General features: G+C 47.5%; 2 long non-coding RNA genes and 1 other non-coding gene across 3 annotated transcripts; 1 reads left to right on the forward strand and 2 right to left on the reverse strand.

Annotated features, from left to right (window-relative positions):
- Positions 1 to 8,070: 8,070 nt before the first annotated feature.
- LOC122201993 lies at positions 8,071 to 34,685 on the reverse strand. Its single transcript, XR_006194417.1, has 3 exons — positions 34,553 to 34,685; positions 9,250 to 9,395; positions 8,071 to 8,265 (listed from the first exon to the last, which is right to left on the reverse strand). It is a non-coding gene; the product is annotated as an uncharacterized LOC122201993 (long non-coding RNA).
- On the reverse strand, positions 10,421 to 10,505 carry TRNAR-CCG. Its single transcript has one exon. It is a non-coding gene; the product is annotated as a tRNA-Arg (tRNA).
- LOC122201992 lies at positions 14,921 to 17,339 on the forward strand. The gene is made up of 3 exons (XR_006194416.1): positions 14,921 to 15,159; positions 15,398 to 15,485; positions 16,761 to 17,339. It is a non-coding gene; the product is annotated as an uncharacterized LOC122201992 (long non-coding RNA).
- Positions 34,686 to 71,646: the final 36,961 nt, after the last annotated feature.

Genomic DNA, 71,646 nt, shown 5'->3' on the forward strand with positions numbered 1-71,646 from the left:
CACGTGGGGACCTCGAGCGATGATGGTGCCTGGCATTGGGGATGCTGGCGTGGAATGGGACCCTTTCAGTGTGGAGCGAGCTGTGCTGATGTCCGATCCTGGATCTGGAAGGAATCGGCAGTACCTCTGCCATCCCGCCCCAGCCCCGTGGAGTTGGCTCGTCTTCCGTGGAGTTGGCTCGTCATCATCTCTTTGTCCTCTGCAAGGGGAGGTTCACCAAGAACTGGACCGTAGGGCTCCCAAGCAAGAAAAATTAGATACCGTTTTGATGTTAATATTAAAGAACCAGGCCATGTGTACTGTATAAAATTGGAAATTACACATAAAAACAAAGAGATGAAGAAGTCACCCCCTGTGATAAGCCGAACAGTTCTTTCCTCTTCCCCAAAGATATCTACGTCCTGTTCCCCGGAAGCTGTGGGTGTGTTGCCTTCCACAGTAAGAGGGACTTGGCAAATACAGTTAAGTTTAAGATCTTGAGACGGGACGTTATCCTGGATCATCTGGTGGAGTAGATATCGTCACGAGGGTCACTTTAAGAGGGACGCAGAATGGCCAGAATCAGAGAGGGCACTGTGACAAGGAAGCAGAGGCTGGAGCGATGTGGGGCCAAGAACCAAGGAATGCGGGCCGCCCTTCGAAGCTGGAAAAAGCAAGACGATGGATTCTTCCCCAGAACTTCCAGAAGGAGACTTTGATTTTAGCCCAGTGAGACTGTTTTCACACTATTTTTTTTCCTTAGAGTTTATTTATTTAGAGAGAGAGAGCATGAGTGGGGAGGGGCAGAGAGAGAGAAGGAGAGAAAGAATCCCAAGCAAGCTCTGCACTGTCAGAGTAGAGCCCGATGTGGGGCTCGAACTCACGAACTGTGAGATCATGACCTAAGGCAAAATCAGGAGTCGGACGTTTAACCCACCGAACCACCTGTCTTCACCCTCTGGCTTCTTGTTTTCACACACCTGTTTTCACACTTCTGACTTCCAGAACTATAATACATTTGTGTTGTTTTAAGCCACTAAGTTTGTGGTAATTTGTTACAGCAGTGACAGAAAACTAATACACACACACCCCCAAAGTCACCAGTGTAATTTAGTATATGTGTGCATATCCTTCCAGATCTTTACGCACACACACACGTGCACGCCTGCACACACACACACATACATTTTTATTTTTATTTTTAAAATTTTAACCAACATGAGATCATACTGCACATCCTCTTTTGTAACTTACTTTTTTGGTCAACTCTACCCTTCCACTTTAGTAAAATCTTATCTCTCCTAAAAGCCAGACCATATTTAATTTCCCCCAACTGGAGCCAGAATATCCATTACAGCTGCCTGTCCAAACTGCAGTATAAACCAGTACTCCACGTTGCGTGCACTTGCGATGGCCTTCGGATCTCTTCTCTATGCCACCGACTTGGTGGGGAGGTCAGGCCAGAGGCTCTGGGACATGCCCTGCTGTCTCGGTTTGTCTGGTTGTTTCCTTGGAGTGGTGTTTCCGTTGCTGCTGTACCGCCCCTATTTCTGATAAGCTGGATCCACTATCTAAAACCTGATGGGCTCTTGGGGCACCTGGGTGGCTCAGTCGGTTGAGCGTTCAACTTCGGCTCAGGTCATGATCTCACACTCGTTGACTTCGAGCCCCGCGTCGGGCTCTGTGCTGACAGCTCAGAGCCCGGAGCCTGTTTCGGATTCCGTGTCTCTCTCTCTCTCTCTCTCTCTCTGCCCCTCCCCCATTCACACTCTGTCTCTCTCAAAAATAAATAAACATTAAAAAAAAAAAAACCTGATGGGCTCAATTACACACTTTGGGCTAAGATACAACATAAATGATGCTACGTTTTTGATGTTACCTCACGTGATTTCCAGCCCATCTACCAACCCACGCACTGCTCTAGACCCTTTCTAGAACCAGAACCCCCAGGGCCGTGTGAGGTGGCAGAGGAATGAGTGATTCACTCTGATTTTGGGGACTAATTGTGTGTAAGCAACTCCACTCCCAGGAACTACTTAAATTCAAGGCAACTCATTTGCCAGCCTAATGGAGCAGAGCCCCAACTCAACTCCAAAGGAGGGCAAACCAGAGGAAACACAAACTTGCAGACCACATTCAAACTCATAAATTACTGGGAACAAACTTGAAGAAAACAAGCAGGTTCAATTTCAACAGACCTTTCCCAGCTAGGTGTACTAACATCTGACTGTTTAGACATCATTAAAATACATTGCACCCAATATGTTTACCCACCGTCATCTATATTACCCGGACAGGCCATTCATCAGCTTGTCAATTTAAATGGATTTCTATATATAAGTGATTGTAATGTGCAGAGGTCTTTAAGGAGAAATTTGTTGTGCCCACATATTAAAAAAATGCAAACTGCCCAACAAAGCCTTGTTCGAGGGGACCGTCTCGGCAAATGAGGGACAACACTATTTTTTGCCCAAACTATAATTTTATTTCAAACCATTATTATTATTAACAACAATAATGAAAGTGTTATAAAGGATATTTTAAATGTTTATTTATATTTGAGAGAGAGAAAGGGAGCATGAGCAGGGAAGGGGCAGAGAGAGTCAGGGACAGAGGATCCAAAGCGGGCTCTGTGCCGACAGCAGTGAGCCCAATGCAGGGCTAGAACTCACAAACCGTAGGGTCGTGACCTGAGCCGAAGTCAGACACTCAACCGACTGAGCTTCCCAGGCACCCCAACGTTATAAAAGATTTGGAGACAAGACTTTTTTAGGTGACGATTCTGAAATTGGCATTAATCCGTTGGCCCACGGTTGAACTATCGCATCTTGCATATGTGTGTGTGCACTTGTGTGTGTATGTTTTCCATGATGCTATCCAAACGTTTCTCTCACATAATTAAATGTATTGGTGACATCACAGGAACCAAGCAAACCTTTGGATTTATATCACTTTTAGGAGATTATAAACTCAAATTGGAGCTTTCTAAAGTCTTACCAAATCTTAGGCGGTCTCAGCAGGAGTATAGTATTTCGAGGGTCATTGTAATGCGTAATGAGAAACTCTGTGTGCATTCTGCTTGCTAGCTCTCCCTCTTTCCTCAGCCCTAAAGCCTAAAATTTCAATGCGTTCTAGTGAGAAACTTACAGCATAAAAAAGCATGCTTTTGGCAGAAATCAGAAAATAATAATGCTCCGTATTTTGTCATTTGGGAAAAGAGATTTAAAGGGGAAACCTTGAAAATTAAAGATATGAGCAGAATGAAACTAACCAAAGAATGCTAGATAGATTTTTTTAAAAAAGAAGCTTCCCCAAAGACATAGGAAGGCAGTGTATTCTTTAAATTTCTGCACTGCTCTTTAGCATGAATTAAAGATGGAGCCAGTCTATGAATGGACATCACTTGCTTAATGGGAACAGCAGATGCTGACATTTAGGAAATATAAAGAAAGCTAAACCCTTGTAAAATTTTATATATTATCCCTTTCACCAAAATATGAAAAACAGATTAGACGGGGGGAAGGAAAAGTTCTTCTATAAATAAATTTGAAGAAACACTGGACCAAAAGGAGACACTTGTTTAAATACAATGTCCAAGGAAGAAAAATTGTCAAATAAACAAGAATCCCCACTTTCGACTGAGCAGCAAAACATTCTGGGTCTCCAGGCTCTGAAGCATAATTGTCTCCGCCCTGCCCTTGGAGGATGCCTTTCTGAACCTAGGCTTCTTCGGCAGTCACATTTGTTAGGAATAATAAATAAGAGGAGCTTCGGATCTGGAACTTTCTTTCAAAGACATGTAGACATTGTAAAGACATTTTTTCTCAAGCGTCTGTTGAGATTTATAGGTTTATGTTTAGCCTAGATCCTTGAATTACTTGTTGCTTTTCTTAGCCTTCTTTTCCCCTAACTCCTTCTTCTTCTTCTTTTTTTTTTTTAATGTTTTTAATGTTTATTTTTGAGAGAGAGAGTACGAGTAGGGGAGGGGCAGAGAGAGAGGGAGACACAGAATCCGAATCAGGCTCCAGGATCTGAGCTGTCAGTGCAGAGCCTGAAGCGGGACTTGAACCTATGAACTGTGAGATCATGACCTGAGCCGAAGTTGGGTGCGTAACCGACTGAGCCCCCCAGGTGCTCCACCCCTAACTTCTTTCAATGCGTCTTGGATCCTTACTGCTCTAATGTCATGAACAATTTGCCATTTGCAGGGTTGTCATTGTCATTGAACTGTGTGAGGGAGACGTAGGCGAGAGCTCCCATCAGAGGCCTGGCTGCATAGCTGAGTCGGCAGAACAGGTGCCCACTGCATCTAGCAACAAGGAATCTAACTGCAGGGAGGGAGAAAACACCCTTAATTCTTGCTTGATGGTATAAAAAAAAAATCACTCTTCTCTGTTCTTGGAAAAGACAAAACAACACAACAGAGACCAGCTCGTTTCCTTTAGTACTGATGGTGTTCAGAAGGGCCACCGAAGGATTGAAACTGAGACATTGAGTAGGAAAGTTGGCAGAGTGAAGCAGAGGGAAAAGCCCTGGGCTGGGCATAGGGCATTTTGGATATAGTCATTTCCAAATTGTATTGTCTTGGGCAAGCCCTTGGCCCACCTGGAGCTTCTGTCTCCTCATCAGTAGAGGGGAATGGCACGCCTATCCCTTTAAGCCAGCCCTTGAGTGGAGTGCTGTCTGAGACCTGAGGAATCTTCCAGAACCCTTTACTTCTACCCCTTGCTTGCTCTTCACCGGCTTCTGAGTTGGTCTCATCTAAACCCAATGTGGAACTCTTCACGTTGTGATCCGGCCTTGGTTGTGTGCAGGCCGTTTGGAAGGGTGCTCACGGGGGATCCCCTGGGCGCCTGTACCTAGGCCCTTGGCTTCTTCCTTCTACTCAGCTTGGCTTACATCTCACCTCAGCCTCTCTGAATCGGTCAAGTTGGAGCTCCACACACAGCTGGCACTAGCACGCCCTTCTCCCCCCACTCTGCCACTTGGCAAATTCCAGTCCTCGGGGAAGGTAGCTTAGTAATATTAGCTAACATTTACTGGGCCCTTACCAAGCACTTTATTAATCTCCTAAGGCCCTGGGAAACAGACAGAATTATTATCTCCACTTTTTGAAAATGATCTCCATTTTGCAATAGAGAAAACTGGTCGCAGAGCTGGTAATGGGCAGAGCTGGGATTTGAACCCAGGTCAGGGATTAGCCCACTTCTGTAGAGGGTCAGAAAGCCAGTATTTTGGGGGTTGGCGGGCTGACCAGTCTCTGTGAACAGCTGCTCAACACTGCCGGTGTCGTACAAAAGCAATGACAGACAACATAGAAACGTACGAGCAGGGCTGTGTTCCAATAAAACTTTACTGCTCAACATTTACATTGGGATTTTATTTAATGTTCATGGGTCGCAGCGTATCATTACTCTTTTGGTTTTTTGGCGCGTTTAAAATGATAAACATCACTCTCTGCCACACAAAATGATACGGGGGGCTGGATTTGGCTCATGTGCTGTAGTTCGCTGATCCGTGACCTAGGCTGTTATTCCTGGAGCCCCTGCTCGTCACCACCGAGGGATGCTGCCTCCCATTTGTACCCTTATCATCCCCTTCTACAGATGAAGAAGCTGATGTCATACAGAGCTGGCAGGGAGGGGGCCGTGGAGCCCAGAAGTCCAAGTCCAGTGCCTGGACTTTAAGTCATGTCAAGGGGCTGAGGGAAGTCGGAGCGACTGTGTGTGCTTCGTGGCATGAAACATTAAATTAGATCGTGCGCCTGGCATACAGAAGAGATGCTCCCTGGAGTTTTATTTTTTTTGAATGCGTGGAAGCTCTTAGAAGCTATACGATACAAGCGATTAGGCTTGTATCAGAAAACAAATTTCCTAGTGAAAATGTGTTACTACCTTTTACCGGTATTTACTTACTGCCTCATCTGTGCCAGGTCTATAGGGCACTGGTATGCGACGGTGAAGATAACGGGCAGCTTAGTTTGGTGGCAAAGACAGACATGCCCATTAAGTGATTAGCACCCACAGGATTAATTGCTACCACGAATGGGGTGCAGGGGATAGAACCACAGCCAAGTCCCAGGGATGCAAACCATGCATGCTGGAGGTGAAGGGACAAGAGACTTGCAGGCTGAGGGAACAGTATGTGCAGAGTCACTGATGTTTGGAGGCTTGGGGTGCCTTTAGTGGGAGGGAGTTGGGGGGTGAGTGGTAGAAATGAGGCAGAGGAGGGAGGACCAGCTCTACAAGAACCTGTTAGTCTACGCCAAGCTCTGGACTTGATCCCCTGGGACCTAGCTCCTGAAACTAGGGGGCACACTAGGGAGTGCACAAAGTTGCAGGCTAAAGATGAGGTAGCTTTCCTGGGCATTGATTGTGCTCGAAGAAGTTTAGAGAAATACTCCGTTTCTAAATGAAAACAAAACCAAACAAACAGCTAAGAATATATTGAGTAGAGTAAAAAATCCACATTAAAGTTTAAGATGAAGCTCGGTATCTCACAGAAGTTTGGACTCCACCCCCCACCGCCATAACTTTCCTGTTAGAGGGGATAAAATGGAAAGTTTGGAGAGACAAGCAGTGGGGCAGGGGAGACATGTAACATTGTTAAGTCGTGCGGCCAGACACCAGATTTGGTCTGGAGAACTCTAAGGCTGGTGGTAGCCAGGAGGAGAGATGGGGAGGAGACATCAGAGGTGTGAGGATGAGTCAGGGCCACAGCGGTAACTGTGCCGGAGAAGGTGGAATAGAAGCGACTAGTACAGAGGAAGTTCGATTCTGTCATGAAATGTACATCCCCCTCCACCTAGAGGCAACAGAAAGAGAAATGGCCACTTGCTCTGGAGTCCAGAGACCAAGATTTGAACCCTACGGTTGACTGACTGTGTGACCTTGGGCAAAGCACTCCGTCTCTCCGGAATTTCACTTTTCTTCCTTCTTCTGAATGAGGGGAACTCTGCCTGTGTTGCCTTCCTCTAAGTCTTCGGATCATCGAAGATACCATCCGTGAGCGCTCTTTGCAAAGGGTCCAAACACCACTTGTGGGTTTCAAGGGAACAAAAGGCCAGAGCCCTTTCTGCTTGGTGGCCTCTCCAAGAAAAAGGCAATTGCTATTTTCCCCCCGTCTTCGGCTGTTGGAGCTGCGGATCAATTGCGACGAGGCTGAACAAAAAAAGGTAGTCATACGTGATCAGCAAAATGGTCCAAATGATGTCATCCATCAAGATGGACACTGCAATTTGCCAACTATTTTCTCATAAATCAAACCGTGGTCCCTCAAGGAAGAGGGGCAGGGCTAGAGGAGCCAGCATGGCAGTGCTTATCGGGAGACCAGACGCAGGGAAGCCAGGGAAGCGCTCCCTTAAGGATACAGTAATTATTTTCACTCGATGGGAAATCAAGAGGGGCACGATGGGAGGGAGAGCTGGAGAGTGTCTGCCTCACTTCATTACTACTCCCCAGGCAAGGGACACAACATATGCTTTTCATTGGGAAGCCAATAATTTTGAATCGTGGGACAGGTGAAAACTTAAATGACATTTGCAAACCTTGATTTATTTCTCTGCTTAACTCCGGAACATGCTTTAGACTCCGCTCTATAAGTTTCCATAGATTAGTGGTCAATGTCAAGAGTTTTCAATGACATATTCAAGCGTTTCCTGTCCCTATCAGTTAATTAAATATTTTCAGTACTAATCTCTTCTTATTGAAATGGTTTCCCTTCTTTCGGTTACGGGTTGGGAAAACAACGATATGAAGTATGTGCTTTATTGAAAACAAAATAACAAAAATAAAAAAGAATACTTTTTCCCCCATGTGCTATTTGACTTGCTGGAAATCTCATTAAAAGTTATTTATGAGCTGTTAGGGATCCCATAAGGATTACACCTAATTCAGTCTGTAAAGCTTTTGAGTTTCTTTTACATGAAGGACCTCCTTCCCCATTATTCTACTTTGGTTTGCACCCAAATAAATACTGGAGATCAACTTCTTGGCAGAAGAGGGCTCCTCTGTCCCTAACCTGACCGTCACTCACGTGACCCAGGCAAAGTGTGTACCTTCCTCCCCTTTCTGCTGGACGCGATCTGCTGAGACCCGTGTAATCAAATTGAGGGCAAACTTGTGGAAATGATGAAAGATCATTTGTGCTATTCTATGCATTCTGGTGAAGACAGCACTACCCCAGGCATCGTTTCTATCTCTGGGATTTGTACCTTCTGCAACTAACCACGCAGCCAGTCCTCACGGACTATACCATTTTCCTCTCCTCCTCCTCCCGCAATTGCCTCTGAAACAAGAAAAAGGAATTGGATCAGAATGAGTAATTTCCCAGTCCTTTTATAGGCCTACACACCCGTTATTTTGCTGTTTCTTGCAACTTGTGCTCAGGCGTCTGGCCCTCAGTTCACCAAAGACTGACACACCCATTTGGGCATCTTTTGTCCTGCTAGACTCTTCAATGACCTGTGCCAAATAAAGATGCCTTCAACTTCCAAAGAATCTTCCTTGTGTTCGTATTTCTAAGACACAGGGAAGAAGGTAGGCATTCGAGTAGCCGGATATTCAAAACGGAATTTTGGCCGTTAGAAAATCGGCCTGAAAAGTTAACGATACAGGCGTTCGTACTATAACCATCAGGGGCAAATGTACTCATATCAGTGTTAGCTATTATTAGTGATATTATTATCACTATCAGTGCTCTTGCTATCTTTTCTACCAAAAGCCTGGCCAGCAAATTGTTCATTTTTCTCCAGCTGTCTGCATACCCTCATACACCAGCTCGTTTCTCCAGTGGAAAGGCCAGGCACCGATTCTACCACGTCCCTGGTGAACCAGCCAGCCAGATCGAGTATTAATCTGGAATATCATTCCGGCCACCACGGGAGTAGCCAACAATGGTGTCTTCACTTACAAAACCTCTCCCTCCTGGATCTCAAAGTACTTACTGTGTGCGACTAAAAACTTAGCCTACACTTCTCCCCTTGGGCAGGAGTCGGTACCATCAGAACTAGTCTAACAATAAGGCAATGGCTGCCTGTTTCAAAGGAGAGTCTTTCCTCCTTAATGTCAACCATCTGGAGAAGTTTAACGTTCTATATTCTTCATAAAATTCTACGTAAGAGGTCAGTTTAATTTTTTAAGAGTCATTTAAACATCCTGAGTACATTGTCAGCCCCCAAGCAAGAAATGCCTCTCAGGCTGGACCAGGGAAAAACCACATGGGTTGCTCGTATGTTTAGTCTAGTACAGAGGTTCCCAGCCCTGGCTGTACCTGAAACGATGATGCTTGAAGACAGATGGACTCTGTCTTCCCCCACCTCCGGAAGTGGTAGTTTTTGTCTTGTTTTATTTGTCTTGTCCTTAGGATTCCCAGGTAATTCTATTGAGGCAGGCAGGGTGAGAACCACCAGCCTGAGTCTGAGGAGAAATACAGGTTCAGGTGTTACTATGGTGAGACCCGCTCAGACTTCTCAGCACCCTGCCCTTGCTATAATTAGGCGCGGAATAAACCCATGCGGCCCTGACTTATCCTCTGACTTCAAACATAGCCTCAGAGCTGTTAACCTTGCCGTGCTATAGGTTGAGTTGTGTCTACCCAAAGATGTTGAGGTCCTGACCCCCCCAGCACTTGTGAATGTGACCTTATTTGGAAAGAGGGTCTTTATAGATTAAGTTAAGATGAAGTCATTAGGTAAAATAAATTTAAACGACTTTTTTTTTTAAAATGGGAGCCTGGGGGGCTGAGTTGGTTAAACGTCTGACTCTTGATTTCAGCTCAGGTCATGATCACGTGGTCCATGAGATCAAGCCCCGTGTCGGGCTCTGCGCTGACAATGCAGAGCCTGCTTGGGATTCTGTCTCTCCCCATCTCCCTCTGTCTCTCTCTCTCTCTCTCTCTCTGTGTGTGCCCCTATCCTGTTCATGTGTGCAGTCTTTCTCTCTCAAAATAAAATAAACATTTAAAAAAATGAAGTCATTGGGGTGGGCCCTAAACCAATATAACGTGTCCTTATAAAAAGAGCAAATTTGGACATGGAGACAGACACGCACAGGGAGAACGCCATGTGAGGATGAAGGCAGAAATCAGGGTGATGCTCCACAAATCAAGGAACGCCAAAGACTGGCAACAGAGCATCTGAAGCTAGCGGCAAAGCCGGAAACAGATTTTCTCGGAGCCCTGAAGGAGCCCACCCGGCTGAGACCTTGATCTCGGACTTCAGACCTCCAGGACTGTGAGGCAATAAATGTCTGTGGTGTAAGCCACTCAAATTGTGGCACTTTTTCTATGTCAGTCCTAGGAAACTAATGCACCGAGTGGGTCAGTGCAACATACTTAAAAAAATTTCTTTTTAAATGTTTATTTATTTTTGGGAGAGAGACAGAGCATGAGCGGGCAAGAGGCAGAGAGAGAGGGAGACACAGAATCCGAGCTGTCAGCCCAGAGCCTGACGCGGGGCTCGAACCCGCAAACCGTGAGATCACGACCTGAGCCGGAGTCGGACGCTCAACCGACTGAGCCACCCAGGCGCCCCTCCATTTTTTCAATGGGTAGGGCGATGGCTCACACCCATGAACCGCGAGATCGTGACCTGAGCTGAATTCGGACGCTTAACCAACAGAGCCACCCGGGTGCCCCAAGTGTAACATACTTCGAAACTCCAGGCAGGTGAAGTTTATCCAGCCCATGCGTCACCCTTGGCCGCACCCTGCCCATAAGGGCGACCAGGCTGTTCAACTAGTTCTAATAGTCTGCAAAGTGAGGACAGTGAGCACAGGGCAAATCATTGGTACTTCTTGGGACTACTAGTGCAGGCTTCTAGGAGGAGGCGACGACTTTGGATCTGAGCTTTGGAAGAGGAGTATTTGCTTCGATAAGAGTGAAGGGAAGCAAAAAATGTGGCAACTTAGGTACTCCAAAGTGAGGTGCTGCCTCAAAGTGAGAGGCTGCAGGTGAGGGATCCTGACAGGAGGAGGAAGGAACAGCCCTGGGGGCGAGGGGGGGGGGGTGTGGGCACGTGTGCATGTTTGGCGTGGGGAGTTGAGCCAAACGGACAGTAATAAAAGCAACAGGAAATATTCAAAGAAAGCACGCTCTAAATGGAGTACCGCACGAAGCCGTATTCAATCCCAGGATTGCCCTAACGCATCTCGCAGGCTATTATTGTCCCCATTTTACAGATAAGAGAAACGAAGCTCCAAGAGCTGAGTCAGGCCCTCACAATTTACCACTGTACTAACACTGCTCGCTAGTTTATACTTGGGAGCTACTCCCGGGAAGGGGGGTGGGGTGGCGTGGATGGAGATAGAGAGATAAAGGTGGTCTAGAAGCAAATGCCCATCTTTACTTGACCAGGGACTGAAGCAACCCCAAAGCCTCCATCCACGTGTGGGTCCCAGGTTGCCCCCCCTTGGCCATTTCCAGTTGCAGTCCCTCTTCCGGAGGTTACAGACGGGCCAGGGAGATCCATACAGAGCGGGGCGTGCTCTCGGATTGAAATCCAGCTTTGTTCTTCAACTCCAGTGTCATAGGGGAAAGCAGAGAGGGGAAGAGAAGGAAACAAAAAGTTTCAGCCTGTGAGTAGTATTTGCAATGTGATCTATGCGTTCTGAGCCAAGTTACTATACATGCTCTGGGGAGAATTACAAATAAATGACGAAACATTTTGAAACATGGCTTATACCTAATTAATCATGGAACTTGAAGAACAAAGAAAACATTTCTTCAAAGTTTCTAGCATTTTGCCTATTAAGTGGAGAGGGTGGGGGGGGGGAGGGAGGAGAAATCTCCATGCCCCGTAATGGATACACTGTGCACTTCATTTGGGGAAAGAAGCTCTTAATCTCCCTTGGCCGCCTGCAACCTCGGAATCCTTACATCTTTAATACTTTATGTCGAGCATTTTCATATTAAAGGGACTGAGAGTTTCCAGATCATGAAATCTTCCTTGGCTTTTTGTCCCTTGATCGCTCAGTCCAAACAATACTGGTTTTGAGATTAGGAGATCGTCAGGAATTTCTTAAGTCTCTGTGCTGTCGCACCCTGAGATTCCGGTGTCCTTCTTACCCCCTGCCACTACTCAGCGACATCTGTGGGCATGTGCCGCTTTGAAGCCAAAGCTCTGAGGCCCAGGTTTTGTGCCATGTCTATGTTATTCCGCATGCTCTTAGCCTCTGAACCTTGATTTCCAGATCTGTCAAATAAGGATAATAATAAATACCTTGCTGATGTATTTTGACCGTTAAGTAGAATAATGCCACAAAAGCACTTAGCCTAATGCCTAGAACATAACTGCTCAAAATGGAATATATAACTGAATCTTCCAGTTTTTTGAGGGTACTTTTGGCATCCTCTTCTTATCCGTAGACTTGGCCAAGGCGCCATTTTGCTTCTCCAGCTGAGGCACTTCTGTAAAACTCTGTCTCACCGGTGACGGGTTCAGAAGTCAAAAGTGACTTTGCACTTGGTAGCCAGCGTTTGCAGCTCCAGTGGGGACCCATCGTCCCACACTTTCCTCTGGAATTTTTCCATAGTCACTCCACGTGCGCTAGTGTGGACACAACAGGAATCAGAGATGTGTGGGTTTTCCTTCCAAACATTGTCACTTTTTCTTTATGTGGCTTTGGACAAGCTGAAGGGGTTACAAAAAATATACTATATTAAAGTGGTTGTGAGGAAAACCTGGAACCTGAACGCCGCTCTCCCCGAGCTCTGTGTAGCGAACAAGAATGAAGAAAATACTTGGTCAAGGATTTTCCAGAGCTATGGTGAACATCTTCCAAGTTTCTAAGTCTATTTTCTCCTTCTGACTTCTAACAGCTTAGGCATGGCCATATTGGGGTTGGCCATTCAAAGATGCTGCCAGGGACTTTGAATCTGGAAGGGACAAAGCAGAGGCTCATAGAGAAGTCTGGAGTCGGGTGGTGGCACCAAATGGCCGGTGGTCGCGGTGCCGAGGATAGCATTATAACCAGACAACGCCCAAGGCATGACCTCAACTGTGTTCGCTGCTCTGCAGCTCTCTTGGTTCGGGGTCATTTTCCATCTCAGCTCTCCAGGCTTCCTGTAGACCCTGTAAGCCATGTGACATCTTCCTTTTAAATTCCTTTTCTGCTTCAGTTAGCCATTGGGCTACTTTGCTCACAAATGAGAATCCAGACTGAGACAAAATCAAGATATGCTCACCGCCCACTACATGCCAAATCCCGTATAGATGAGGAGACTGAGACCCAGAGAGTGGCGGTCATTTGTCAAGGTCACCAGGCTGGTCAGAGGTGGTGCAGTGGTTTGAAACCCTGTCCGCCTTTCCACTGAATTCTTTCAGCGAACAGAGCTAAAAGGTAAATGTAGAACCCATGACCGTCTACATTTGCACTGAATTAGCTTTGAAGATGGGGTTTTTTTTTTTTTGCAGGTTTACAGTTGTGACCTGGCGTCTACATTTCCTTCCTCCACCCCTCTTCTTGCCCCACTCCCTGCCCTACACTGGTGACTAGCAGTCTGTAAATTGAGTCAAAAGTGAAATATCTTTTAGTGCCTAGAATCAGTCCTGGTCTGTGCCTATGAATCAGACAGCCACTTGTTCCAAAACAGTGGAACGACTTGGCTTCGTGTCCCTCATCGAACTTGGTGTTGGTTGTGTGTGCTGCTGATTACCCTTCTTGGTTCATGTCCCCTCGGTTGATGCCTTTAGAAATTAAATGCACGTGCCTTGTACGGGGTGGAGTGAGGGCTTGGCTCATTTGGTTTCCATTTTACCCATCGCCCTACACCTGCTGTTGTACCAACAGATGGCATGGTCCACACACTCTGGCATCGAAGGATGGGACGTTGGATGTTGCCATCTGCCTCTGGACCTGCCGGATTAGTGTACTTTTCTGCGGGGGTGGAGTAGCTTTGCCAAAGAATGGCCAAAGAAGCAACTGGAGTGGATATCCACATGCACACTCCCATCATCTTCTCTGTCTTGAACCCAAGGAGAGAGTTAGCAGCTCTCTAAGCACCTAACTTACATACCACAGCTTTCCTGGAAACAGACGCACATAAAACCACTTTATTCTTGACCTCACTCCAGTGTATCTGCAGAACATCAGTCTGGCCAGGACTTGGTCATCTTACTTCTTTTTCACTGTTTTTTTTTTTTTTCTTTTTTTTTTTTTTTTTTTTAGAAGTCAATTATTGAAGATATTGGGTAGTAAAAGCATTTTAAACTTTATTACTCTCTTTTCAGTATTAGATACAGAAGGTCTCGGTCAGCGATACAGTGTATAAAATATAGAAGCAGTGAATTAAATGCAACTTGATGGTACATGTTGTACCTTAATGAAAACAAAGGCTCAGGAACACTATTTGTGAACGTGTTACCCAATAAAGTGTTAGCAAAGGAGCCCATAAAGCTGCCAGAGGGATTTAACCATTGCTAGAACGAGAGGGAAACACTATTCAGTTGGGCTGGACACAGAGTGAGGTCTGCTGACTTTATCACAAATGCCAGAGGTTTTTTATTATTATTATTATTTATTTAAAACACATGGAAGAAAAGACAGTTGGGTTTGGCACCAGAAGGTCTTGTGGTAAAGAAAAAAAAAAGGAATATCCAAAAGTGCTCAAAATAATCTAAGGGGGAGAAACAGATGTGAAGAAACGAAGGCAGGATGTCATGGGGTGCCGCGCTGGTCCATTTAAAGCGACGGCAAAAGGCGAGAGCACTTCTCCATGGCGGGTGATAGACACGAGCAATTGAACAGTTCATACCCTCTCTGTTGTCCCTGTCACGAGATTTGTAGGTCGCTCTCAGCCAGCCACTGGGGCTAAAGGGCACAGGTCACGACCTGCTGATTTACCAAAGTATGATCAACTCACACAAATTATAGGCGTAAGAGAGTCCTGACAACTTCAATATGATGTGCAAGGAGCACAATTATTTGTGACATGTGAAGCCAGTGTGAGACCATAATTCTGTCGCTGCGTGACAAGGCATTATTAGGCAGGGCAGGCAGCGGCTTGAACCAGGAGCAGCTGGAGGAGAGGCGGAGAGAGAGAGAGAGAGAGAGAGAGAGAGAGAGAGAGAGCGCTCCATCGGGAAGGCCTGTGATGGGCTTTCTCTCCCAGAGTGCCAAACAGCAAGGCCCCCTTTGTGGAATGTGGGGCCGCTCCGAGGACGAGGTGCCCTCCTGCTATCAGGTCCTGGGAGGATAAAGAGGAGGGTGGGGGGAAGGGGGGGGGATGAGGCACAGCCCACGGGCCTGTGGGGGGTGCACAACCAAGGTGTTGTCTTTGAAACTGAACTTGGTGTTTTTGAGGAGGCCCGCTGCACCGCAGCACGGTTTCCAGGGGCAGATGAGGTGGGGTGGGGGGTGCCGGGCAGAAACCTCCCCTCCATCAACCTTCCTTCCCGACGAGTCCTCTCTGGAACTTTCAGTGTGGCTGCTGGGTGAAGGAGGAGACGGTCTAGGGGGCCCTCTGTACTTCAGCAGTTTCTGCAGGGGATCAGTTCAAGGGAGGTGTAGGTAAGCGTTTTCCTCCTGGGAATGGGGACCGGGGCTGTCCCCAGCATCCGGGCGCCAGTAACGCAGGGCTTCCTCAGGCTGCGTGTGGGGGTCACGCGACAGCCGAGGGGCCCACAGGCTTATCTGCGAAGCGAGGAGCCGGACTGTGTTGTGGGTGACTCCTGCAGAGGGTGGCTGCTGTGTTTGGGGGCCGCTTCTTAGCTCGGTGACTTTTGCCCCACTGTTGGGCAGTGTGTGGTCAGGACCCGAATTCACGCAGTTTCCAAGAATGCTCCCTGGACACCTGCTGGGTGCCAGCCACTGCCCCAACCACAGAGAACCGGAGTGAGAAACACCTCTGGGTGCCCCCGAGAGCTTGCGGTGGGTGAGGGTAGGCAGATGACAAGCGATTAAAATCCACGGAGGGGTGGGTGCTGTAGGGATCGTGGGCGAACCACGAGGGCGTGGCTCACTTCTCACATCATTCGGACAGCTGTCGGTGCAGGCCTCCCACCCTACCGTGCGATACAGGTCTTCTGCCTCTCGGGCTCTGCCTCCTCCCCTGCTTCACGGCCATCTGACGTCTGGAGGCCTGACCTGAGGGTCACCCGACCCGAGGGTCATCAGCGGCAGGCACAGACAGTTGCTACAGGCAACTCTGTAGAGTAGCAATCAGCACTGGGATCGTTTTCTTGTTGCCGTTTACTGTTCCTCCTCCTACAATGTGAGCTCCGAGAGGGCGGGGCTCTGTCTGGCTCTCCTCAGTATCCCAGTTGCCTAGAACAGTGTTGGCACAAAGTCCTTGCCCGGGAAATGCATGAATGCCAAGCACTGTTCTTCATGTTCTTGCCCTTAAATGCACGAGCCCAGGGGCGCCTGGGTGGCTCAGTCAGTTGAGCGTCTGACCTTTGACTTCGACTCAGGTCACGATCTCATGGTTCATGAGTTCTGACGGTGCAGGACCTGCTTGGGGTTCTCCCTCTCTCCCTCGTTCTGTGCTCCGCCCCTGCCCTCTCTCTCTCTCTCAAAATAAATAAACTTAAAAAAAATAAATATATGAGCCCATTTAATCCCCCCAACCCCCCAGTGAAATAAGCATGTTAGGTATCTGTTGCTGCATAAGTTATCAGCTTGCAGGGTCATGGCTTAAGATGACAATATTCATTATCTCTCACGGTTTTGTGCCTGGGCTGAGCCGATTTTTCTTCCGGTCTTGCTTAGAGCTTTTCACGAGGCTGCATGTCCCTGGGAGCTTGGTCAGGGCTTGAACATTCAAGATGTCTGCTCATCCTCCAGGCCCCCTAATTGTGTGCCAGTCGAGCCTCGACTTCCTTACAGCATGGGGTCTGGGCCCCCAGAGGGAAGCAGCAGAAGCTTACGGGCCTGGGCTCAGAAGTTCCACAACATCACTTCCTTCCCATCCCATCGGCCCCAACAAGTGCTGAGGCCAGCCGGTATTCGAGGAGAGGCGAATGGACCCTCCCTCTTGACGCCAGGAGTGGCATTTGCCTCTGCAGATGACGGGATCGTATCCGGAGGCTCTCTGTTACAGTATTATCAGCCTGCTTCACAGCCGTGGACACTGAGGTGTGGTGAGATGAAAAGATGCATCTGAAAGTATGTGGGAAGAAAATGGCAGAACCAGGGTAGCAGCCTGGAATAGTCTAACCTCACGTTCGGTGTTTGTTGCTCACTGATGACTCTTCGTAATAGCCCCTCCTGAATCTCGTGTGACAGAGCTGGTCTCTTCGGTGGCTCTCCCTCTGCTGTTTACTTTCTCATCACAGTGGCCAGAGTTTAGGAAGGCTGGGGCTCCTTAGACCCAGAACCTCATCCAGCCTCTACAGCTCATAAACCGTGTGACCTTGAACAAGTGTCTGGACCACTCTGAGTGTCTTTTCTCCATCTGTGAAGTTGGACGGTACCCTAGGGGGTAGCGGCCAGACAGGATTGTGGGTGGTTATAATAAGGCCGTACATGTAAAGCACTCCACACAATACGTGGCACCTAGCAATCACTCAAAGGGTGACTGTTTTAAGGTGACAAGGATGTCTTTAGCTGGCCCGGAGATAAGCCCTCACAGACGTGTTTCATAATTATATTTAAAGTGTAAGGATTCCCAGGTCATTGAGCAACACGCTCGTGTTTAATGGTAATCCGAAGATACGTTCTAAAATCAGCAAGAGTATTTTTAGGGACTCGCTTGTTTAGGATGTATTCATCATACTCTTCCCTGCAAGCATCTGACTAGGCATCCTGCCATCCTGTTTCTATAGGGAACTTTCCATCAAAAAAAGAAGAAAAAAAAAGATGAGCAGAATGATATGCTGGGATTGCAGATAGACCTAAATCTAAGTTACTAAGAGAAAACTAAGGCCAAACAAACAAATAAACAAACATCCCCCGAGGGCCCCTTGTGTCTCATCCTTGATTCACTGGATTATTCGAGACTCTTGGGTATTAGAAGTAGCATGGCAGTCCTGATTCCAGCCAGCCTCCGCGAGCGAGAGGGGAATTTAGGGTCAGGCTTTGGGAACTTACGTAGCGTCGTCATCAGAAATCACCGTTCCCACCGCCTAGCTCTGCTTTTCCCATGGCCTCCTTTCCCTCTTCTTCTTGGGCAGCCTCTACTTTGCTTCCAGTTCCATGACTCAAAGAGGGGGAGGCCCCTTCTTCTCCTGTTTTTTTTTTTTTAATTTAAAAAAAAAAACGCCACAGATTATAATCAGCTCAGGTTGAGCCCATGTGTGATGTAACCAGTCACAGAGTTTCAGGGAGTAGAATCTGATTGTCTAGCCTGCGTCAGGGCCAGCTTCTATAGCCCGGGGGTAGGAATTCTAGGATTACTGGTCCCGTGGATTGAGGGACAATTGTGCAAGGGAAATGGGAACCTTTAACAGATTCTCCTCAAGGACGGTTACAATATGGCAGAGCTCTAGATTTACCGAAAGCTCCGGGAAAGAATTCTTGTCAAGATGAACACAGCCCCTGTGTTGCTTGTGGCTTGGGTGGGGACCATTTTTCTATTGATTACCCCTTTGTGCCCTACTGGCTGTGTTTATTTGTGGATGTTTATTTTCTTATGGGCATAAGGAAATGCTCAAAATAAGTATATAACCTTCACTCAAAGTCCCAGCTTCTAATTTAACTTCCCTAACATCACCACATTTATTCCACAGCCCCTAGATTAGCCAGCATTCGCTCAGTAAGCCAAATTTTGTGAAAAATATTTTATTTCTTTTATTTGTCCCCAAATGTTTCCATTGTATACAAAAATGAGACAGTGTTCCTTTCGGGGAGAAGGAGTTTCTACTTTGGGTTTAAACCAAACAAAATAATATTTAAGGAAACATTAAATAAATTATTTATCATGTTGGTCAGCGTTTGGGGGGAATATAGCTTAGATAAACAGATTTTTAAGGTCAGCCACTCTAAGGGCTGAGTTTTTTATGAAAAACAGCCTCTGAGGTGCTTTAATAAATCTTTAAAAAGAAAAAAAAAATCAGGCCCCTGTTTTCATTACTGAATCATTTGCTATTGCTGAATAATGGTCATTCAAGAGGTAAGCTTAACCAGCAGGCCCCAATAGCCACGCTGGGAAACTCACAAGTTATGAAAAATCTGTGTTGATAATGAACACTGCTGGTCATGCTTGGATTTCTGTGAAAGCAGCCCAGTCCTTTGGTTGCGTTTTAAATCAGATAAATGGACAGAACTGGCTGATGTGGGTCATAAAATTGTCAAATGAAGATAAATTCATTCCTACTCGATGGGAAACTTCAGAGGAGAATTAGAATAGATGTAAGTAAAAAAAAAAATAATGTGCTGCTTTCCCCTCAAAATAAACGGGTACCAGATTCATCACGTGGCTGTAATTCACCTCCTGGGTCGTCTGTCTTCTCAAAGTGCGGCTGAAGGCATCTTTTGGGCTCGTTTCTACTGCTAAATGGCATTCCTCAGCCAAAGAAGGGTATGGAGAGGAGAGGAAAGGATGTTTGGATCCTAAGAAATGGAAGTGGAAGGGGTGGGAAGCAAGGGCATGGACGAGGCCGGAGGAGAAGAAGTGAGAAATGGAGAAAATCTGACGTTGTAGAGACTGGCCAGAGAGCAGCGCTGGAGGCACGGCTCACTGTGGCTCCGGTTTCATTTCTTTCTGGCTCATAATTTGTCCGAAACGTGAAAGCCTCTCATGACCACCTCTCATCTATGCACTGAGGCAACATCCCCGGATGTGGCCCTGAACTGCCCCCTTGGTCTTGAGAGGAGGCGTGGGCTGGGAATGAGCCCAGAGGTTCTGAGCCTCGTCTCTTTCAAGGGTGGAACCTGCAGCAGAATTTCATGGCTTCCAAAAAGAGGATATTTTTTGTTTATAAGCAGGAAGGAATGTCACTAAGGAGTGGGGGTGGGGGTGGGCGGGGGTTGAGGCTGCCTGACCATAAAGTGCCTCAGGGTTTGAAAGTTCAGGAGAAGAGAGCTTGACTAACCGCATCTGGGACTTGAGGTTTTATTGAACCGGTAATGAAAATAATCTTTGCAAAATATCTTGAAAACATTTGATAAACACAGACTGAAGCTGCCACCTAAACACACGGAAAGAAAATAGCCTCACATTCAGATTCGCAACCTGTTAACAGCAGGTACCATGTTAGGTGCAAAGCACAATGGTTAGGAATGCAGTCTTCAGAGCAATGCAGAACCAAGTACAAGTCCCCCCTCTGTTCGTGGTAGAACCATGACCCTGCTGCTTTACCTCCCTGTGCCTCAGTGGCTTCATCCATCAAATGGAAACGGATGCTCCCTCGGTGAGCCACCACGAGGACCTGACTGGGTAAGTCGCGTGGAAACGCTACGATGAAAGAGCGTCAGAGTGGCCACAAAGCCTTTCCCTCTCTGCATCCACTCTTGTGGTGTTGCAGGCATCCCATTAAGAGGTAGAGTCTCTTTGGCCACCCCTTGAGTTTTGGTTGGCTGTGTGGCTTGGGACAATGGCAAATGTGAACGAAGCAAGCGGAGACTTGAAAATTGTCCACCAGGGTTTTCTTTCTCTCGCCGGGCTTGGATCCCAGGGACTGCTTTGCAGCTGAATCCGAACCAGCCTGTTGGACCGTGAGGCCACATGGAGAATCACAGTGACCCAGCGGACAGCTTGTAGACTGTCGGACATGTAAGGGAAGCCAGTCTAGATCGTCTCAACCACTAGCTGACCTATCATGATACAGGGGAGTGCCCAGCAGCCGGGAGCAGAAGACCACCCAGCCAACCCATAGAATTGGAACCTAAATAAAACGTGGTTGTTGATGTGAGCCACTAGTCGTGGGTGGCTTGTTCTACAGCAAAAGCTAATCGATACAGGTGGCATCCATCCTATTATTCGCCTTGTTGATTAGATCAACCAGTTTTTCAATTTGAGTTTTTAACGCCTTTTTGTTCAGAAGATTTTCTTTCTGTGGAGATGGACTGGGGAATAGCAACATCTCCGGCAGCTCTTGTGAACAGTTTAGTAGTTTAAGATAACTGCAAAAGCCGAGATATAAAACTTCAATGAGATCTTTTTCTGAAGATGTGTTAAAGTTTTTCCTTCCACCGTATTTCTAAAGTTTGCCATCAACATTCTCAAAGCCAGAATAACGTGCAAAAGAAAATACCAAACACTGAAGCTCACTGAAGTTCAGTGGCAAGATGAGTCAAAACAGAAAGTCACTCTTAAACAGTTCTGAAACCCTGAACCCAGGACCCTACCGGAACTAAGAGACAAAACCGGGTAAGAGGTAGGTAGGTCAGTGCTTTGGAAGCCATCCACAGTCTCTGGGGGGTAGTGACAAGCTTTGCCAACTATCCAGGTGTAAAGGAGAGAAAAGAGTTTCTGGACCAAAGCAAAAGGAAGAATCTTCCAGATAATTTAGACCAACTGAACACTCTTGGCCAAATTAATCAGAGACTTGTAGCCCAAGTGCGTCTGATGGCTTCCATTATCTGGACAGCTGTCTCATTCTTCCACTTTCCTTGGAATATGTATGTTCTTTGGCATTCCACCTTCCTTTTAGTGCCTACATTCTTCATCCAGGTTGCCGTTTTCTGAGGTTTTGAGAGTCAGACACTCGGTAAATTCTGGACGCAGATTTTTGCCTTGAAGAGTCCAAAGCGTTCATTCACTTAACAGATATTTATTATTCAATTATGAGGTGCTAGACACGGTGCTAAGCGCTGAAGATGCAACAGTGGCCAAAGAGACCAGATGGCTTATCTTGCAGTGTATGTCTAGCGAGGGAAAGAAGTTCATAACCGGACAATATCATGCCATGTGAGAAGTGTTGTGGTTGCGGAAGGTCAGGGCACCGTTGGGAGAATCTTGGATGAGCACCCAATTCAGACCTGGGCTCAGTGGTCAGGAAGCATGTCCCAGAGGCAGTGGCATCTAAAGGTGAAAGATAAAGAGCATGAAGAAACGTGACTCGGTAGAAGAGTGTGGCGGGCCCAGAAAACAGTATCGTATGGCCCGGCCTGAGAGAATCTCAGGGAACTGAAATTTTCAGCAGGGCCAAATGCTTGCATCAGCAGCAGGTGCCAGCGGGACCTCAGTGCCGCTGAGGGGCATGATGGCGAACGCGGCCACAATCTGTCTTCCCAGTTTTACCCAAGAGCCATGGTTAATTTCAGGCGGTAATACTCATCAGTGCTCTTAGCAGTTGTATCTGTGCGGCCAGAGAGCATACAAGTGGGGACATACCAGCTGGCCAGCTGGTGTTCTGAAGGGACGTTGACCCGTGACAGGTGTATACCCCTCAAGGTTAAGCCAGACTCCGTAGCACTTTCGTTATTCTCCTGAACCAGCGGTGAGGGTGAGGGTGAGGCCCAGAACGCAATGAAATTATGCCTGTCATAAGAAAGGACTCTAATTAGAGTTTTGAACTTTAGAAATCCTCGTGGGGCGCCTGGGTGGCTCAGTCGGTTGAGCGTCCGACTTCGGCTCAGGTCATGATCTCGTGGTTCGTGAGTTCGAGCCCCACATTGAGCTCTGTGCTGACAGCTCAGAGCCTGGAGCCTGCTTCGGATTCTGTGTCTCCCTCTCTGTGCCCCTCCCCTGCTCATGTTCTGTCTCTCTCTCTGTCAAAAATAAATAAACATTAAAAAAAATTTTTTTAATGGCTGTTTCAATTCTCTAACACTGCACAACAAACAACCTCAAAACCCAGCAGCCTTAAACAGCAAACATTTATCACCTTACAATTTCTGTGGGTCAGGAATCTCAGTGCAGCTGAGCTAGAAGCCCCTGAATTATGATCTGTCACGAAGTTGGAAGCCAAGCTGTCACCCAGGACTGCACTCTCCCCCGAAGGCCTGAGGATCAGGGGAGGATCCACTTCTAACCTCATTTGTGTGGACTTGACTGTGTTCGGTTTCTCATGGGCTGTTGGGCTGAGAGTCTGGATTCCCTGCGGACTGCAGAAGCCCCTCTCAGTTTTTTACCATGCAGATCTTTCCGCAGGACACTTTCCAGTCTGGCGGCTGACTCCTCTTAGAGCTAGCAGTGTGGACGTGGGAGAGGGCATATGCAAGAGCCTTTTTATAACCTAATGTTGGCAGGGGCTTCTCATCATTCCCGCTATACTCCATTTGCTAGAGATAAGTCAGTAAATCCAGTCCACGCTCAAGGGATTCTCTCTGTGACAAGCAGGAATAATATTTACCCTGCAGAGTTTTTAAAGGATAAAACGAAGTGATATCTGGAAAGTGCTGGACACATGTTAGCTCACGTTAAACGGTGTGGATTCCATAAGGAAATTGCTTTGTTTATGCTTAATATATCCATGAGCTGTTGTCATACATCATCTTCCCCTTACGCTTTTTGGACGAGTCACCTCGCAGGAAAAGCCGACACAACAACTCTTCTCGTACAACTAGTAAGAGGTCTAGAACAAGAACGAAGGTAAGTAGGGGACAGGAGGGAACAACAGATAAACAGGATGTGGTGCTGGTGGGTCTCATCAGAGGACGGGACCCCTGTCCATCCTCTGTTTCGGCTTTCTCTCAGGAATCAAGTTTTGCACCTTGGAGCTGTGAGATCAGGTGTTGTCCTAAGCATTTCACATATATCATTTGGTCCTTAAACCATCCTTTGCAGTAGGTGCCATCATCAACCCCATTGTAAAGTGGAGGATGGAGGAACGTGCCAGAGCTGATGCAGTAGGTAGGAGATGCGGGTACCAGTGACGCCAGAAAAGGCAGCTATCCCCAACTCTATACCACAGCGGTGTCGCATGGGGCACAATGCCTGTGGCTCATTTCAGGGAACTCGCATGGGGTTGGCACAATTTTCTCGCCTCGGTGGGAGACCGGTGTGCCACCCCTGGACTCTGAGGACGCGTAGCCCCTAGGCTCCCCTGAGAACTCAACTCCTGTTGACAGGCCAGTTTGGTCCAATCAGTACGTTGGTTTTCCTCCAATCTGCCGAACAGCTTCCGAAGCTCCTCCCTTCAGACTGTGGTTCTTCCTGATAGCATCCTGGGCTCTCAGGTAGAACCAAGAAAAAGAAATTCATCTGGGGGAAGGCAATCAGGTACTCTGACCTCCTTCATGCAGGCTCCTTGTAAAGTCACCCGTGTGCTCCCCTAGCAGAGGAGAAGTGGACCCTCTCCTCCCATCTCCACTGGAGTCCATTTTTCTGCCCGGTACCCCCTTGGACCATGCCAAGCACCCCAATCTCTTTCTTTGTCTAGACCCTACCTGACCGGTTCCCTGAGCCCCAGGGTGTATACCCCCACCCCCACCCCACTTATAAGGGAATAATAGACAGTGATCTCCATCTAAAGGGGATGAGCCCGCTCGGGGGGCCTCATGGCGACACATGGCATCCCCTCCTCTTTTACAACACAAAATTAATTATTTTTCACTTTTCAGGCCAAGAGAACTTTTAAATTCAATAGATTTAGGGCCTAATTACTCATCTTTGCCCACTGGCCTTCACAAAACCTGCTTTATAACTGCCGCAACCAGAAGGGTGGGCCAGAGTTGGGAGCAAGATGAGATTTTACAATCTGGAAGGAGTTCCAACATGTTTAGCAACGACTGACAGAGAACAACTGTTTCTACCCAGGACGTTCGAATCTATGCCAGGGAAGCAGAGTAGTGGAGTCGTGGAAATATGGAAGGGAATGTGTGATAAAAACAAGGAGGGTTGCAATTAACATCCAAATAAAGGTTGGAAGAAACCCACTGAATATGTTGGCATCTGGTAGATTTCAAGCTCAAGGATTAAAACCTCCAAGTTAAGGGAGCAATTTTTGGTTTTCCAGCAAGTACCTCTAGGGGCAATAATTTTCAGGGAAAGGTAGCTCATAACCCTGAATGTAGTATGAACATTGCAGGCTGCTTGCCCAAACTTATTTTATTTTCATTTGCATTATTGGTTTGAAAACTCCCCTGGGTTCTTGATCCATATCACGCTGGCACATGTCCTCGCAAAAACTGAAATGCTGAGCCAGCGTTTAACTCTGACTGTTTTACTTGACTTGGGAGAGGCCCAGAGAAACTTACATTGCTACAGGAAGAGTGATAAAACTCTCAGCCCTACTCCTGAACGGATCATGTCACCAGGGAGATATTTAGAGGGCTGGATTCTTTTCAGATGAAACCCAAGAATGTCAGGGGTTGTGCAAAAGTCTCCATGACATATGCATGTGTGTCTGTATGTGCGAGTATATAGGCATGCATATACACGCATCATTTTTGCAAGCGAATTGCAGGGAGAGGTTGGCTACGACCACACACAAATTTGGATCGTTGTTCATGGGGTGCCTCTGATAGTGATAGCCAGATCGATTGCCATGCTGTGTTTTCAGCCACATTTACAGCTGTGACTTGTTTCTCTCCTTGCCAACTGATGAATCAGGTGAGGGATTTGGCATTGCCCATTTTACACAGGAGGAAACTGAGAGATTTGCCTTAAGCCACAGAACCGGAGGGTGAAAGACAAGACTAGGAGTCTGCACTCTGCGACCTTTGCTTCTGCATTCAATTCTGCTTCCCTCTTACTCTGAATATCCTATACTGAGAAAGAAAAAGCCATCTGTGTGATCTCCCAAGGAAAGATCCCAATCAGTATAAGCCATTCACATCTATTGCCCGCAGCAAGACTGGAAACTTACAAGAAAAACCTGCTTCCCAGCTCCACTCCAGCCCTGAAGGGGGCCTCAGAGCCTCCTGCAATCAGCCATCGTGCCTGGCTTCTTAGTGAGATGTGGCCAGGAAGTGGTTTCACTGGCCCCCTGAAGCCCTCTGGTCAGACCTAACCTCTGGCTTGTTCCCCACTGCAGGAGACATTTGCTTTCTGGTTGCCTACAGCACCTTGAGTTTCTTATGGGGAATTACCCCCTTTCTCCATCTGCCATTATGTGAAATCTAGGCAAAGGTGAAAGTCCAGGTGCCCACTTGTCATGTGGAAGCTGAGGGCATGGGCTCCTCCCTCTAGATGCCTCTTTGTCCAAGCAGGGCCAGGTAGAGGGCGATCAGATTTTCTCTCCTGGCACTTTGAATGGAGGCTTTCCCAGCATGTGTCTCCTACTGTGTCTCCAGCTTCCTGCTTCCTAGGCCTCTGCAAGTGGGAGATGGCCCGGGAAGCAGAGACCTCTTCCTGTTTCACCCTCGCTCCCAGGCTGCTCAGAAAAAGAGCCAAGATCGTGTTTCCGAGAGGCCTTTTGTTTCCTGGGGGCTATCTGCCTGGCTTCATGGGAGAGGCAGGTGGTGTTGGAACTTGGAAGCCATGGAAGGCTTTCTGGATGGCCTGAACAAAGGTGTGGAGGTGGAAAGCAATGAATCTAGTTTTCAGTACAGTGCGTGTATAGGACAGGGGTAGGAGGTAAGGCTGACGCATCAGGTTGGCATCAGTCTTTGAAAGGTCCTGAACGGAAAGTCAGGGAGTTCGGAAAGCAGGCACGGAGGAGATAAACACTTCCACAGTCAGCCCATCTGGACTGTCAGCCCATCTGGACCCTGCTCCCCTCCTTCCTCTCCCTGACGCCCTCCTGGCTTACTTTACTCCCTAGCTGAAGTCTGAAAACCAGGTTGGGGTTCTATGGATGACCACTGCATCTCTGGAAGAAAGAATGGACTAGACCTTCCCATTTCCATGATGGGAGGAGAGGAAAAGCCTTGTAATTACTGCTGAATATGGTCACTGTATGAGCTTTCTCTGTTTATACTCTTTTGTCTGCCCACCCCCAGAAGCTGACGACCAGGTTCTGCAATTCTACCCTCCAAATGTCTCTCATAATTGTCACCTCTCCCTCTCTAAGCCCTGAGGCAGCGCATGAGGCATCTAACTGACCTTCTGGCCACAGTTGTACTGCCCCTCCCACACACAATATGCTTTACCACAATAGAGTTCGGTCTTATGATGCATCACAGATCATTTTTGTCTGACCAACTGCCTTTGGATAGATCCAGTTTCGTAAATTTGGCACGGAAAGCTTGTTGTGATGTCCTGGCCTGAGATCCCTAAGATCTGTCTGCTTCCCCCACTGTTTCCACCAGCCTCTCCCACAGCCTGGCTCCCTGCTTTTGCTGTCTCACACCTCCACGTTTTTACACCCATTCTTCCTACCTGCAACGCTTCCTTCCACACTTCGGTTCCACTGTAGAACTCTTGCTTCTCTTTCCAGACTCTGCTTAAATGTCACAGTGGACACAACGCCTCATATAACAGTCACCCATTGAATATTGAAGTCGGGTCTCGGCAAAACCTTTCTGCCTTTCCTCTGGCCCCAGCTACTCCTTCCTTTGGCCTCCCAGCGTTCCTTGAATGTAGAGACCTCTACTGTAGCACTCCCTACCTTGCATTATAATCTCCTATCCCCTCATTGAATATTAAGTAGTCTTCCTGAATCCATAGGTATAGTGTGTGTATGTGTGTGTGTGCGTGCGTGCTCCCCCCTAGCCTGCACTCATTCCTCCTTCACAACAACATTGTCTTCTAAGAATTCTCACTCCGCAGAGTCCTCTGTAGGCATTTTCTCTCATTGCCCAATACAGCCAAGTAGAGGTTGTATGACCTAAGTTTGGCTAAGCTGGCCCCATCACCTCTGAATTTTGTCTGGATGGCAAGGATGAAAGAAAAGGCTAGCACTCCTGCACGGTGCCAATCCCCACGTGAGATGATCCAGGGGCTCCCTCCACAGAGACCTAATACCTAGTTCCTGTCCGTCCCTGGCCGGATGCTGTGGCTTTCCTTTCCACCCCCAGTGTCTCAAATCTTTCCGGTAGATTCAGTCTTTTGTCGTTAAGTTCATCGGTGTGGGTTTCTGTTGCTTGCCACCAAAATAACCCTTGGCTGCTGTAAGGAGATGAGGAGAAAGCTGAGAGAGATTCTCGAAGACACCATGTCTCTGTAGTTGCAGTGCTGGAAGAACGGGAGGGTCCTTTCTTTCTTGGACAGGAAACAACAACTCGCTCAAAGCAGCTCAAGGAAATGGGGCGGGTCGTTGAAAAGATGTGGCCCTTGTGGGAATCTAGGAAAGGTGGAACGGCCACGTCTCAAGTGGAAAGGAACTGAGGCAAGTCGGGGAGGTAAGTGCTCTTGCTCTGGCTCGCTCTCGCCGCACCTGTTCTATTCTACTGCCGACCCATCTGTCTGCCTCACTGTCGTTGCTTCAGCTCGCACGGAGGCCCGTGCAGTGACGCCGCCTGCCCCGCATGAATGCCCTCGGCGCCCCTCACCTCTGGGCACAGCAGGACACGTCTTCACCGCCAGCACCTACAACCCTTTGTTGCAGGGCAGATCGACGGTACTAGGGAGTCCACGCCCCTGGGAGCAGGGAGCCGTCCTCCACCAATGACCAGGAGTCGGCTCCCTCTCCTCTTGGCCAAGATGACTCCGAGGCCCACAGCTGAGTTCCCCAGCAAGATGGAACTCCAATTGCCCCCTCTGGAAATGTGTTTGACTGGCTTGCTCCCTCCCCTTCTCTTCCCTGTTCCCTGACCAGTGCTTGTTGGGATTGCCTCTCGAGTAAACTCAAGGGTCTACCTCTGCGGGAATACCTTAAAACAGCCCATAATGGCCCTACCCCAGGGCTTACATGACCATGCAGTTTGAGGACCCCCAGCCCACTGGCACCTTCATTCTGTCTCACCTCGTGCAAATTCCAACGAGAGAGACTGACCCCCTTTTTTAGTGAGAGTTAAGCTCATCCTTTTAAGTCAGGCTGCATTGAGAGATGGCCGGGACGCCATGGATAGCCACCCCCGTCGGCTAACACCCCCGATCCTGTCATCTCTAGCAGGAGGGGAGAGTCACAAGGTCGGTTGCTCCGTCCGCAGCTCACACTGTGCAGAACGTACCTTGAGTCTCATCTGGGGCCATTTGGCTTTCAGGTAACTATCACCCAGGTGGTTGCATGGGAAAATCAACAGGAAAGGCTGTTTATTGGACATCAAATAATTATTTTCAAACAGTGCTTTGATAGGTTAAGCACAAAAGAATCGGAAACATATGGATTAAATCTCCATTGAAATGCACATTTGGGTTTGAAAATTAACAGAATGTGTGCTTGGGAAGGGATTCCCCCCACTTTTCTTTTCTTTTCTTTTCTTTTCTTTTCTTTTCTTTTCTTTCTTCTTCTTCTTCTTCTTTTTTTTTTGCTAAGCCAGATTATTTGGAAAATAAGTCAGGAATTTTTCACAGCTCAAGCACCCTCCCTTCTACGCCCTGCCTCCCTTCCCTTTAGCTTTTCCCTCACAGAGTTAATTAATAAAAACAACATTTATCAAATATGACAAGTCAGTCTATGTACGTGTCACGTGGGGTTGGGGGGAGGTGATAATCTGCAGGATGGATGCATTTCAGGGAGACTGGAGGTCATCAGGGCTGCGATGACTCATACCCATTGCACATACCCCATGCGTCAAGCACACTGTGCTAAGCGCTTAATATGACCATTTAGCCCCAGGAGACCCCAGCACGTAGGCGCTCTGTCCCCATTCCTCATTTACAGATTAGAAAGTGAGATTTAGGGTTAGTGGTATATTTCCCAGGTGCCAATAGCTAGTAAGTAGCAGAGCCAACATTTGAACTCTCTCCTTCTATCTTCAGAAACCACTGGGTTTCTGATCCCACTTTCTCTGTGAGTGGAGACTCCTACAACCTCTGAGTCGGAACAGGGTTCTAATACCAACCGTTCGTTTCACAAAAGAGGAAACTGAGGCCCAGAGAGGTGAGAGATCAAGCTAGATGGGTATGTTTGGGAGGCTTGTTTAGACAGACAAGCTATTAATCAGCAGCATTCATCTGGTAGCTTTTCCAAGTGTTAGAAATTGGAAATACGCAAAGGAGAAAACCCTTGGTTATGGCTGTAATGTCTAGTATTCCCGTTCCTGTCCCTTGCTCTTTGGATGGGAATTGTTTATATGAGATACAGTCAGAAGGGTGAGATTTGTTTACCACCAGGCTTGTGATAATATTGGGAGTTCCCAGGTCTGGTCTTCTACCTAAGCCAAATGGATAACATTACATCTAGTGGAGATCTGAAGGCCAGCGGATGGCCCACAAGGCCTAAAATGTGTTTCCCAACCCCTGCCTTGCTACCCGATATTTCCAACAATAGTCCTTCCTTTTACAGTGTGGTGTCTCCAGGTCGTCCAAGGTCTAATGAAAATGTGTTGCAAAGGAAGGAGAACAGTTTAGACTCTAAAAGTGAATCAACTTAATGGGTTTCTGGTCCCAGAGGTCACAGTTCTTAGGGAGAGGGATGTGCTTTGTCCCTGTCCAGGAAGCCAGAGGGAGGGGACCATTCAGCTGACTGGTGTCCCCTGGTCAGACCCACAGCCACATAGAGACATTGTCATTGTCAAGGTTGTTCTGGCTGCAAGGGAGAGAAACCCGCTCAAACTACGCCAAGCCCTAAGTGGAGGGCTTCAATAAGGACGTGGGAGTTTCTTATGCAACCCCAGAGAAGGCAAGGCAGCTGAGCCCCAGAACCAGAATGACATCAGGTATCAGGGACACTACTCTTTCAGACTTTCTCTGGTCCAGGCTTGCATGGTATCTTGTCTCTGCTTCTCTCTGAGGTTCTGCAGACCAGTTCTCTGCTTCTGGACAAACTTGGCAGAGGATAACCACACCAGATGGTACCACAAGGAGTCCAGTTTGAAAGACTAATGACAATTGCTGCGTCCTAATTGCCATTTCCTGAGAGAGAACATATAATTTATCCAGCTTCAGTTTCCTATAAACTCTTGGTCCCATCCCCTGCCGCCAGGCAATCTGGATCCCCACTACGACCACAGCTGCATGGGTCAACTCCTGCGGGTGGAAGGGAGCGGGGTGGCCTGGAAAGAAATCCCCAAAGCTGTGATACCTTGGAGAATGTTGCAGAGACTGCTGGCTGCTCCCCAGTCTTTCTGTTCCCTTTTTTCGACAGCAGTAGAGCCCTTTGATGCTTCCTGGGGGATATGCTCTTCCAGAATAAAGACCCTATTTCCCAGCTTCCCTTGTGACTTCCCAGCTAAGCCCATGTGACTCAGCTCCAGCCAATGGGATATAAACAGAGGTGGTGTGTACGAATTCCAGGGAGGGGTCTTTACCAGGAGGAGCGATGCTATCTCCCTCCCTTTCATGGCAGATTGGACACGATGTTTAGAGATGAAATAACCATCCTGAACCAGTACAAACCACACGTTCATGATGGCAGAGCGGAGGTTACGATGGAGTCTGAGACTCTGCTGACTGTAGGCAGCTGTGCCAGCCAGGACTGCTCAGGGACTTCCTTGAGGCAGAGAGACAAACATCTGTCTTGTTTGGGTTTCCTATCACTCTCAGCCAAACCTGGTCCTTTAAACTAGAGGGCATACAAGGTAGCAAACTTGGGAATACGCTGCCTTTCCGTATTTTATAGTTCCGGTGCACATGCGTGCTCATGTACACACACACACACACACACACACACACACACACACACACACATAGTCACCAACCATAGAGCAAAGGTGGAGAGAGCCTTTCTTTGGCTTGCATCATCTCTAAACTACATCTTCTTTCTTACATCTGCTGCAAGGCCTGTGGCTTCTGTATCTTCCTCCTTGCAGGCATTTGAAGTCCACTGAGGGATTATCTGGGGAGATATTCAAGACTTCTAGGACGATTTCTTGCTAATGGACAGATTCTTTCTCCTCCTAATGATGGGTGAGCTTCTGGAGACCACAGAAGCCCTTTGTTCTCTGTTCTCAAGGAGACAAACTGTTATTTTTTTTTTCCCCTCTGAAGAAGCTTCTTATCCGATGGGTGCAATATCACAAATAATTATGCCAAATAGCAATGCAAGTCCCACTAGAAATAATGCATCCATTATTTCATTTTATCCTTGTCGTTAGAGCTTCTGCTTAATTTAAGTTAGTATAAAGATAGCTGTGGGTATTCCCTGCCGGAGAACTCTAATCATGCTCTTTATTGAATATTTACCATTTCCTATCTGAATCTTCCTCTCTTGATCCATTGTTTCACAATTAAGAAGTTCCGCTGCTATTTTGATCTCACATAAAACCTCTGTAGTTCCACAGATGCCTGTTCCTGGGCGTCCCTTATGTCTTGGGGAGACATCTGAGAGTAGGGTTGAAAGGCTAATGTGTTCTGGTAACTTGGTGGTTTTAGTCGTGTTAATGAAAGAAAGGCTTCGTACAGAGTCACCCGGTGGTCTGAGAAAGTTAAGGAAGTCACTCAGATACCTGAGACAGAGGGCAGGAATGAGGACCATCTGTACGAGTGTCTCTTTCCATAACCAGAAGGTGGGTTGGAGGGACGTGGGGGATCTGGCCAGCAACTGGTCCCCCTCCCCCAACAAATATCTGCTAAAGGGTTGACGTGCGTGGGATATTAAAATAAACAGTATCCACTAGAGACAACATGTTGGTAAAATGCTAGGGAAGGCAATAACATCAAAGGTATAGAATATCTAGTTTATGCTTCCATTCTGTGTTGTTGCTTCTAAGGAAATCCTCATAATGCCATCAGCCAACAAAGGAGTGATAGGTGAAAACCCAGTATGTCCGACATTTGCCAGACGTCATGAATCAGATCGTAAGAAAAGATGCATTTTCTGACCCCTGAAGGGACCTTCGAATTCAGTCTCAAGGAGGGAGTGATATAACCACGATAGACTGATACATTTATAAATAGTAAGAATGACTCCATCAGTCGGGATATCTATCACCACATGATGGGGACCAGCTAAAAATAATTTCAGGGGCCAAGATGAAAGGCATGGCCGAGGGCTCCTTAAAGGCATTAGATCTCTCGGCAGATCATATGCGCAGATTCCAAATGAGTATCAGAGATGAGATTATAACATGATACGATATATGATGCATAACGTAATGTAATACAACACAGTACAATATAATACAATACGATATAATACAATGTTGGTAGTGCTCTGGAGTCAGACAGACCAGGGATCAAATCCCATCTTCACACAGTAGCTGTGCCTGCAACCTTGACCAAATTACTGAACTTCTCTTTGAAGCCCCAGCTTCCTCACATGGAAAACAGGACCGATAATAACAACAGGACCTATATTACAGGATTTTGTGAGGATTAGATGAGATAACACACATAAAATGGTTGACTTATAGTAATGCCCATAGATCTTAGTTATTGTGTATGGGTAGTGATAATAGGCCTAGGGTTAAAGGCTGGAGCAGATACATAGTTAGTTACTCATTTACAACTGTTTACCGAGTATCCACTTTGGGCCAGCCCTGGGGATGCATTGACGAGTGGAAAAGAATGAAGGCTCTGCTCTCTCTGGGCTTCTAGCATAAAAGGAGAGATATGTATCAATCAACAGTGACACTGTGGATCCGTGAGCATAAATGGAGAGACATACTTTCAAAGGAGGGACCACGGTTCGGTGAGAGCAAAGCAAAGGAAGCTGACCCAAACTGGGCATCCAGGAAGGCTTCCCAGGGGATGTGCAGACCGAGCTGAAGGCTAAGGATTGGGTGGAAGCTTGTGAGGGAAGGGGAGAGGAGAGAACGTGTCGCAAAGACAAAAGAGAAGGGCAGGAGCGAAGGCAAGTTGCCGGCCCGGGGAGGGGTGGGTAGCAGGTGGTCGGCTGAAGCTGGAGACGGGGGTGAGGGCCTCTGAGTCGTGGCCAGGGTAGGGGTCGGCAACAGGAAGGCTGAAGATGGAGAGAGGAACGGCAGGAGGGAGACGTCCAGACTGTGGTGGCCCCGGAACCCACGTTAAGGATGTTGATCTTTACTCCTCCAGCAGGGGGTGCTACATCTGATTTGAGTTTCAAGAAGGTCCTATGGAGGCAGGCCTCAAATGTCGTTCTGCCTCCTCCTCTCAGTTCATCCTCCCAACCACTCACAGCCAGATTACAGTGAATTATGTGGAAGCCACTTCCATTGCTTCTGTCTGATCTTCCCGCAGAGATCACAGACCCTCCAAGGGCCAGAGATGTGTGCTCCTTGCACTACCCACAGTGACACACAGTCTTGAAAACAGTAGGCGCTTTGAGGGAGCACATACCTGACTATAATAAGGCAAAGCCAAGTGGAAGGCAATGTCTCACTTTCCACAGAGAAAGCCTACTTGAATATAGGCCCTTTTATGAAATAGTACAACGTTTACTTCCATTCTGAATGGATCAATTTACTTGCATCTTATATAAAGTAGTAATAGTTATATTTAGAAATATCACTCTCCCCAACCTTTTTTTTTTTTTTTTTTTAAGTTCAGGTCATAAAATAATTGCATTCAGCCTCTTCCCAGGCACCTTTATCATTTGCCTTTGTCATCACTAAGGCCGTTTTTGAATAATCTAACACTGCGTATCACCCCCACTTCTAAATTGTTCAAGACACAGCACTTTGAATCCAGGTAAGATGCTGTAACTGAAAATTTTATTCCAAGCCTCAAGAGGTTTTTACGTTTGTCTTGTGGGTGGATATTTATGATCTCCACAAGGTCACCACTGGCAATGTGCTTTTTTTTTAAAAGTGAATTTTAAAAGGCTTGCTTAAAATATCTTCAATATTTTTAATGATGAAGTCATATCTTCAGAAATAACAACAAAATCTGTGTTAAATATTTTTACCTCTCTTTTCCCCCTGATGTTATCAGGTGACATCTGTAGGCCTCCAGTCTTCTCTCCCTCACCAACCAGCACCAGCTGAGGTCACTTCAGGCTGATGTCTTCCTCCAAATGCTTCCTTGATGTTCAAAAAAAAGTAATTGAGAAAGTGTCAAGAATGAGGGAACTTTGCAAGAGCTTCTGTTCTATGGAACAGTTGTCAGGGAAACACGTTGCCTTATAATCAGACTTGTATGGTAGTTGCTTGTCAAATGAATATACTTAGCTTAGCTCACCTTGTGATCGTGGCTCAAGGGACACAGGGAAATGTGGAAGCTTTTCCTGGGAAAAGTATTGCATAATTTTTAAGAACATATTTCATTTATCTTAAGCCATGGTTCTCAAATAGGGGCAATTTTGCCCCCCCCCCCCAGGGGACATTTGGCTGTCCCTGGAGACATTTTTGGTTGTCACATCTGGGAGAAGGGTACCCCTGGCATCCGGTGGGTAGAAGCCAGGGGTGTTGTTAAGCATCTGCATTACACGGGAGACCTCCGTAGCAAAGAGTTATCAGTCCCCAAATGTCTATAGTGTCAAGACTGAGAACCCTGGCTTAAACTGAGTTGATGACAATTGGCTTAACCAGAATCCAGGACAATGATTGGCAAAACAAGGAATGTCTGCTTCCTAAGCATCCTCAGCCCCACCCCTTCTCGTCTTCAGGTTCTGTGTTTCCTCTTCTTCTGGAAGCTGGGCTGTGAAAATCAACTCTTCTCTTCTGCTCTCCTCTTTTCTTCCTTCTCTCATATCTGCTCCCCCCCCCCCCCCCGCCCCGGTCTCTCTGTACATGAGTAAATGAGGGAATCCAGAATGCTTGTTTACTCAGGGAGGGTTGGTTTTCAAAAGGTAGGAGTGGTTCTTGGTCCTTCCTACTTTTCTCTCCCAAGTCTGAGCCATAAGATCCAGATGGTTCTAGAAATGGAGCAAGTGTCAAACCAAAGCATGTTGAATTAAAATAGCATCTGTAAGAACATGAGCCCTGGAGCCAGGGGCTGAATCAGCTGTCTGTCACTCACTAGCTGGGTGTCTCAGTCAGCTCAGGCTGCTATAACAAAATACCACAGACTGGGCGGCTTAAACAACAAACATACTTCTCACAGTTCTGGAGGCGGAGAGTTTGAGGTTAAGGTGCATGAAGATTCAGGTTCTGGTGAGAGCTTGGCTTGCAGGGGGCTGCCATTTTGCTGTGTCCTCACGTAATCTTTCGTGTGTGTGTGTGTGTGTGTGTGTGTGTGTAGAGTGGGGGGGAGGGAGGGAGGGAGATCTTCCTCTTTTTATGAAGGCACTAATCCTGTCATGAGCACCTCCCTCAAGACCTCATTTAAACCTAATTACCTTCCAAAGACTCCGTCTCCAAAATATCATCACACTGGGGCTCGGGTTTCAGTATACGAACTTTGGGGATCTGGGGACACAAACATTCAGTCTAAAACACTGGGTAACCAAGGGCAAGGGGTTTAATGTCTCTGGACTTCTGTTTCCTCCTCCATCTACAAAATGAAGATGGTACCTCAAGGGGGGTGGTGAGGACTTCACGAGATACTGTAAGTGAAGTGTTTGGGACAGTCATGCACACGCGTGCCGAATTTCGCAATTTTTGTGAATCCCAACCGCCACAGAACTCACAATATCCACGAGTCGTTCTGGTGTACTCCGATTATTGGGATTTTCCTTTCTCTGAAGACTTTCAGAGCCTCTCGATAATGCCACACGAGGTACTCCTCAGTTCTGCTGTCTCGTATTACTCATGAAGAGATTGTGCTGATACGTCCGATGCATTGGCCTTCACAACCAGACCATAACCCCCTTGGAGACGGGGCTGCCCTTAATGCTTCTTCATCATCTGTGGTAGTGATGGGACAGAGTATCGGGCTGCAGTTAGACCCACCTGTGGGAGACTTCTGGGTCTCATCCCTGAAAGTACGTGGGAATATGTGTCTCTTCAGTCGATGTTGCTGTCCAGCCAGTTTAGCGAACCTTTTTTGTTACAGGAAGTAATTACCAAACACTTCTTGGTTGTGATTAAGAGAAGACACGAGCATAAGCTGAGGGCCTCCTAGACACCAGGCACTGTGTCGAGTGCTTTCTACGCATGGGTTCCCGAAAGCCTGACAGTCTGCTGGAGTAAATATTATCACCCTACTTTTTGTGCACGAGGAAACTGAGGTGCAGAGAGGTTGAGGTCTGCCAGTCGCAGAACTGATGGAGAGTTCAAGCTGTCCCCTCCAGAGCTCATGCCCTCAAAGCCACCCCACACTGCCTGCATGTTGGTGGATTACTGGATCATTTGATGGCTTCCCAGTAGCTGCCCTATTGGTGGGACCATTGCATCAAGCTATATGCCCCATCGCTCACAACCCCTCACAAATTTTTGGTTCTTAAAGTTTTGAATTCCTCTGATCAGAATTTTGCCTGACTGCAGGGCTTAGGGTATGTTGTGGAAAAAAAGAAAAAGAAAAGGAAAAAGAGAGGGCCTTTGGGGAAGAAGGTTCACGATCACACGACCAGCCTCCTCTGAAAGGCGAGCCAAGGAGACCACCCTACATATCCCTTTGCAGGGATCATTTCACCGTTTGCTATTTTGGTTGCTCTTAACTGACTTCCCAGAGTCCTGAGAAACATATCCTCATGCCATTAAAAAATATGTAGTGCTGAACCCCTAGTCCCTCCCTCGCCCCCCATGTCATGGATAAATGCACAACCTGCAGCCGTGACGTGGGGAACCCTTCCCCCCTACGTGAAGCTGCTTCCAAGCAGCTCGCGTTAGCTTCCGGCCGGTGTGTCCCCGACGCAGAACAGTAGGGAAGCAGGAAGGTCAATCCATCATCAGTCACGAGTTAACCCCCTTTTTATTTTAACACGGGACTCAGACGATTTGAACATGCTTTTAGGAAAAATTGCTCTCCCTTTCCCAAGTGATCCTGATGGATACTGATGTTTTTATGATTATTAATAAAATCTCTGAGACAGAATTTTATGGGCGCACAGAGACTCTAAAAAGTCATTCTTTGCCTTGGAAAATTGTGTATGGTAAGGGTGATAGAGGAAATTTTTAATAAGTGTGTTCAAGTGGAAAATCAGGGCGCAAAAGACGGAATTTTAAGAATCTGCTCTGGCTCCTTTGGACATTGAACTCGCTTCCTGCGAAGGCCTTCCGGGATGTGTTTCCCGAAGATAGTTCACCCCCAGGAAACAGTTTCAGCTTAGGTGGACAGAAGTCTTTTGGGGAAAAATGCATTGTTAACTATTCGTTGGCTCGTGTATTTTTTTGTTCGTTTGTTTATTTGTTTGTTTTTATCATCTGTCTTGCCTTCTCCCTTCTTCCTCTTTCCTTCCTTCCCCACGTCAGTTCTGTCAACATTCTCTTCGGGATTCCATGGATCTGTTCGCTGAAACGGTGTAAAATCAAAGTGACTAACAAAGAAACCCCCGTTCCTTTTTAGCCTCCAAATGAGATGGGTTGGAAAAGGAGTCAAACACCACGGGCCTGATGACTTAAACATCGATGCGCCCTGAGCAAACAGGAGGGAAAGAGCGGCCGACACCTGCTTGGTAATCAGCTTTGTCATTCATGCAGATATTGTGAGGACAATTCCTTGCCGAAGGCTGGAAAATCTTAGCTTTGTTCGGTGCAAGGCAACAGACAGGCCCTGTTTCCAGGCGCAGCTCTTGCTTCAGCAATCAAGAGTGGCCACGAGTAACTCTGGACCTACCTACCTGTGGATCTCCTTGACCTTCGCCAACACTTCTGCCTCCTCCCCTGCCTCTTCTTCCCCCAGTGTTGGGACTCCTGTCAAATCCTGTATTTAAAACGAGAATCCTGGAAAAGTTGGTCATTGCCAGCACGTAATGACAGGTTGGCTAATTGATAGTGTGCCTTCAAAAACGGGAGTAGGACAAACAAGGCAGCTAATTTTGATAATGAACAGATTCAAGGCAAACAGGCGACAGCGTCCTTTGCATATGGTTCCACACCAGCCGTGTGTTTGTTTGGATTCTATGTTAATTTTAGAAACTGTAAAACACCACATGCCAAATTGGTTGATTGAAATAATGCTACTTCCCAGAGGCTGACAATCTGTTGTTTCTTGCAGGAGGCAAGAGGTTACCCGATGAGTGTTGACTTAGTTGCAGGCAAGAGTCTCATGGAGAATAGAGACAGTTGTCCGGGTAATTCACTGCCTCGGTGAACTGGATGCTTGGAGTATTTTGATTCTGCTTTATGTCCGTCTGTGTATCCCTCGATTCATGCATCTATTTATTGTGTAATTGGTTCGATTCCCTTTGCCAGTATAGACCTTCACTCTATTTTGATCTGGAACATTGCCTTTTTTTTTTTTTTTTAATGTCTATTTATTTTTGAGAGAGAGAGACAGAGACAGAGCTCAAACAGCGAATGGGGCAGAGATCGAGGGAGACACAGAAACCAAAGCAGGCTCCAGGATCTGAGCTGTCAGCACAGAGCCTGATGCGGGACTCGAACGCGTGAACCGTGAGATCATGACCTGAGCTGAAGTCGGACGCTTAACCAACTGAGCCACCCAGGTGCCCCTGGAACATTGCCTTTTTAGTCAAAGTTATACAGAGTATTTTTCCTAAAGGCATGTCAAGGAAGTTGGTCATCCTAAATAATCTATAAATATTCCTGAAAGGGAATTGATTTTTTGGACTTTTAAAACCCAACAACATATAAGTTGCTGTGTTTTAAAATGAATGTACGTAAGGGAGAAAGAAAGGAAGAGAGGTGGTTTGGTTTGTGATTTTAAATTTAGACAAACTGAAGAAACATACTCTTTCTTTAAATAAATAAATACTGTCTGCTAAATTACATTGTTGAATTTTAAATCCTGTGATAAAGTGGTACTTAACAGGACTATAAACAATAAAGATAAACATTTCTGCTCTTGTGGGACTTCTATTTAAAAGTAGGAAAGATAATTTTAACAGAGCATCATATAATGGCGAGCATGGTAGCCAGCTGATTATAAAATTATAAATGTTAATTTTTGAATCACATTTTGCAGACGTGGACGCCGGGCACGGTTATATATGTCAGTTTCTGTCGTCAGTCTCACCCAAAGAAACCATTCACTAGTGAAAGACTCAACACTGAGCATTATTTAATGGGAATAAAACAAGACCATTCAGGGCAGGTTTTGCTTGAGAGAAGTCCCCTCAGAATATCAGGGAGATACTTCAGATAAACATTCAGAATTACCTCCTGGCTAAGCAAGCAAGCGGGGAAAAAAGAAAAAAGAAAAAAGGAAAGAACAAGAAAAAAGAAAAAAAAAAATCTCACCCAAGACCCCCGTGGCAAGTGGAAAGGATTTGGAAGAGCTCATAATTTGGGCTTTCAGCTGTTTTGCTGGGTTGTTAGTATTTGGTTTTATCCAAGAGCAATTCTGGATTTTAAGGCATCCTTCCTTGTTGCAAAGATAAATAAATAGAAATTCAGACTTTCAGGGAGAATTGGACTTTTATTTCCTTCTTCCTCATTAGAACGTATTTAGACCCCTATCCCCACCTTTTTCAAGCCTTTCTGTTTCATGTTAACTCTTTAAAGAAAAGAAAGAGGCACAAAACAAACAGTAAGAGAACCTTGGGTGGGGGTTCCTGTGAATGTTTTTCGAAATAAAACACAACTCTTCCTTTTTGCCTTAACGAGCATTTAGGAGGCCCTGCGATCAGGCCATCGGTAATGAGAGAGAGGCATGGCTTTGCTTCACTATTGTAGTTTAAATAGATTTGGAATCCAGTGAAATGGTTTTGTTCTAATTCTATCCTTTTTTTCTCAGTTCACTGACTTCTCAAAGAAAGACTTTCCAAAGTAGCTGGCAGTTTCCAGTACGATAAGGCGAGGGAGGGGGACATTTTTGTTGCTGTTTGCTCTGTCCTGCCTTTTCCCCACTTCAAGGATCTGAGGCCCCATGGAACCCTTGGAGTACTCATGGCCAGTATGGACTGTTATAAATAAAATACAAATCAAAAGCATCATTCCACTGGCTTCTTTAGGTTCTTAAGCAGAAGAATGTTCTGATCACTGAAGCCATTTCAGGGCCCGAAATTAGAAAGTAATAAAAAATATCACACTCTCCCTGGTGGGTAGTACATTTAATTGGTTCCCCAGCAGGAGTCCAGCCTGAAGTCAGAAAGGCTCACTCTCTAGATCTCTGCTTCCAAAGGACCGCATGCAAACATGACCAAGTCAGTAAGACACTGAGTGAAGGGAAACCGGAAAACCAGAGACAAATGCAGAAAAGAAACAGCTCAGGGCCAGGAAGAATAAAGAACAAAAAATGCATTAACCCCAAATTTCTTTAGCCAACACACCAACATATGCACAGACCAGGCAGTAAATTGTTGCGTTTAGAGCGGCCTGGATCAACATGCCTGTTTAGGGCAGAAGTGACTCTTTGGAGTCAGCTCTGGTTGCAGGACGTTCTTCGGAAGAAAATGGACTGTCCTCGCAGACTCCTGACTGTTTGGGATTTGTCTTAGAAGACCGGCCAGAGCCCTGATTCGAAGCTCACTCCCGGCCTCCGGACGCGTGGCTGTGCTGGCCCCGTGAAACACGCTCTCCAGAGTTTGGATGCGGAGTAGTTGGGACTTCACGGCAGTCGCCGGGACCACTCAGCCCCACAGAGCCTGATACTCTGCTGCCACCTTCTGTCCCAGCCTTGACGCCGAGAGGCTGTTCAACTCTGGGCTGTCCAGAAAACTCGGTGACTGTCCCCTCTGCCTTTGAGGGTCAGGCCCTGGGTGACCTGTGCCCTCCCGAGGCATTCGTGCCTCTCTCTTCACGTCCGCCTGGAGGCCTGTCCGCTTTGGGTTTGGCCCTTTGAAATGGCTTCTTCCAGAACGAATCTCAGCTTGTTTGCTTTCCTCCCTCCTCCCAGATCTCGAAGTTTCCATAGGGAGAGGGGTCTGGAAAAAATGCAACTGAAGGCAAAGACAGGGCTTTTTGTTTTCAAACCGTCAGCACACTTCTCGTCTAAATCATTGCCAAAGACAAATGGGATGAAGTGGAGGAAAGGAAAAGTGAGGTTGAATAGCAGGAAAAAAGTCCTGACAGCAAGATCTATTGCCCTGTGGAGAGGCGTCCCCCGGGGGCGAGCTATTGGAGAGATATTTAAAACTTGAGTGGACAAAACATTAGACCCTTCACCGCAGGGAACAATTCTGCAGCAGCTCCTGGGACCTGGCCCCCGTGAGCGCAGAGGTCCTGTCCAACTCCAATTTTTTATGATTTCTCAATTGACTTCCCGTTCTATAAAAAGTGTTCAGTTGCCGCTGAGGAATCCAACTGCTTTAACATCCAGTTTGAGGTCAGGATGGTTTCAGTATACTTTCATTTTAGTGCCACATTAAAAAATGTCCCCACGCCTACTCTCTTTGAGCCAAAGGAAAGCAAATTCACATAATTAAGCCTCTAAATACGTATTTTAGGCCAGAGGATGGAGTAGTTGGTCCTTGCCAACTGGCCGCGACGTGACTCTCAGAGCAACGACGGCTTTGCAGTACGGCCTTCGAGAAATGCTTTGCCCCTCCCGATTCTCCAGTTCGGGTTTGTTGGTCTCGTTGGTCAGGATGATGATACCCGATGCCAGTTGTGAACATTTTGGATGGGCTGGGAGGTGGGAGAAGTGGCTTCGCTCTGCATCTCATTGCTAATGGCTCCTTCTTTGTATGGATTTCACACTTAGCAACCTGCTGGCCCCGACCGGGGAGACCAAGAGAGCAGGAGAGAGGTAGGATGTGCGGTCATGTTCTTCGCCTGAAGATTGCTGCTCCTTAGGGTGTCTGGGTTCAGCCATCCAACCGGTAATTATCAGGCTCCCCTTAAGTGCTGGGCACTGAGCAGGGAGCTGGGGTGTCAAAGTGGAATTGGGCGAAGACAGACAAGAAAACCAATGGGGTCCCTGGGATAAATCTCTCAGTGGCTTTTTGGCTATTTTTAGGGTACAGTTGAAAATCCCATATTCTGCAAAGCATCCTGTGATCCGGCCCCTGCCTGCTTCTTTGATCTCGTCTCCATCCTTCCTCCGGTCTCTGAGGCATGAGCGAGCTTGGATCTACTCTCATCTCCCTGGTGAGCTCTGTTCCTTCTCATATCAATGCCCTTCCGGGCGCTCAGCCCAAAGCCCACTGGTCTTCCTCAACTCCTTCACCTAGTTAATGCTTCTTCCTATCTCTCAGCTTCCAGCTGAAAGGTCACTAGCACAGAGAAAGCCTCCCGGGCCTCTGGGCCTACATCAGGTCTCTCGAGAGTGTCCTGTCTCCATCAGAGCCCTGCAGACAGCTAACGAGTCCAGGGCTGGGGGGGGGGGGGGTTCCTGTCCCTCACCCCTTCCAGAACGTGCTCCGTGTAAACAGGTACCTCCCCTGTCTGGTTGGCCTTTGCCTCCCAGAGCCTCCCTCAGGGCCTTGTCCATAGTGCATGTGCCGAGTGGATGAACAAATGGAAGACTGAATTAAGGAAGTCCTGCAACACGGGTACGTGCAGACGCGGTTGAGTCAACAAAGAGACGATGGATTCCACTGGAAGTGTTTTCTAGCAGAAGTGGTCATGTAGCTGGATTTTAAGGAAAAAGCCAGAGTTTCCCTATTGAGATGGGCCCGGGGGGAGTTTCTACAAGGTGCACCCCCTCGCCAGCCTTGGTAGGGCGCCATCTTGTAATTTCTGATTACATATCTGTGGTAAGAAGTTCAAACATTGCTGAAATGCCCAAGCACTACAGGTTACCAGCCTTACTCCCACCCTGTAGGCATAAACCCTGGTCACGGAGAGTGTCCCCTGGTAGAGTTTTTGTATACCTTTCCCCCAGGGATTAAATTCTTTTAAGTAATGTTTTATTCCACCCAAAAACATATATCTACATTGCCCCAAGGAAGAGGCCGACTCCTTCATTTACTTCAGTGGGAACCTTGGGCAGGTCTGAAGGAGTTCATAGGCCATTGTTTACTTCCCAAGAAACCCAGAAGATGCATTAGAAGAGATTTTTTTACTTTGTCGCAATAAAACAGGTCTGGCCACAACTTCTAAGCCCTGGGAAATGGGTTTTAGTCTGGAGAGAACTTTCCATTGGTGTGGTGACTGTTGGGTCATGAAGATGGTTGGAAGACAAGGCATACCAGGAAATGTCAATAGAATGGAAAACATAATGTGAAGGCGTTGATTCTCACCGATTCCCAAGTTCAGGTAGCTGGTATATGTTGCATGACCCGCACGGAGCTAAGTGCTTTACATGTGTTGTCCATTCAGTCTCCATGACAACCTTGCAAAGTGGGTCCTACTGTTATCACCACCATTTTACAGATGAGAAAACTGAGAGTCGGAGAAGTGAAATATCTCGCTCCCAAGTCAGCAAAGCAAGTGAGTGTGGGAGCTGGGACTTGGACCGAGACAGCTGGCACCCGCACCTGCCAGCCTCATCACTCGGTTCTTCTGGCCTCTGGCCAAGTCTAAGAAGGGGAGATGTGGACTCAGGAGTCCCGGCTCCTCCCCTCTCAGCTTTGGGAACAGGAAACACTTGAATTTCTCAGTTTCAACCCTTATAAAGGGGGATAATAATTGTCATCCCACAGGGTTGTTGTGGTGACTAAATGGAACTGTACATGGAACTGTCTGGTCAACTCTAGTGCGTTCTAACATTTTCACAAGTGCCTCTTCCTTAGCTAATTTCACAGCATCATAAAGATGGCCATGCTTGGCTGGGTCATCTGAGAAGAATCATGCTAAATGAGAGGAGTCATTCCCATCAGAGTTGGGGGTGGGTGGGGGATGGTGGCGGTTCTTCCCACCAAGCTACCTACGCTGGCTCTCATCCGCATGCCCCATCTCCAGCTGCATTAGCAGTGAGGCTCTGTGCCCATGGCCGTCCTTATGATGGCTCCTTTTTTAACCATTATGTTATTTGCCTTTGCTACGTTATTCATGCTTATTGTGAAAAGTCAAATAACACAAGAAAGTAAAATTGCCCATATTTTTTAACACTCACCTCTGGTTTTCAAAGTCAGTCACTTTTTGGTCCTTTGCATGTGGGGTTTAGACTCCAAATCACCCCAAACAGATTCTTGTTAAAACCTACGAATATCATCCTGCCCTTGAGTCTTGTCGTGAGATGATAGCAGGCAGAGTGAATAAGGAAAGTGAATCTCCTGAATGAATCAGGTGGGTAGTCCCAATCCCAGCAGGTCAGAAGCAGATTTTTCTCCTGCTTCAGATTGTTCACGTTTCTTCAGTACCACGCAGGGGGAGAGCTGACCTTGGTTTATAACATTCCCTGTGAAATGTCTATTTTTTTTTTTCTCTAAAAGTCTAAACACTCGCAGAGAACGTAAATATACCTCCTCTCCTGCTCCGTGGCCTCTGTCCCCCAGCAAACATGTGTGAAATCTCACACGTATTCGTGCACAGAGGCTGGCTGTCTGATTCAAGATGACAGGGCTGTTCCCCATGTGTCTGTCAGAGGCACCGAGCCCCCAAAGCCAAACGAGACCAGATGGGAAACCACAAGGCCAGTCCCCTGTCCTCTGCAGTGTGTTGTCACCTCGTTTGGGTGTGCATCGAGTGAGAAGCCCAGTGAGGTCAACTCCGTTTCTGAGCTGGGCTTAACTAACACAATGGCTTTCCACACTTAGCTTGTCGTGAGTCTCTAGCCCGGTTTGTCCTTAGCCTGACCACCTACGAGCCACTGGTTCACCAGCTTAACCTTCCCCGATACAGGACAGATGCTGGAAAAGAACTCAGGTACACGGTGGGGAAACAGAACAGGTTGGAAACAACTGTTTATCATGGGCTCATGAGCTGCTTTCCTGGTTTGGGCCGAGTGAGGAGAGCAGAGATCATGGTGCTCCTCACAGCTTTGGCTGTTTCAACATCTGGGTGGATTCATTGTGCCAGTGGACAAAGGGACGTACTAATAGTAACACACAGAACATCTTCAGACCTTTACAATTTGCCAAGACCTTGCACGTTAGTGACCTCCTCTTAACCTCTTATCTGCTGTAAGGAGAGCAAGGATACCACTCGTATTTCACAAAAGAGGATCTTGGGACTCGGGAAGGTTGAGTGGTTTGCTCACGTTGGATGGAGCTAGCCTTCCTTCGCTCTACTCTCTCCCCCAGACATGTCCAGAGAGCTCCCAATAATCTGACGTTAATGGGGCAGAGCCTGGTCTTGGACGAATGACTGCCAGATGCTGGGCTCCTGACTCCTTCCTGTCCCCTCTTCCCTTTGGGCCCCGTTTTCAGTCCCCTCTTGGGATGTGTGCGGGAAGGATGTGCTAGTCACATGGTCTTCATCTCCTCCCCACTCAGACACTTGTCACGGTCTAAGCAGAAAGTTGACAGTGATTGGCGGCTGACGTGTCTTCTTTGTGGACTACTGGGGAGCAGGCAGGCAGGCGTTCTTTTTCGGGCTGTCCCAGGTGATACTTTTCAAACTTGTTTTTGAAAACCCGAAAAATCAAATCTGGTTAGTGTCTCGCTCTTCCGGAAGGGGTGGCTGTGGGTAGCATCAGACGAGGTGATCCTGAATTGCCCCAGGGTAGAAACAATCGCTGAGAGAGAAACATGGTTTTTGACCTGCAGGAATTTGAAGGAGTGACACACAGGAGATGCGTTGGCCCTTGGTTCCCGCACTCAGGGCCGATCAAAGACCCCAGTGTTAGCCGTGACCTTGGCCACTCGTTCCCATTCGGATGTGCTGGTGACCACACTCAGGCGCACAAACCTACAAAGGCCAGCTACTTGGTTGTAATTTGCATAAAATTCCACCAACTGAGATCTGCCTTATTTAAGCAATCTTCAGTCTTAAATTCTAGAATTATCTTGCCCTCTGTTTGTGCAGCAGGCTTTTCTCCTGATCCTTCCCAGTCACGACTGTCTGTTTATATCATGAGTGGCAGGATCAGGACCGGAAGGGTAGCTGGGCTAGGGCAGCAGTAAGCCCGTCAGTATTTTTATTGGCTGAAGTGGAACAGAATGTTCCTTTTATATTAATGATAATAACGACTCAAGCACTATGCCAACAGCTTTGAAACATGATCTCATTTAATCTTAAAACTAATCAGTTAGGTTAAATTATGTTACTTGCCCCATTTTACAGATGAGAAAGCTGAGGCTCACGGAAGTTCATTAATTTGCCTCAAAATATACATCAGCGGGGAGAGGTGACAGCCACACCCAGAACTCTCATTTCAGAACCTTGTACTTTGAGCTGCCACCCAGTGTAGACCAGTGATTCTCAAACTCCAGGTGCGAATTGGAAGCAAAATTTGTACTTTGGTATCATCTATACTTCTGCAAGTAAAATGTTACTAACGAGTAAGTGCCCTCGGTGACAAAGCCTGGAAGGTAGGGCCTTTCTCCCAGTTGAATCTGGGATGAGTCTATTCTGCAGTCAGTAATTCAGTCACATGGTGGGTTCAGCTTGAATTCTCTGAAGGTTCCATGATGCTAACACTACAGGAAATCAAAGTCCTCAGGTACAAAAACTCTTATTTCTTGAACCAGAGATTGCCTGATAAAATACAGATACCCAGTTAAATCTGTATTTTGGATAAATAATGAATACAATTTTAAGATGAATATGCCCCATGATATATTTGGGATATACTTATCCTTCAAAAACAATTCATTGTTTATCTGAAATGCGAATTTAATTAGGCATCCCGTACTTTTGTTTATGAAATCTGACAATCCTTTTGGAACTCAAAACAAACGTATCTGAACAAGCAAACAAACAAAAATGTGATGTGACTCTGGCATCCAAGTGCCTCTCTGACACACAATTAATATGGTAATAATAATATTAGCTCAACACCGGAACACCAGTATTTCTGTGAAGCTTGAATGGTTTACGTAGGATCAACTGGACAGAGACTTGAATTAGAATTGGCCAAATTGTTGCTGTATATATAGGAGGTGGTTTTTGACTTCTGACCAGTGATTTCCAGTCCTTGGCGACACATAGGAATCATCTCTGTCTTGTAAGCTTTAAAAAATACCAACGGTTGGGGCGCCTGGGTGGCTCAGTCGGTTGAGCGTCTGACTTCAGCTCAGGCCATGGTCTCACTGCTCATGGGTTCGAGCCCTGCGTCAGGCTCTGTGCTGACAGCTCAGAGCCTGGAACCTGCTTCAGATTTTGTCTCCATCTCTCTGCCCTTCCCCTGCTCATGCTCCACCTCTGTCTGCCTCTCTCTCTCTCTCAAATACAAAGTAAAACATTAAAAAAAATACCAATGGTTGGGCTCTACCTCAGAGATTCTGAAATCATTCGTCTGGGGTGTGGCCTAGGCATGGAGATAACATGCTGACAATGAAGATGTCTCACATTCCAAGCCTTCACAACTGGTGTATATGAAACAGTGGTATAGGTATTCAGAAGAGGGAATATTCTATGAGTGGAATGGCCCCAGTCAGTTCCCTGGATGAACAGGGAACCCAACAGGGTGAAGGTTTGGATAAAGAGAGAGGAGCAAGCAGAGTTTTCCAGGGGACGACAAATGGCTTGGAGCAAACGAGTAGAAAAAATGTGCAAGCCAGTGACAGAAAACAGAGCAGTCAGATTAAGGCAGCACTTCTGAGTAAAAGCAAAATTTTTTACTGAATTGTTTTCATTTATGTGTATCAAAATAATATATGAAGTTGTGGGAGTTTTAGTAAGTACAATAAAGCAAGATAAAAAGCATTCAAAATCACTTTTAAATGTTGACTGCTTTTCATGCCTTTTGGACCGTTATTGAGAACATAACTTTATATCATAACCATTTCACCGCGTCACCAGAAATTCTTCATGAAAATTTATACAGGTTGCGGTTGTTGCCATGATAGTGGTATAAGTATCTCAAACTTCCTCCAAGAGTTGGACGTTCAGCTTCTGCCAAATTTTTCATGCATTTGGCGTTTGTTTTTAGATTCGTAAGAAGTGAATGGGAGAGTCCAAATACAGGGCTTTTCCTACTAGCCCATGGACTGAAAGCATGTGCAGACCCCACCCTCACACTGTGCTCTTGCAGGCCCTAGAGAAGAGCCTCAACATTCAAGCCAGACATCAAGTTCATCGCCAAAGTCAAGATGGCGCCCACCTTGGGGCACGCCAAGCAATGTGTCGGGCTTTCTCTCCTCGGCCCCGAATCACAAGTCCTAACAAATGGAGGTGCCACTTCTCTTCATTACAGACTGCTGTCTGGCCAGAGGACTACTGTTGGGACCTAAGATGTTTTTCACACCCAATTAAACTGGTGTAATTGGATGGAATTGCAACTTCTTTGCCTCCAGCTGTGAACCATAATCTGTTTCACACCTGAGTGTTGTTTTACTTGAGTTTTAGGACTTTTCCCAGAGTTGTGGAGATGGGAGTAGAAGGAGAGAGCCCGTGCCCACTTTCCAGTGTGTAGATGATTTTTCCTTTATTTGAAGGAGTCACTGGCAGTTGAACTGTCATTGTTAACTTCCCTTGGGCCAAGATTCTACTTTGACCTGGACGTCCCAGCATCTAACTCTCTCTAGGGCCTGCTGTTTAAAATGGCTGAGCAATACAGAAATAGTCCGATCAGGAAAAAACAGTTGGTCAAGCTTGAGACTCAGTTCATGTACCAGCTGTGAACAAAATGGAATCTCATTCAAGGCTCATCTGGCCTTGAATCTCAAAGCTGTGGAAGCGACAGGTAGATCACACTGCTTTGTTACATTATGATCAGTTTTTAAAGACGTGAACCAGATGTACATTTTGTGGGTGGGATGATACATTTAATTGGAGGAGACCAAAGCAGTGTGAAGTGTATTTGATGTAATGATGTTTCATAAGAAGTCTACACCTGAAAAAGAGGGTACGTTGGGAGGGGTGTTATCTGGATCTACGATCTGGACTTGTTTCCTCCCTTGGGACACCCTACCTCTCACGCTGAACTTGTGCTCATTCCTGACCTTGGTGGATAGCCACTGATTCTGTAGAAGACTTACATATTGGATCACTGGTTCTCATACGTGGTGTGCCAGAATCACCTGGAGGGCATGCCAAACTCCAGACGATTGGAGCCTGCTTCTGATGCAGTAGACAAGAATTTGTGGCCCAAGAATTTGGCCCTCTCTCAAGTTCCTAGGTGATACACTTGCTGTTGGTCAAGAGATCAACTTTGGCAATGACGGCGTTAGGTTTTGAAGTTCCCTTAAGAAGCATCTAATCAGGATGGTAATTCCAGAGCCATGTTCCGCCTCCTTCATTTCCTGGGCAGGCATCACTGATCAGTCATGCTTCTCTTTCCTCATGGGACCTGGCTAACCTCAAAAATCTTTCCAGTAGAGCGACTTAGAACCTTGCTCCCCAAAGTGCTCCGTGGACCAGTAGCATTGGCCTCACCTGGGAATGTGACAGAAATTTGGAACCTCACGCCCCACCCCAGCATCTGAATTTAACAGAGATCCCTAGATGACCTGTATACAGAATAGTTTCAGAAACACGGGTCTAGGCAACTAGAATTACATTGGGGTTGAGGCCTGTGTGTTTGATATGGCCCAACCATATCATTTTTCAGATGAGAAAACGCAAGCCCACAGAAGTCAAGTGACTGACCCTCCTAAAAGTACTAGATTTTCCTGGGCTTGCCCAAGTGGCAACTTACTTAGAGTGTTAGCTGATAGCCTTCAAAATGCATCACCAGTCCCAAACTCCACTATCCCTAGTAATATCACTGCATTTTTATATGTTTTTATTTTTTATTTTTGTTGTAGAGAGAGAGTGTGTGTGTGCATGCAAGTGAGGGAGAGGGACAGATGGAGAGAGAGAGAGAGAGTGTGAGAGTCCCAAGCAGGGTCCATGCTCGGCACCAGAGCCTCCGTCCCACGACCCTGGGATCATGACCTGAGCCAAAATCAAGAGTTGGACACTCACCTGACTGAGCCACCTGGGTGCCTCAATATCATTGCATTTTTAAATGCATCTTCGAAATGGGGAAGTGTGGACTTCAAGGGCAGATGTGTGAATGACTGAATATTAGTGGGGCTAATTAGTTCCTCCCAGCCTCTCACCCCCAACACCTAATTCCTGGCTGGGATTCTGGGCTGCAAGGATCCAAGGCTCCACTCCACTCACTGCTGCTCTCCACAGAATGAAATAGTAGACTCTGGACTCACCAGCTTCATCATCCTAGAAAGATACCCATGTTTCTTTTCTCAAAAACATCCCACAGCATTGTAGGCAGGTGTGGAGAGAAGAGACTTGCTATTTTCTCATCTAACAAACAGGGGTTATTCAATGTTGGGAACTCTATTTACGATGAGAAGGGAAAGGCCCAGCACTAGCTGGTACATGGAGCTGGATGGGCCCATGGTGATGAGTCAGTTGGTGGGTCCTCAGTCCTGGCCAGCAGAACCCCTAGAGGGGATGTCCAGGCCTAGGAGTAGGAGAGCATGATGCAGGTAACCCCAATTTATGGGTCAGGCAGGCTTGATTTGATCTGTCCCACCACCATCCTCAATTATTAAAGAAACAAAGAGAGAGGTTCTTAACTTTAAGTATGGCGCCCTTAGAGAATCTGGTTGAAGCTACGGACTCTTTCTCATTAAACAGAAGTGTACATTTGGGTCATGCACATTTGTGAATACGATTTCAGGGGTTTTATAGCCCCTGAAGTCCAGCCATGGACCTCTAGGGGATTCAAAGACGCCCCCCCCCAGGCAAAGAACTCTTGATCAATGCTCTCAGTAAGTGCTTGTTCAAAGCACACAGCTGGTTAGTGGCAGAAAGGGCACCAGGCCGCCCTAATTCTCTGCTCAGGGCTCATTAGAGGACCCCAAAGTCTACGATTCAGAGAAACTTAAGGTAATAGCTCAAATTTAGGAGCTTAACCTAGTTGAGCTCAAACCTCAAAATAATATCTTGCCTGTACATCTCTGAAAGTCAAATGAAAAGCAAAGGTCTCAATTGATGTGTTCAATCTATAAATATGGATTAAGCACCTACTATGTAAGAGACTGTGTTCTAAGCACCGACGAAGCAGCAAACCAGTCAGATACTGGCTCTGCCCTTGGGACATCTGTGGTCCAGCCAGGAAGACAGAAAAGGAACAAGTACTAATTATTATAAGTTGCTGCTTAATGAGCATGATAAAGGTTATCTTGAACTCTTTTGGAGAAACTATACTAAATAAATGATTAACTTTAATACTATAAATAGTGTTAAACCCTCGTGTTTATGAATAATTAAAGGTGCTTCCATTATAGAAACACAAAGCTCAGGGCACCTCTGTTTAGCTGTGCCTTCTGTGAGTGGCTTTCCCAACCTGCAGCCTCAGCTTTCGCATGTTCCTGCGGGTTTTCACTCGACGTATGTGCCCTGGTGCCAGTCCTGCCTGTGGGAGAGAGTAAGGGTGAGCCATTTGGAGCCATGGCCAGACTCACCGATCTGAGCAGTCTGTAAATATTTACAGTATCTGGGGCATTCCTCACATCACATGCCGGGGATAATCAGAAACACGAATGAACTCAAGCCGACCCCGTGTTACGCTATGGTAAATATTTAGACGGTGCGTTTTGGATAGATGGCTAGGGGGCTGTGGGGAAGTGGTTGTGGCCGCTTGGTTGTAAAGAAGAAAAAAGATCATCGTCATTCTATTTCCAAATGTCTAGAATGAAGACATCTCGTTTGGGGAAAGATTGGTGCTCAGGCCCTTTCTTACTTTGGCACTCGGAAGCTCACTTTTCGTGTGTGGGTACCGGACTTGTGGGGAGCTGGTGCTTCTCGGCACAGCTCTTGAGTCCATCAGAGATGGGAGATCTGGTCAATGGATCTATGTCTTTTAGCCTCTTAAAGTTTATTATAGATGCTGTTGGCTTTTTTTTTTTTTTTTAAGTTGCATGTGCATGAGAAGATGGCGAGGCAAATCCACTCCCTGGCTTGGTGACCAGCTCACGGTGGGAAGTGATAACTCGGTGGGCCAATGATAAACGTCTCAGTCCATTTGGGCTATTACAAGATACCACGGGCTGGGTGGCTTATAAACAACGGAAATTTATTTCTCACCTTCTGGAGGCTGGAAGTCTGAGACCAGGGTGCCAGGATGGTCAGGTGAGGGCCCTCTCCCAGACCGCAGACTTCTCACCGTGCAGGGAAGAGGCTGGGGGAACTCTCTGGAGCCTCTTTTATAAGGGCACTAATCCCATTCACGAGGCTCCGCCCTAATACCATACCCCTAATACCATCACCTTGGGGGTTAGGGCTTTGACATAATGAATTATAGGGACACAGAAACATTCAAACTACAGCTGTGAAGAGAGACCCGCAACCTGAGATATGAGCCACACTAGAAAGGGGTCCAAAGCGTCCAGAGAATTTTCTTGGTTTTAAAATATCCAGGTGAGGGGCCTCTGGGTGGCTCAGTCGGTTAAAGGTCCGACTTCGGTTCAGGTCATGATCTCGTGGCTTATGAGTTCGAGCCCTGCATCCGGCTCTGTGCTGACAGCTCAGCCGGCTTCAGATTCTGTGTCTCCCCCTCCTCTGTCCCTCCCCTGCTCATGCTCTGTCTCTCTCCGTCTCTCAATAATAAATAAATGTTAAAAAAATAAAATTAAAATAATAAAATAAAATAAAATAAAATATCCAGCTCAGAGAATATGGCTTCGCACCTCTCTCTCTGCCAAGCTGAGTCTCAGAGTACTCTGGCGATCACCATTCGGAGGTGTTGGGGCCTGGCAGGCCTTGCTCTTGGCTCACTGCTTGGCCTGCATTGGGCTTGGCTGCGCGGGGATGCTGGGCTATCTGGGGAAGCTGGGTGAGCTCTCTGTGACCCTCTTCTACCACCACTGAGGAGATCACTGATGTCAGCGTGCTTTCCGGATGGGGACCGGGTCTCCACTCACATCTGGTGTCTTACCGCACATGCAGGAAGGAAGGGCTGAACGAACTCAGGACAGACACATCTGGGAGGGAGCCCAAATACCATCTCCCAGAGCATTTCTTCTCAAGATTTTTTTTTTTCCCCTAGAAAACGTGCCCCCAAACTATCAGAATCCAAACCGTAGGCAGTTCAAGATCAGGGCCCAAATCAACACAGGTGGGGCAGGTACAGGGACAAGGGGAGGCACCCATGTTGTGACCTCAACCCAGTTCGAGACCCAGTTTGGATGATTCATATTTAAATTCATTCTTCCATCCCAAGAACAAGACCGTATTTCCCGCCATGTTTAAAAAAAATTCAGTCATGTCTCCGTTGTGATCCACTCGAATCTACACACGAGGGTGCTGCCCATGTGCATAAGTATACCCCCCACAGGTGTGGTTATTCCCTTGCGCAGATAATTAAGACATTAGAGAGGAAAGTGGTTGTGGCCGTTTTTAATGAAAAGTTGAAAATAAGTTTTGACTTTGGGGGCACTGAACCAACCCCACAAGATCAGTCAGAAGGATTGAACCAACTTAGAGAAAGAATCAGTGATTCTTGCCAAGCTCCAAGCATACCAGGCCACCAATCTTGGCACACCCACCTATCTATGGGGTGGGGGTGGAGGAAACGCCACTTGGCCAGATGCCTTCTATCCTATCATGCTTCCTGTGCTCTGTCTCCTCCAGGTATGTCTCTGCCATCCAGGAAAACCCATTTTCCTGCCAATCTCTTGGAGACTTTAAGCAAATGATCTGTCTCATTGTCACTGTGCATTTAGAGTTTACTCCCAGCTATTCTCTAGATTGGCTCTAGGAAGTTCAGGCAAGAAAGCGCTGTGCTCAGCCAAGTAAAAGGAAGCCAAGATCATTTCATGGAGGTAGAAAAAAGAGTCGTGGCTTTGAGGAACATGGCTGAGTAGATTTTCGGACTTGAGCAATGACCTGGGCTGGACGTTTTTAGCAGCAGAAGCCAAAAAGGAAATGCCTGGGCGACACGGTGTCTGCCTCCTCATACATAGCATGGAACCTACCCACTCATTAGTACCATCGGCCGAGTGGCTGCAGATGGAAATGGAGAAGCCCACAAGCACAGCAGAATTAGTAGGAGCAGTCTTTAACTTGGTGGGCTGTGACATAATTTTCCATTATCACTCGAAAAGCCAGAGGATAATTCCATTCTACCTCGATCTCCTAAGCCTCTTTGACTCTCTATTGGACACCAAATTAGCACCTCTTTTTGGCCAAGCTCTGACCTTTGCTGAGGACTCGTTCCCAAGATTTTGTGATTCTGAGATCCCCAATACTGTCCACCCCCTGGGTCAGATCAGCCAAGGGTTGTGGTCTCCTGAGATGTGTCCCTAGCTGGGCCAGTGATACGTGATATTTCTAACAAGAGGGGGCAAGAGTAATCGATTCTTTGGTTTCTTCGTGTGTAAAATGGGGATGATCTTTCTTGCCACTTGGAGCGGCTGTAAGCACACAATGAGACGGTATGTGTGAATCACGAGGAGCAGTGTCGCTCCAGCAGAGAGCAGGTGCACAGGGATTTCAGCACCTTTCTCCTGTGGCGGGGCAGGACCCCACACACATATGACGGGGCGAGGGTGTTGGAAGAAGGTGGAGGGGCCCCATCCTCGGCTGCAGTCACCTGTAGATGGAAAGTGCTTCTTAACTCTTTCTTTGTGACATAACCCCTTTGAGAATCTATTGAGGGGCACCTGGGTGGCTCAGTCGGTTGAGCATCTGACTTCAGCTCAGGCCATGATCTCATGGTTCGTGAGTTCGAGCCCCGCATCAGGCTGTCTGCTGTCAGCACAGAGCCTGCTTTGGATCCTCTGTCCCCTTCTCTCTCTGCCCCTCCTCTTCTCTGTTTCTCTCAAAATAAAGAAATAAACTTAAAAAAAGAGAGTGAGAGAATCAAATGAAATCCATGGTTTCTCTCCATATTAAAAAAAAAAAAAAAAGAAAGAAAAAAGTAGGAATGCTGGCAACCTTTCCCGAGCACTTCTTATGTGCCAAGCACTATGCTAAGTGCCTCCATGGACTATCTGATCTCTGAACAACCCTAGAAGGCAGATACTACTTACTATTGCCAAGTGCAAATACTGAGGCACAGGAAGTTCAGTGAACTTGGCCACAGCTATACTTAGTGCATTAATTTCTTGCGCTGCCATAACAACATGTAACTGAGTGACGTAAAACAACAGAAATTTGTTCTCTCACGGCTCTGGAGGCTGGAAGTCTGAGATCAAAGCGTCCATGGCGGGGCCATGCTCTCTCAGAGGCTCTAAGGGAGAATCTGTTCCATGGCTTGCTCTTAGCTTCTGGTGTTGCTGGCAATTCTTGGCTTTTCTCGGTTCCCGGCTGAATTACTTCAGCTTCTGCCCCTGTTGTCACGTGGCATTCTTCTCTGTGTGTGTGTGTCATTCTGTGCGTCTCTTCCCCTACTTACAAGGATGCCAGTCATACTGGGCTAGGGCCCACGTAATGACATCATCTTAACTATTACAACTGCAAGGGCTCTGTTTCCAAATAAGGTCACATTTTGAGGTCCTGGGGTTAGGACTTCTACATGGTTTCTCCCCCCACCCCAAACGCAACCAACCCATCACATTTAGTGAGTAGTAAAGTCAGGATTTAGACAGGTGGTCTGGCTCCAAAGCCTGACCCCTCAACCACCATACTGAACTAGTTCCATAAAAATACACATACACACATGCACCAAAAAATTGTATGCAATGCCAAGGGTGTCTGGACCCCTTGAAGCCCACTATGAAATATTAGGTGGTAAGAGTGGCCTTCCCTTCCCATCCAGGGGGCATTGACTCAGAAATCCAGCACTGTAGGGACAGCGAACCTGGACAGCTGTGAGCAGGAGGCCAGGGCAGGTGATGGAGGGCCGCAAAAGAAGAACTTTGCGAGAAGTGGACTCTAGCTAGAGGTGGAGCTCCGGAGCCCTTAGTCTAGGGAGCGGTCCTGAGGATGCTCCAGACACAGGGGCACTGTCCTCAGAGGACCCAGTAGAAACCAGACGGGATAGGACTTCTTTATTGCCATTATTTATAAGCACCTATTGTGTGTCTAGCCTGGTGCTGGGGTATAGGGATCCTAAGCCATCTCGGCCCTCCAAGCTTTGGAGCCTGGTCGTATAACAGTCAAGAGATGCTGTGGCTCAGAATCTTGGTGCCTGGGCAATAGTCAAGCAAACAGACACACTTGAATCTATGGAAGAGCCGGCTCCCTGTCCAAAAGAGATCCCAGCCAAGGGGACAGCATGGCCATGGGGCTGCGAGCCCTGAATGTACCAAAGTCAGGTCACGCCTGAAATCCAAGCCACTCTTCTCAGTTTTCAGTCCTACCCGGTCCTTTTTGTGCCCCTGTGCCATTGTACCTTCTTCTGCATGAAATGCTCTCCCCTCTGTGTCCGGTAAACTCCCTTCTACCCTCCACAGCTCCTAGAGCTTGGGTTTCAATGCTCTACTCTCAGCGAGCTGCTCCCTACTTGGCCCCATTTGTTCTACGGTCATTCGGGACCATCATTTGCCTGTTTCTGACCTGGGTCACCCGGTAGACATTGGGACCCCTGAAGGCAGAGCATCACCTTCTTCATCCATGGGTCTGTAAAGCATTGGATGGTGCCCGTCTCCTTGTTAGATAGTCAGCACGTGGTGATGTCTGTTGACTGAATACAGGAAGGCTTTGTGATAGGCCTGAGCTCACAGGTAAGAGCAGACAACTGGCCACACCGGGTAGAAAGGAGTGGCCAGTGAGAGATAGGAAATAGGCAGATATGTCTGCCTCTGATGCTCCTATGGAACTATGGGGTCTTCTAATCAATGCCTTCATGGGTAAGGGTGCAGCTTGGTGCCAGATGCCACAGGTTCAAAACCTAGCTCCTAAACTTCTGTGTCCTTGGGCAAATTACTTGACCTCCCTGATCCTCAGTTTTCTCACTTGTCAGGTGGTGATGTTAACTACACTGTCTATCAGGTGGTTGGGAGTCTGCCAGTGCATGGGAGACAGAGAGGAAATTGTGTGACATACTTCATACCATTCCTGACACATAAATTAGCCCTCAATAAATAGTTATTATTTTTTAATTTCTTTAATGTTTATTTCTTTCTGAGACAGAGAGACAGAGTATGAGCGGGGGAGGGGCAGAGAGAGAGGGAGACACAGAATCTAAAGCAGGCTCCAGGCTCTGAGCCATCAGCACAGAGCCCGATGCGGGGCTCGAACTCGCAAACCGCGAGATCATGACCTGAGCCGAAGTGGGTCGCTCAACCGACTGAGCCACCCAGGCGCCCCGATAACCAGTTATTATTATGAATAATACCATTGTCATTGTGGTAATAATGACTCATGTTGAAGGCACCTATGCAGACCAGGGCTGGGATCTTAGGATTAGCTTAATAAGGAGCATTTAACCCAGCCCCTTTCACTGGACACGGCTCTCAACGACAGGTACCAAAATCCTTTCAAAGATTGGCAAGAATGTTCTTTCAAATGACGCAGCCTCTTGACACAAAGTGTATTTTCAAGATACAAATGATTCTTTAAAAATTACATTTTCAGGGGTCTCTATTACCCTTTCAGCAATGGTCCACGCATCCTGAAAGTGAGGTGTCTGATCCTTCTCAGAAAGGATCGAGATGAGGAAATAAAATTCACTATCAGAGTGGGCTGTGTGATCCCTGGGGAGCAGCGGGAGGAAGGCGCTCTGTGGGCGGGCGTGCTCCCCGATCTGCCATGAAAAACGAGCCTGGAAGGGACAGCTCACCCAAACTTCTCACCAAGAGACCCTTGGAACTTTCTTCCTGCACATTTTAAAGACCTCTTTTCCTTCCAAATCCAGGTCCGTATTTCCGAGCAGGAAGAGTCCAGAGGCCATTCTGAAGAGACTCAGCATGATGTCCTCATCCAGTCACCAGCTCTCTCTGTGTGTCTTTGGGCAGGTTACTTAACCTCTCTGAGCTTGGTGTCTTCGGCTACAACAGGGGCCTTGGGCTAAGTGATGGAGGCGCTTTCCAGTTCTTGCCTTTATTGATGCTTATGTCAAGGAGGTAGCTATTCGCCCGACGAGCCTTGTGTCCACCTCGTGGTGTGAAACGCCTGTTCACAGGGAGGAGGCTGGTCAGAGGGGCATTCAGATCTCAAGGCAACTGCCTGGCCAGGTGAGGGGCTTGGGGCACGTCTCTCACTATCACCAAACCTCAGCTTTCTCTCCTGCAAAGTGAGAGAAACCTTCCCTGCCCTACTGGGGAACAGTAGGGGACACTTCAGTGTCCAGCCCAGCACTAGCCAGGCCTCGGGGAAGGTTGGTTTCTCTTTTTTACTAACACTCGCCATCGCCAGCTTCTGTTCCCCATCCAGACCCTCCGCTCTTCCCTTCCCGTTCTGGCAGAGCCCAGACCAGGAAGGCGCGAGTCATGGGAAAGCATCCTTCTCCCCTGTTTCCCACCCCTTTTCCCAAAATTGCAGCAGCGAAGTGCCCTTTCCGGATTCACGCACATTCCTTTTCTGATGAGGAGGATGCGAACAGCATCCAGTGCTCGTGGCGGGCTTTGCCCTGCGTGCTTTAGGGGCGTTCTTCGAATCTTTTTGCTTCTCGCACAGCGAGGATGGTGTTCTACCCATTTAACAGATGAAGAAACTGACACTCGAGGAAGGCTTGCCAACTCGCCCAGGCAGCAGGATAACAGTCACCATTCTGGGCAAAAGGCCAGCTTCTTGATGGACGAGGTGCTCCTCCCCGCTGCCCTGGTAACAGATTTCCTGCCTCACGTCACCTTGGGCGCTTGGGTGGAGGTAAGTCAGAGCTTTCAGCCAGGCAGGAAGGAAACGTATGCGCGAGGACGCTGGGGCCGGGGAGGGTGGGCAGTCAGGGGCGGCGGTGGCTCTGGGCTGCAACCTGGTGACCCCCTTCCCCCAGCACCCTCCTCCCACCCTCGGCTGTGCGGCTGCCTCATGGAGAAGGGTGACCACCCAGTGGTGCCAGAGGTTGTGCTTCTGGGGGACCCCAGAAGGCTCCGCTTACACCCCCGGTGTTTCTGCCTGGGAATGGGGAGAAATCCGGCCTCCAGGGTGGGAGCTGGCACTCCTGTGTTTCTCTTTGCTCCCAGGTGCTCCCCGGCCTGTGGCGTGAGGGTGTCCGGGAGTGATCGCGGCTTCTCCCCGGCAGAGAACTGTGAGAAAGAGGAATCAGGGAGGGAAGTCCGTGGACCCAGAGGCTGGAGAGGAAGCTGCCAGCTAGGAGTGAACAGAGCGGAGCTCACCAGGCCGTGCGTGAGGGTTTTTCTCCCCCCCGGCGTGTGTATGGGGCTGGGTCCCGCCGGGGGTTTGCGCTCTAAGCTTGGTCTGCTTGTCTCCTGAAGCCTGAGGCAGGATTGCTCCGTTCCAGACCCAGTTCTTCTCCAGAAGACAGTCCTGGGGTGGGAGTCGCACAGGGGCAGAATTTAGGGATTAAGAGTTCACGTTGTCCGGGTTTGAAGCCTGGTGCTGTGGGGCTGGCCGTGTGACCTGCGCAAATTGCCAAAATGCTTGGGCCTCAGTTTCCTCATCTGTAGAATGGGGATAAACACGAGGCCCTGCCTTTTAGGCTCGTTGTGTATGAAGAGGAGGAGTGTAAAGCATTCGGCAACAGCTGCGACCGGGGTTCATTAACTGTCGTTAAGCATTCAGAATTCTTACTGGTAACAGATCCTACTCAGGTGGATCTTTGGGTCATAACATTAGTCCAACCTGGCAACTTTGGGCAAATCTGCTGACCCACGCTCCCAGATCCAACAGTGTGCCCTCCCAGACAAGCAGAGGTCTGCCAATGACGGTCACTAAACTTGATCCGACCCTTACTGACTTGTAGGGGCATCAACAACGGCATTTATTGTTGATGAGCTTATCTGGCCTTCACTCTAACCCGCTGAGTCAAGTCCTGTTCTATCTTTGTCATCCCCTGCGTTGGGGGATGGCGTCCTGTGCTGAAAGTCACGCTGCCAGAAGGAGGCGAAGCCAGTGCTGGAAAGCACAGCGTCCTGAGCCACTGGGGCTCTGCTGCCTCTTCAGTGGTAGCTATCTGTGCAAACTCGAGTCACTTCTCATCTCGTAAAGTAGAGGGCTGAAGAAGATTCCAGAAAGGTGGCGAGGGGGAATTTTGTCTCGAGTTACCTTCCGATCTTGGTAGCTGTCCTGAATCCCCGTGGAAGTGGCTTAACTTTTCCCTTGGCCTAGAAGACAGAATGCGTGAGCTTAACATTCCTCGTGGTCACCTGGGAGCCAACATAAATGCCAAGTTAATCCCCAGTGCAACAGAATGGAAAGAAAATGTATGGTCTCTGGTGTGGATTGGGGATCCCCCCAAAAGATGCAGTACCACCCTGAAGGTCACCTTATTTGGAAGTAGGGTCTTTCCAGATACCATCAACATAAGATTAGGGTGACCCTGTTCCAATCACTGGTGTCCTCACAAGAAGAGGAAAATTTGGACCGACACGGACAGACAAGGGAAGAAGGATGTGTGAGGACAGAAGCAGAGGCTGGAGAGATGCATAAGCCAAGGAATGCCGAGGGTTCCCGCAATCACCAGAAGCTAGGAAGTGGCAAGCAAAGATTCTCCCCTGAAGCCTTCAGAGAAAGCATGGCCTTGCCCACACTTTGATTTTGGACTTGTGGTCTCCAGAATTGTGAGCAAATAACATTTCTGTTGTTTTTTAAAAACATTTCTTTAATGTTTATTCATTTTTGAGAGACCGAGTGGGGGAGGGGCAGAGAGAGAGGGAGACACAGAATCCGAAGCAGGCTCCAGGCTCTGAGCTGCCAGCACAGAGCCTGACAGGGGGCCTGAACTCATGAACCGTGAGTTCATGACCTGAGCCGAACTCCGACACTTAATCAACTGAGCCTCCCGGGCACCCCTCTGTTGTCTTAAACCACCCAATTTGTGATAATTTATTAGAAAAACCCTACAGATCGAATACGGTTTGCTAGAAGGGAAATTCTGGGGATACCTTGGAAACTTTCATCTAAATGTACCTGAGAGACGGGGAGATTGAGGCCCAGACTCGTGTGCAGGGCAGTGAGCTTAGGGCAAATCAGCAATCACACCGTGGAGGGCCACCTCAGCGTCAGGATAGAGGACAACCGGGTGTTTTCAAATTCTCAGTGAACATAGACAGTGCCCAATGTCACCAAACAGAGTGAACCTTCTGCCCAGTGAGGGGTTTGGCTCCATGACACCACACGTCTGGTAAGAGTGCTTCAGCCCTGTGGGAGTGGGTCCCCTTCTTGGGCAGACATCACTAGACCTTAAGGAAAGCTGTGTTCTGCTTCCTGCTCAGGAAGATTGGCTTCCGTGCAGATTCCGAATGTCAGACAGGCTTTGTGGGCTCCATTCTTCATGTGGGAAGAAGGCCTTGACTGGAGTGCAATAGTGTCCAACGTGGTTGGTATTTGAAAAGTTTCCATGTGGAAATAAGTGGGCACCATGGTATCGACTTGGCTCCCCTCTCTCTCTCCTACTTTGAGAATACTGAATATACTGAAGGCTCACTAATGATCTTCCGGAAGGAGGCATTAGAAATCTTGAAGTGATCTTCCAGTGCATGGAAGGCCTTTGTCAATAACCCTCTGAGGCCGCCTCTCCCCACCCCACCCCGTTTAGGAAACGTAGCTCCAATTATCTAAATATTGGGGGGAATGGGATCTGGCCACACAGATAGTTATCTCCTTGGTTTTACTTTGTAGGTGTAGGTACAACCCCACCCCATGCCCACATCATGTCTGGCATCTTTGGGAAATGGACGATTTCCTCTACTTCCTGTCTTATTTATTTACTTATAATTATTCACCTGTATTATTAAGTTGTTGCTTTTTATACAAATGCATGAGCCATTCATTTGAAAAATTCACTAAGTAGTTGAATGTTTGCCTTTTCTTAGACTTTGCCATCTTTCTAAACTACTATAAGTCCTATTTTCATCTTCAAAAACTCTATTGAAATCTGAAATTACCACTGTTTTCTTCTTAATAAAGATGACAGTCAATTCAGTGGTTGACTTCAAGATCAGCAATTACTATTTTAGGTTCAGATCACTGCATGAGACCTGTAATCAGGAAATTAACTCCTCTGAGCATGCAGAGGACTGGGTTCCAGAGGTTTCTTTCCTGGCCTAGAAAGAATTTAAGGAGCAGAGGTGGTCAGTGGCACTCTAGTGGACTTTATCTCTCTCTTTTCTAAGTCTTACCCTTAAAAAAAGAAAAAATAACTGCCCTTACTTTCAATGTGAGGGAAATGGTGTGCTTCTTTCGCTGACAATGGTTGGGGCGGGGGTGGGGGTACTTCCGGAAACAGATACACATAGGAAGCTACTTTCCATGGCCCTTGAGGGACAAAGAATCAATCTCCTTGATTGAATTGATTAGATTCTCCAGGAAAACAAGTATTTTGACTAGGTCTGGGCTTCTCCATTAATTGATCAGCTATTTGCCTGAATTGTCTATTCTAGCTATAGACAGGTAGGTTAGTGTCTGAGTTCCCTGAAGGATAATGCCATGGATTTCTCTAGATCTCTTCTCTCCCTCTCCTCCCTTTCTCCCTCCCTCTCTCCCTTCCCTGCTCCCCTCACCAGGAGGCAACGACTTCACCTCACCGGAATAGCCACACTGGCCCCTTCCTATCAAGGGCCATGAAGAAAATGCTTCAGGGAGGAGCCCGACCCCGTGTGGCCCTGGAGAAGCCAAGCCTAATTCCAGCCTCTCTACCCTACCCCCAACACATGGGCCTTTCTACCCTACCCCCAAACAATGTCTCCCACCCCCTGCAGTCGTATCTAACTACCCCTAAGCCCTACTATGTAGAAATTCTGGTGTTGCCTTGGAGTCCATACTGTTTTCTTGCGTCAGAACCTGCAGAGACATTTTCTAAGGCAGGTAGGGAGCCCTGAGGGTGCTTAGGTGCTAGAGCTGAAGAGAAGCACCGTCTCTGCTCAGGGCACTACGTGGACCCCGGAGGCCCTCTAGACAGTGGGCCACGCGGCCTTCCCCCGCTTGGCTTCCCGTTGCACAGGGACCCCATGAGGACCCCTTGGAGCCCTGCTGCCCAGGGCCCTGCCCTCCTCCTACTTTTCTGAACGTTAGGCCTCCCTCCCCCACCTCTGACGTCCCTCCCCGCCCCAGAGTGTCCCCTCCTCCACCAAGAGCCTGAACCAGACCTTCCCCCTCCCTAGGATGCCTCCAAATCCCCTCAGAGGCATCTCTTTCTGGAGGTTCTGAGGCGGGTGTCATCTCTCAGTTGCCGGCAAATATATTAAAAATTCTTGATAGCGATGCTTTACTCTTAAATACAAAACCGGCCCTTTTCAAAGGCCCCCTGAAGGGCCAAGAACATGCCCTGACTATAGAGAAGGAAACATTTTATCCCAGTGATTTTTAAGCAGAGAAACGCCCAATTGGACCGCCGAAGTGTGAAATCATTTACGCTGCACGCCGGGCGGGGGCAGGCACCGAGCTCCCAGGCGGAGCCCAGACCCAGCTGGCTCTTCCTGACCATTGCCTCCCCTCTCCGACTTCCTTCATTAGTGCTCACAGCGCCGGTAGGAGGGCACTGAACTGCCTCATGCCTGCAAATTAATTGCATGTCCACAACTTTGCAGAAACCTCTGCTTTGGCTCTGGAAGCTTCCTTCTGACACGGAGGGAGAGCGAGGCCTGGCTTCCAAGGTCTTTAGAATGAAAATGGGGCAAAATGGGATGGGTGGGTTGGGAAATCGAGGCAGAACTGGGCTTGGGCTACTTCTGGGCTAGCTGTGTGACCTGGGGCAAGTTACCTCACCTCTCTGAGTGCCATTTCCCTACCAATAAAATGGGAACAATACTAGCACCCACCTCCTAGGGTGGGCGTGAGGATTAAGTGATACAAATGCTTATAGCACTAAGCATAGAACGTGGCACCTGCTATGTGCTCAGTAAATGTTCGAGATCGCCAGCACCAAGTTCTTCATTTACGGTTCTAAATTTGGCCTTAAGGTTCTTTGCGTGGAAAGAGCCGGGAACCAAAATGATGACACCCCCACACCACCCACAGCCCTCCCCCCCACCCCCCGCATCCTGCTTACTGCCAGGAGGTTTTGGTGAAGGCAAGTTATCACTGTAATAAGTGCTTGTGAGCAAGGTCCATTCTAGAGGGTATTTTTCATGGAGATTCAGAACAGCTTTGTAGAAAACGGGCTCCTATGGCCCACAATGAGACTACCATGTCATCAGAGGTGTCCCCGCAGAGGCTGGGGACCCTCATTTATGACCTTGGAGAGGGAGTTTTTACCTGGCAAGGGACATCTGAGCCCCCTCCCTTCAAAACCCTAGGATCCGTGCAGCCATGGAGACCGTAGCATTACGTACTAGCCCATTGACCAGGGGCCACTGGCCTTTTGTCAATTTTGTCATTTTAGATTTTTTTTTTTTTAATTGAGTTTCTACTAGTGCTGTACCAGGTCCCCAGGAGCTTCTCATGGAACTTGACTCAGAGAGAGGAGCCATCAGCACTGGAATGAAAATATACGTGAATGAATGGAAGAGGAAGACCTGGGGAAGGGGACGGGTTACTGTAAGTAGAGTGGGCAAGGAAGATCTCTCCTGGAGGTGGAATTGGGTCTGAGACACTGAGCCGAGCCAGTTCTGCAAACAGCAGAAAGATGAAGATCCCAAGCAGAAGGAACAGCCAGTGCAAATACCGTGGGGTGGGAATAGTTCCATGGGGTCAAGGGACAGAAATAAGGCTTGGGGCTGAATCCTGCTCCAAGGGGAGGGGGCAATACGATAAGGCTGGACCTGCAGATGGGGCCGGTCCCCGCAGGGCCTTGGGGACCGTGGCAAAGACGTGGGGTTTTGTTCGGAAGCAGTGGGAAGCCACTGGAGGGTTTTAAGTAAGGGTGACACCATGGATATTGACCCAGAGTGAACACATTTGAATACAGGACCACCCTTTGTCACGGGCTCTTTCAAATGTTAAGAAATGGTTTTGCAGGTGTAGACCAAAGTAGGGAGGGAAAAACCCCCCGCCAAGGAGTACACGGTACACGGAAGTAAATGGGGGAGGCATCCTGATTTACAATAAAATGTGCTTTGAAATGCTAGGAACATATTCCCAACCAATTCCTGAGTCTTTGGGACTGCTTTCAGCTCACTTGAGCTGTAATGAAGGTGGCCCTTATCAGCCTGAGCTTGAGCTGCCTTAATTAGACCCAGATTCTCTATCTTTAAATTGGTCTTACATCAAAGCTGGAGTTATAATTGCAGGTGATGCATTTGCAAGTTGCATTGTTATGTAGAATGCGGCTGCCAGCAGGTCGTGCTGGGATTATTGAAAAGCAATTTGCAGGGGAGGTCTATGGGGGAAAGGTAGTTCACCTCACTAAGCCTAAAAAAAAGCAATAGATAGCTGGAGGTCTTGGAGAAAACATGTTTAACAAGAGGCATTAAAAAAAAAAAAAAAAAAAAAAAACCTTCAGTATTTTACCAGCTCTATTTTGCATGCACATCTGGCTTAAGCCACTCCTGGCTCTGAGACACCTGGCTGTGAAAGTCCACGTCGTTAGAGGTCATTGCTGGTCTGCATTCCATATGGCTGTGGGACTGGTCTGTGGGTCAGAACAGGTTATCAGGAAAGCTCAGGCAGCTTGAGGCAATTCTGTGGCCACTCACCAATTCCCCACTCTTGAGTTTTGGAACCGGGAAGATTTTAGGCTTCCAAGGTGCTCACAGAAGACACTTGACTTGATTCTTTGTTTCGAAGGGAGGTTGTTTTTTTGTGTGTGACCGAATGCAGAGCCTCACTGGAGAGCCTTTTCTTGTCAGTGAAGGAAGATTGCCACTCAAGCCCTGAGTCCTAATACATGGACGTATTCCTGGGTTTAGAGGGAGGGTGGATGGGGGCGTTGGGGATTTGAGACTAGCTGTGAGGAAGATGTCTTAGAACTTAGGAGAGACCACTGAAGTTAAAGGGTCACTCAACTCCTGAAGCGTAACTTCCAAAACTTCTGGATGGCAATACCATTGAGGAGACCCATGTTCATCCGTTAACTACTGAAACGTACTGCTTTGCGTGTTAGCTTAAGATATCCAAAGAGAGTGTAGGATCTGGATTTCTGGGAGTTCGCCTAACTCCTTGATGTGTTAAGTGGGACATGGCAAACTAATTGCTTCCTCCAGCCAAACCTGACTGGGTGTAGTCGCCGCGAAATTAAGAACCACGCGTCAGATCTCCCAGAAAATGTCAGAGAGGCCTAACAAGGAACCTTGGACGCAGTCTCTCCCTCTTTTCCTATATTATCATTTCTGGAGCTGCTTTGTAAACATGAAGTAGCTTGTCACGGCAGAATCCAATCTTTGGGGTCATCGATGACGTTGTGTTTTTACATTGGTGTCTACAGCCCAACAACTGGCCACTTCTGTGGGGTGAGAAGAGGGTAGAGGGTAGGGGGCAGCCATCTGGCAAAGGTTTGGAAACACTCCGTCATAGGTTGACTTTCTCACTTTTCAATTTTGTCTGTTCTGGTGCTGAACCATCTTGACCGCTGGAGTGGTAGGTGACCTCTCGCTTCTCAAGTGGGGATAATGTCCCTGAGCAAGAAGCAGCTTTATCTCTAAAGAATTTCTGCTGAGGGAAGGGGAGGTCACGTTAGTCACCGAGGACAGGGAATCCAGGCCTTCGCTCCAAACCACGTTCACTTTTCTAATCAAACTGGCTCATGTGATTCCAATTATTTTTCCATCCTCTCCAAGGGCAGCGGGCCATAGGCTAGGCTGATGACCTGTGAAATTTCAATTTTAAAGAATGAAACTGGTTTTGATTTATTAAACAGCCAGCCCATTCCTCTGGTTCTGTGTGGATGGAGAGAGGGCAAGGAGAACTGCCAAAAGGCTGGGTCACATCTGACGACTTCTAGAAAACGCGGGTTTGTCAGAGAGGAAGTGACTGGGTCAGCATCCACTGTGCTTGACTTCCACCCCTCCCTCTTCTCCTTTCCCTTTTCTGGTTGACGTTGTTGAACGTGGGGTCTGGGGGAGTCCCTTCTGGACTTTAGTGTGTTGGCCGGAGGGAGCACGGAGCTTCTTCTCTTGGTAGAACCTTCTGGTTTGTTCCCTCAGACTTGGCACTGACTCGTTGAAACAACCTACGTGCCCTTTGTCTTACTTGCCTCATCCTTCCCTTGGAAAGCTACCCGGTTGTTGGAATGAGTGGAGTCAGTGTGCGTATGCATCTATTGATGTGTGTGGATCTTAAAAACACAATCCTGGGTTTAAAAAAAAAAGAGGAGTAGAAGGAAGTAGATAAGACACTATGATTTACATAAATTAAAGTAGATGCACATAAAGCAGCCGTACATGTAAAACAAAAAGATTTCACTAAACACATTAGAAGAGCGCCTACAGAGGAGAGGAACGAAATGGAATCTAGGGATCAAGAGGAAGAAGTAAGGGGGAACCCGGGTAGCTCAGTCGGTTGGGCATCTGACGCTTGATTTCGGCTCAGGTCATGATCTCACGGTTCACGGGTTCGAGCCTCACCTCAGGCTCCGTGCTGACAGTGCAGAGCCTGTTTGTGATTCGCTCTCCTTCTCTCTCTGTCCCTCCTTCACTTGCATGCTTGCTCTCTCAAAATATATAAAGAAACTTAAACATTTTTTCTTTAAAAAAGAAGGAAAATGAATGAATGAATCAATCTATCAATGATGATGAGGCGTCATGAGCTCGAGTATGATTAACTCAATACTGCATCCTAAGGGATGAAAATAATGAAAAGCAATGTAATTTTGACGGTCTTCTAACGTTAGACCTGAGACTGGTGCCCAAGTGACCAGCTCAGCCCAAGATGCCAAGATGACCAGCTCAGCCCAAATCCTTCCATGGGCTTCAGACCCAGATGCAAAGGACACAGCAGAAGACAGGAGACATGCTCCCAGGGCGAGCACCTTCCAGAGGAAGATGTCAGTGTCAGAGGGGGCTATTTTCTCCTTCCCTGACTCTGGCCACTTTTCCCCTGCCTTGTGATGTGAGTTGTCGTGGGGCCAGGAGTAGGTTGGCCTTTATCTTCACCATCTGTAAAATGGGTAATGCCAGCATGTCCCTCATAGGCGTCTGTCAGGAATGAATGTCTAACTGCTCTGCTCTCAGTACAGTGCCTGGCTTCCAGTAAGTGCTTGCCATCAGGACCATAACCACAATAATACTGGCTAAGAATAATAGGAATGACAATAGTAATAAGTCTTGTCAGAGGAAGCATTTTTTTCCTTCTTGCGTAAGCCTTGCTCCAAAGGTCCATTTTGGGAGTTACTCAAAAGACCTTGGTGTCCAGCCAGACGGGAAGTCAACAAAGTCAGTGAGGTCTTCCGAGATTCTGGAAGAATGTTGTCAACCCTTTCTTTCTTTCTTTTTTTTTTTTAAGTTTATTTATTTTTGAGAGAGACAGAGACAGTGCAAGTGGGGGAGGGGCAGAGAGAGAGGGAGAGAGGGACTCCCAAGCAGGCTCCATGCTGCCAGCATAGAGCGTGATGTGCTCACGAAACCATGAGACCATCTGAGCCAAAACCAAGAGTCGGACGCTTAAGCGACTGAGCCACTCGGTGCCCCTGGTTTTCAACTCTTGAGTCTCCTGAGGATTCCTAAAAGGCTGGGGCCACAGCAAAGAAAGTCCTGGCAGCGACACTGGGTACTTTAGTGCGAGTGATCGGAGTCGAGAGTCCCAGCAAGAAGGAAGAGTTGCCAGTCAAGTCCCGGGGTGCTGCGGAGGATGAATCAAGGGTGAATAAAGGATGACCCAAGCTGCGTGCGGTGACTGCCTGCTTGCTCCCAACCTCTTAGAGTCTCTCGTTGTTCAAACTACCTCAACGCTTCTTGTTTCGTTTGGGCCCTGGGGCACTCTCCTGAGGAGGGAGTATGGAACTCTCATTTGCCAAATGGAAAAACAGGCCCAGAATGTCCCAAGCCCAAGATGTACATTAGTTTTAGACCTGGGCCAAGAACTCGGGCGCACTGACTCCCAAGTCCAGGGCACGATACAGTTAATAGTGATGGCCATGATCACGACAATGGCTACTCACAAGTGGTCTGTATGAAGGGTTTTACATTTCATGTAGTCCTTACAATAAACCTGTGATATAGATGCAGTTCCTATCTTCATTTCACAGATGAACCAGCTAAAGCACAGAGAGGCTGAGTACCCTGCCTAAAGTTGCACAGCCTGCAAGTGGTAAAGGAAGGGCACCAACCCGAGTGCACATCACTCCTCTTGCTCTCTGCTGCTGCCAGGCTAGGCATGAGGACCAGTCTCTGCTGCTCTGGGTCTTCTCAAGACGATAAACTCCCACGGACTCGAGTGTGGGTCAGTGCCTACCCTCCCATCCTGAGATTAAGGAACAAAATTTTGTGCCATAGAGCATGGAAGAAGACGTGGCTATGGTTTCTGCAGCAAAGGGCGCTTCTGAACTTGGAGATCTGGTCAACCACAGACCTGTCCGCTATATTCAGTACTCATTCTGAGTTTGGCTGGGGATCTAGGCAATTTTTCAAGGGCACCAGTACTTTACTAAGTTCAGTACCCGGTGCACCCTTTTGTTGGCTGTCTGAGGATGACTGGAGTCCAGCCTGCACTGAACACTAACTGCCCTGTGGCCCAGACTACGGGTGCATTGCAGGAGCTGGTCTGAGTGGTGGGATTGGGTATAGAGGAGCCTCATCCTGAAGGCAAAGGCTAATCCCTATCAAGAGTAAGACAGGATTGGGTCAAGTGTGCTTTGTGCCTGAACTTGATACATCCATTGCTTAAATTTGCTTTATTTTCTCTTTCTTCCCCCTCCTCCTGTTCACCTCCAGCCTAGAAATGCAGAGAGAAAGCTGGTGACAGCTCCGTGAGTTAAAGTAAAAGTTAGATGTTCACATCCAAGAACACAGTCTGTCCCGGAGGGCCTGGAAGATAGCAGGGGATGGCCACAGAGGGCTACCCTCCCTGTTGTATTGTTCCCTCCCATTCTAGCATACTTTATTTTGCATCCGCTCTTTGCTGGAAAGTCTTTGTGAAAAAAAAGGAGAGATGCGGGCTAGGGCTGCCGATGGGTAAGAGCTGCGGCCTTCAAGAGGGTCAGGGAAGAATCCTAAAAGGGGTGCTAAAAGTGTTACGAGTGTTGGGGCGCCTGGGTGGCTCAGGCAGTTAAGCGTCCGACTTCAGCTCAGGTCATGACCCCACTAAGTTCAAGCCCCATGTTGGGCTTGGTGCTGACAGCTTAGAGCCTGGACCCTGCTTTGGATTCCGTGTCTCCCTCTCTCTGCACCCCCCCAACCCCCACTTGCCATCTGTCTCTCTCTCAGAAATAAATAAAAACAAACAAAAACAATTTTTTTAATTAAAAGAAGTATTATGCATACTGAAAGTATAATGCCAGTGGAAGCAAGAGGTGGGAAAGGTCAAGGTGGGATGGCATGAGAGTGGGCACCACATTTGGCTGGAAGGGGAAGGGCCAGAGCGTAAGCCCAGAGTGCCAAGAGGCTCATTGGACTTGACTTTCCTTGTACTTCCCAAAGTGTGAGCAGTGGAACCCTGCACGAGTGGCATTATGCTAAGAGGGGTTCCGGGGAGGAGAAAAGTCTGCTCAAACAACTTCTGGAAACACTGTTTAAATTAAATTAAATTGTTTCTCTTTACTACAGGATATATCAGAAACTTTATTATAAAGATACGCACTGCAAATCTTCATGGGGGGAGGATAGCCTATGTAGCATTTCCCAAATTTATTCCACCGATGAATCCATTTTTTTTGAGGTGAGGTTTATGAGATTAGCTCTAGAAAATGCTTTCCCATATACATGAATTAGGAAGTGAGGTGAGGTTTATGAGATTAGCTCTAGAAAATGCTTTCCCATATACATGAATTAGGAAGTGAGGTGAGGTTTATGAGATTAGCTCTAGAAAATGCTTTCCCATATACATGAATTAGGAAGTGATTGGGGAAGGGAACCAGTGAAAAACGAATTTTACTCTTAGTTCCCTATGAGGCCTACATGAACCCCTACCCTCCTCAAACCCACTACTGTACTTCCCCTCAACCCCTACTCCTTGAGAGCTGGTTCTGTGCTTAGTTTTACCAACTTTGGGGACACCTCTGCTCTGTAAAATGCAGTGAGACCTCAAG

The sequence above is a fragment of the Panthera leo genome, chromosome D2 (assembly GCF_018350215.1).
Source record: "Panthera leo isolate Ple1 chromosome D2, P.leo_Ple1_pat1.1, whole genome shotgun sequence".
Lineage (NCBI taxonomy): Eukaryota > Metazoa > Chordata > Mammalia > Carnivora > Felidae > Panthera > Panthera leo.